At 40.8% G+C, this 70,808-nt stretch overlaps 2 protein-coding genes across 12 annotated transcripts; both read right to left on the reverse strand.

Moving 5' to 3' along the window:
- Positions 1 to 1,683: 1,683 nt before the first annotated feature.
- On the reverse strand, positions 1,684 to 7,483 carry LOC124055062 (leucine-rich repeat-containing protein 72). The gene is made up of 4 exons (XM_046381661.1): positions 6,205 to 7,483; positions 4,520 to 4,711; positions 4,336 to 4,413; positions 1,684 to 2,116 (listed from the first exon to the last, which is right to left on the reverse strand). Exons 1-4 carry the CDS (start codon positions 6,366 to 6,368, stop codon positions 1,924 to 1,926), a joined length of 627 nt encoding a protein of 208 aa, XP_046237617.1. The 5' UTR covers positions 6,369 to 7,483; the 3' UTR covers positions 1,684 to 1,923.
- A 5,249-nt stretch (positions 7,484 to 12,732) lies between these two features.
- Positions 12,733 to 51,727, reverse strand: frem1a (Fras1 related extracellular matrix 1a). Of its 11 annotated transcripts, none has more exons than XM_046380542.1 (38): positions 51,597 to 51,694; positions 44,708 to 44,769; positions 44,186 to 44,604; positions 43,186 to 43,280; positions 42,774 to 43,084; positions 42,242 to 42,438; positions 41,735 to 42,058; positions 41,535 to 41,643; positions 40,489 to 40,620; positions 39,215 to 39,559; positions 38,974 to 39,116; positions 37,398 to 37,594; positions 37,216 to 37,306; positions 36,947 to 37,114; positions 36,648 to 36,856; positions 35,508 to 35,601; positions 35,104 to 35,356; positions 32,000 to 32,203; positions 27,317 to 27,502; positions 27,008 to 27,204; positions 26,693 to 26,903; positions 26,277 to 26,421; positions 26,038 to 26,179; positions 24,835 to 25,030; positions 24,395 to 24,659; positions 20,613 to 21,030; positions 18,734 to 18,935; positions 18,509 to 18,653; positions 18,283 to 18,412; positions 18,092 to 18,164; positions 17,366 to 17,512; positions 16,913 to 17,121; positions 16,746 to 16,793; positions 16,474 to 16,659; positions 16,155 to 16,286; positions 14,919 to 15,034; positions 14,653 to 14,738; positions 12,733 to 13,741 (listed from the first exon to the last, which is right to left on the reverse strand). In XM_046380542.1, the coding sequence occupies exons 3-38, from the start codon at positions 44,426 to 44,428 to the stop codon at positions 13,539 to 13,541; spliced, it is 6,552 nt and encodes a 2,183-aa protein (XP_046236498.1). In that variant the 5' UTR covers positions 44,429 to 44,604; positions 44,708 to 44,769; positions 51,597 to 51,694; the 3' UTR covers positions 12,733 to 13,538. The 11 variants fall into 11 exon arrangements, 7 of the variants coding, with proteins under 7 accessions (XP_046236498.1, XP_046236494.1, XP_046236497.1 ...); XM_046380538.1 differs by having other exon boundaries at positions 17,354 to 17,512; XM_046380541.1 differs by lacking the exon at positions 44,708 to 44,769 and having other exon boundaries at positions 17,354 to 17,512; positions 51,597 to 51,727.
- Positions 51,728 to 70,808: the final 19,081 nt, after the last annotated feature.

Consider the following 70,808-nt stretch of genomic DNA (forward strand, 5'->3'; position numbering starts at 1 on the left):
CATGGAAAGTGTGTCCTTAACAAATCAGCCTACTGGGCAGTATAATAAAATAAACTAGAGAATGCAATTTCTGAAAGAAGTGTGGGTATGAATGCTGCTGCTATGGAGCAGCTTGCGCTAAACTGGCTTGAAAGGCCCAAGCCAGAAATAATGGTTGAAAGGTTTGGAATATTATGGAATTATTTAAATAAGTTAAACAAGAGGAGAGACAGAAAAAGAGAGACAAACAGAGGGAAGAGAAGGGAGAAAGATAAACAGAGAGAGGGGATGACTGACTGACAGATAGACAGAAACAGTAAGAGAGAAAGAGACAGAAAGAGACACTAAGGGAGAAAAAAGACAAAGACACAGAGATAAGAGAGTAAGAAGACAGACAGAGAGACAGATGTAGAGTGTCTGTCTATTTGTGTGTCTATTTGTGTGTGTGTTGCTGAGTGATTCCCACACAGGATTAAGTAGCTCAATCACAGCTGTGTATGAAAGAAAGATATCAAAAATCTGAATGATAGTGAAAATAAAATGTCCTAATTCAGCTGTTTTGATATTTGAATGGTTTTAATACATTGTTTGCAGCATTCACACACAATGATAATAATAATAATAATGATAACAATTGGGGTGCATAGAACTTTGTGCGTAGAAGAACATATGGTTATGAATGCTTGCAGCATTCACACCCAATAAATCATAACTTGCCACTGACTGCAGGTCAAAATATCCAATACAATGACATAAATAAATCATTTTGGTTGAGTCCAGCAGTGAGAAATGGTCTTAATGCCCACTGATACTTTCTGTTTGACTTTGACTCTATCTAGTGGTAACATAAATATATTTGTGATACATGCAGCTAGAGCACCATTCCCCCTTGTCATTGGTTGTACAGTATACAATGTAAAGATAGATCACGCTGGCTGCAAAATATATAATGCTATGCTACATGTAAACTCCTCCATTTTTATGTTGAGTCCTCCATGCATCCAACTCTGAGAGGACTGGGTCAAAAATTATACACAGACTGCTGCATTTTTAGACACACCTGCCCAACACCACTACTTCCAAAGGCTCATTTGGTGACAACAGTGGCTGATGCATAGTGTTCTACTTGATGTCTCCAACAGCGTTGGCGGCCATCACTTCTGCTCGATGTGAATCGACTTTCATCAGAGAACAGCACTGAGGCCCACTGCTTCCTTGTCCAGTGCAAATGTTCCCTGACCCATGCAAGACGATGATGCCTGTGCCTGGTGGTGTGGTCAGGTACCCTTGCAGGTTATCTAGCACACAGACCATGCTGATGTAAGCAGTTTCAATTGGTCTGACGTGACACTCGGGTGCCTCTCACCTCCCTTAAATGTGCCTGGATTTGAGTGGTATTCATAATCCAGTTCCTCAGGGCACTGTTCATAATGAAGCGGTCATCAGCATTGGATGTGGCCAAAGGACATCCACTTCTATACCTGTCTGTGACTCTTCCAGTCTCTCTATGTCTCTGTTGCAACCTGGTGATGACACTGTGACACTCTAAGCTCAGTGGCAACTTCCCTCTGAGAACATCCTGTTAGAATTCCCGCAATGGCCAGATCAATTGTTAGGTGTTGTCTTGGTCTCATGATGTCAGAATGTGAACAGCATGATGAAGACGACTGTTTAAATACATATTGTCATTGAGTGGTCGATTCATGGATCAGTTGGACATGTGTATTTAAAAGTTTTGAGAAGGTCAAATTAAGCTTGCCTGTAAAGGTTATAGTGCATTTTAGGTGCATTTTGAAATTTCACCTGAAAGTGGAATATCCCTAACTTTTTGGGAGTAGTGTATGTGTAAACATCCTGTAGTTTGAAATATATGTTAGAATAGAATATGGACAGTGTAACATTCTAAGCTGAGGTTGAAAGAAAGTTTCAAAAACATAGTACATTCTAATGTCTTATGAAAGTATTTGACCTTTTCTGCATGTGTGTCTGCTTCTTTGAGGACTCCTCCTTCCTGTTTCTGCTGCTGTGGCTGCCCTTCTGCAGCCTGTAGGTTTTTCTAGCCTCGGTTCTCTCCTTCTCCAGGACCTCAGTGTCATCCAGAATCTCCAGGCCTGGGATCTGACTGATGACGTACTGTCTGGGAAGACAAAGGCCATGGGAAAACATGGCGTTAGCAAGACACAGTATAATTAATTTGGTTAAAAATCTGAGAGGAAGGCAATCTATATACTTGCTACATAAGTCTAGAATTTGCAATGTCACTGGTAAAGAGAATGTGGGCTGATGGATCTGTAAACCTTCTCAATGTACACATAAAACCATGTCCATTAGTTACATACATTTTAAAATTATGAGTGTCACAAGGTTCGAGAGTCAAGTCGAGATTCCCCTAAAAGACCACTAACCACTCGTCTTGTGAACAGCATGTTGAATTTTAAATTCAGCTGAAATCAAAATGCATGAAAGGTACTCATTGTGCAATAAAATGTGCCCTGCCAGTGTTTTACTATTCTATATGATGTTTTTGATTAATATTACTATTGTATCACAGTGCATAGAAAATTTTACTGCTGTAGATGTAAAACGTTGAGCTATTTTCACTACTTTATATACTGTTGGTCATCTATAGCAATACATCATATTCTATAACAGTGGTTCTCAACCTTTTATCCTTGGAGAACACTGTGTGAAAATGCATTTTCTAGCTAATTGAAGAGGATTTTAAATAGTTTATTCAGCTTAAGAAGTAGTAGTAGTAGTATTTTCTCAACATACAAAGGAATGATTCATCCATCCATCCATTTTCTATACCGCTTATCCGTCAGGGTCGCGGGGGAGCTGGAGCCTATCCCAGCTGACTACGGGCGAGAGGCGGGGTTCACCCTGGACTGGTCGCCAGTCAATCACAGGGCCAACACACAAAGACAGACAACCACACACTCTCACACTCACACCTAGGGGCAATTTTAGAGTAGCCAATCAACCTAATGTGCATGTTTTTGGTATTGTGGGAGGAAGCCGGAGAACCCGGAGAAAACCCACGCAGGCACAGGGAGAACATGCAAACTCCACATAGAAGGGCCCAGACCGGGATTCGAACCTGGAACCCTCTTGCTATGAGGCGACAGTGCTAACCACTGCACCACCGTGCCGCCCCCAAGGAATGATTCATCCTTCAGGAAAATTAAAAAGTACCAAATATGGACATACATGCTTTTCCTTGAACAGGAAGGATATGGAATAGTGTAACCTGAAAAGAAACTAATAACTAAAGCTGTCAGACAAACTGCCAGGGGAGAAAAAGAAGACTGCAATAATTCTCTCTGAGGCATAGTGAAGTAGAAGTATAAACTGCACAAAAAGGAAATACAAGCAACAGTAAGTAAAGTACAAGTAACTCAAAGTAACTCAGATTTGCTTGTTAGCAGTAGCATTCACAAGTCCCCCAACATACAACCCCAATTTTTGAACCAACAAAATCTGTATAATATGAGTAAATAGGTTTTTTAGTCATTTATTTGTTTATTTTACTGATTGAATTTTCTACAATTTCCAAATGCAAAGGTTAAAAGGCTGAATAGGTCTAAATAAAGTCCTTGCAGGTTGCTGAATACCCCAATGTATGTGTTTATCCGTCCATCCATCCATTTTCTATAACACTTATCCATCAGGGCCATGGGGGGGCTGGAGCCTATCCCAGCTGACTACAGGCGAGAGGGAGGGTTCACCCTGGCCAGTTAACCTAATGTGCACTTTTGGGATGAAGCCGGAGTACCTGGACAAAACCCACGCAGGCACTGCACCACTGTGCTGCCTGTATGTGTTTATGAGAGCAGTTATTGCAAAGAAACATCCATCCATCCATTTTCTATACCGCTTATTCATCAGGGTCGCGGGGGAGCTGGAGCCTATCCCAGCTGACTACAGGCGAGAGGCGGGGTACACCCTGGACTGGTCGCCAGTGGTCGCAGGGCCAACATACAAAGACAGACAACCACACACTCTCACACTCACACCTAGGGGAAATGTAGAGTAGCCAATTAACCTGATGTGCATGTTTTTGGTATTGTGGGAGGAAGCCAGAGTGCCCGGAGAAAACCCACGCAGGCACAGGGAGAACATGCAAACTCCACATAGAAGGGCCCAGACCGGGATTCGAACCTAGAACCCTCTTGCTATGAGGCGACAGTGCTAACCACTGCACCACCGTGCCGCCTGCAAAGAAACATTATTACATATTATTTTCAATAAACAAAGAATGTGTAAAAATTCTGTGTGATTCCTGATTTTGGTTCTATAATTGGTGACTGTGACTATGTGGGAAAAAATAAGAGTGAAAAGGATCTCGATTCTCACCTGTAGTCTTTGTACTGGGTCAAACTTCCTCCATTGAAATAGCTGGGTGCTGCCTCATTGTTCATCATGCTGAGAATCCTATATTTGAAAGGAACACAAAAAATAAAACAGGAAGGAATGAAAGTGGTTATTTGGACTAACTGCAGTCCCCTGCAGAAATGAAAAACAGTCCCCACAGGCTCACTTTATGTTTGGGAATTTTCGTCGTATTTCTTCCACAAACACAGGCAGATTGTTGATCTTGTTCTTGTTTATGCACACTGTGGTGACACTTGGCATGTAGGGGAACTTGATGTGAGACGTGTAGTTGTTGCAGTCCAGGATCAGAGTACTGAGCTTCTCCAGCTGACCTAGCAGAGCCGGGTTCCAGTAAGGGCTGAATAAAGGAGAACACACTGAACTTGAACTACTCATGGCTGTCAGCCACTGAGGACATGCACATCAGTGCCACTGATTATCAACAACTGGGTGTTATAGCCTGTTGTTATGAGAGCTGTATCCTGTAATTGTCCTGTACTGTAACCAGTACCCTCAAAAGATCGCTAATGTTTTCAAGAAATAATGGATTATAAAATCTTTTATCTATCCATTTGGTCCCTGGTTTGTTATTCTTACAAAGCTCAACAGCTGAGACACTGTACATATCTATAGTCCCCGGCATGACCAAAGGTCATCTGTTGGCCTTTAGAAACATTCATACAGTCTCATCCCAGGTGGTTAAATATGACTCATTTCTTGTGACTAGAAGCAAACCCTGGTTATGGGAAGCCAAGCAACTGAAAAATGTGGAATTTTCAACACATTAACAATATGTTGCCAACTTGCACGTTACATGTTGTCAACACACTGATTGCAAATTTTCTGTGCATTGTGAACATGTTGAAGATCACATGTTTTTGACTTTCCATACCCAGTCTAATGGGTGAAAGTGATGTGTGTGTGTATGAGCCAATACTCAAACTTGACCTCCAACTCCTCTTGCTTTGGAAACTAAATTATGTTGTGCAGTGCATCAGTTGATTCAGCATCTTGGTCCAGACTGAAATATGTTGAATGTAGCTGAATTCTAAATTAATGAATCCTAAACACTTTACAAATTCCCGGGCTTTTCATCATTTGGAAAGGATTGCCGTTATTTGGTACAGGCATTCATACACTATATATACAAAAGTATCTAGACACCCCTATTCATGGGGCTGTTTTTTAGGGTTTGGGCTCGGCCCCTGACTTCCAATGAAGGGAAAGCTTAATGCTTCAGCATACCAAGGCATTTTGGACAAAACAGTTTGGGGAAGGCCCTTTTCTATTCCAGCATGACTGTGTCCCAGTGCAAAAAGCAAAGCTCCATAAAGACATGGTTTGGTGTGGAAGAACTTGCCTGGCTTACACAGAGCCCTGACCTCAACCCCATCCAACACCTTTGGGATGAACTGGAACAGAGAACCTGGAACTGTGAGCCAGGCCTTTAGGTTCAACATCAGTGTCTGACCTCATGAATGCTCTACTGTATGAATGGGCAAACATTCCCACAGAAACACTGAAACATGTTGTGGAAAGCCTTCCCAGAAGAGCGGAAGGTGTTATAGTTGCAAAGCTGTCTGTGCATTTAGAACGAGATGTCATTAAAGTCCCTGCTGGTGTGGTGGTCAGGTGTCCCAATACTTTTGTCTATATAGTGTATTACCGCCAAGATTAATTCTTTAGTGATCAGTTCAATATGAAAACTTTGTGATCCTCTGACTTTTTATCTGGCCCTGTCAACATTTGAACTTGTCCACTACTGTGGTTTAGGAGTAAATATAATAAAGAGATGTAAAAATCTTATTCTGCAAATTATTCTCAGTCTCCAGGTTATTAAGAAAAGGATACTCATCCAGCAGATTATAACTGAGGTCCAGCACCTCCAGGGTATCAGTCTGAGTTAGAATGCTTTTATATGGGATTTCTGTCAGGTCCTGGTAAGCAAAAGAAAGCCACTGAAAGCTAGAGTTGTGGCTGCGTTGACTATGTTGGCTTGAGGGATGATGATCCATGACCCAAGTCCCTCAGCAGTGTATGCTCCTGAGTTCCACTTGTAATGATCAAGAATAGAAGAGAATTCAGATGATTATGTCATGATGAGACCCCGAATAAATAAAGTAATAAATGGACTCAGAACAGTCAGATCTTGTTTTCTGTTCAATCCTGCTGGTATCAAACCTGGCAACCTCACTGTAAGGACAAGACTCTGAAGCTGTGCTCAGTCACTACACTGACTTACCACTCCCTCTAAAATCAAAACCTGTTTACATTTCTATCCTTGTTTTCACATTTTGTCTGTAGATTAAACAAATGAAGTACAACATATTAACTACTGAGTTTCATGTTGGTAGGCATTTTAGGTATGCTAAACTATGCTAACCATGCCTGACTCCCGACTTCACACAGAGAACCCAAGATTAATATCAGTCAGGCTAATTTCCCAAAAGGATTACTACTACATAAAACTTGGATTGAAAACAAACACTGACAGAAACTGGAAATTAAACTGGCACATTTAATGATAACTTGGACATGAGCTAGTGTGCAAATCCTATTTCATAGAGTCAGTGATGAATGATTAGCCAATTGACAGTAACATCAAAGTAACTCAAAACTGCTCACATGCTTAGATAAAACTGAAAACTTAAAAACTGTAGAGTTACAGAAAATAATGAGCTCCTTGCAGCCACAGAGGTCAGAACATAGTAACTCCCAAATTGTGGCAAGCACTCTTCTATATTCTACTCATCTATTCTATACTTTATTATGGCTTAAACACAGAGAACCACTGACATTAAGTCAAGATTATTCAAAAAAGGGATGCTCCTTGTAATGAAAAGCATGCTAAGTGAGTACTATTTTTTCATAGACCATGCCTGCAGATACCTTAAAGTGCATGAGTAGCTGCTAATGAACTTAACTTGCTACTACTAGCAAAGGATTCCATTCCATTCAACAGTGCTGGTGACCTATCAGCAAAAGAGACAATCTCTTAAATCACTTCTCTCCTGACTGACTTTTTAAAGAACATTTTTTAATCATTTAGAGTAGTAATCAACTGTAACTGCACCCATATTTCAGGTTTTTCTGCCACTTTGTGAAACACTCAAACAGAAATCTAAATGCAGCATATCCACGACACACACACATATATATGGATATATATATATATATATATATAAGTTTAGTTGTAGCTTGACTTACCAAGCAGAAGCGAATCTGGTGTATCTTTTCAATGTGAGTAAACCTCTGAGAAATGCTTTCAGCTGATATGAATGGCCCTCTTTCATACCCCAGCTGTAGATCACATGATGGAGATAATCGCATTGCTGCCTAACCTTGTGGTTGGCAGGACCCATCGGCTCCAGATCTCAATAACATAGATAATTCTCTAAAAGGGGACAACAACGTGACCACCAACCAATAAAGAAGACATGAAGACATGACAACATCTAAGCAGATTATTACCCAGTGAGTGTTGATCATAGACAATGGCATAAGAAATAGCATCACCTCTCTCATATGAGTTTATTTTGGAGTATATATTTACTCTGACATATACAATCCCTTGCACAACCCATCACAGATTAGTCTAAAATGCTACGGAAATCCTTACAACTACTGGTCTGATCCTCCCTGCAAATACTGTAGGGAGGATAATTCAAACAAATTATTACATTAGACCTTCTTAAACAATCTATAAATTCAAAAAGTGAATGAAATGTACAAAAAATTCCATAAAAGCTTCATTTACACAGCTGATGATTTCATCTTGAGATTTATTAGTGATGTTTTCTTCTGTTTACCGAGCCAAAGAAACATTTTCTCTGAATGGAAATAATGAAGGAATTCGTTAGTTCAAAAGGAGTTCAAAAAAAAAAAAAAAAAAATAGAATGGAAACACAAAAAAATTCCTTTTGGTCCTTTTAAAAAAAAAAAAAAAAAAAAAAAAAAAAAAAAAAAAAAAAAAAAGGGGGCAGTCGTGGATCAGCGGTTAGGGTGTCGGACCCGTAACCGGTGGATCGCTGGTTCGATTCCCCGTCCCGGTGTCCATGGCTGAGGTACCCCTGAGCAAGGTACCTAACCCCCACTGCTCCCCGGGCGCTGCACGCGGTCGCCCACTGCCCCGGGTTTGCTGTGTGTGTGTGTGTGCACGTCACTTGGGTGGGTTAAATGCAGAGAACAAATTTCGTTGGAGTGAGTTCCCTCCAATGACAAAATATGTCACTTTTGAGTGGCTCCCCTCCCCACCAGCACAAATACTGTGCATTATGTATTTTCCTTTTCACCCTCACATTCCCAGCAACACTGTAAATGCAAACAATGTCCTGACTTAAGATGAAATAGTGCATTTCATAATTCATAATAGTTTTTTAAGTTCACTTTCTACTCTCTCATCGAGTTTTCTGCATACACATTTTACCTGCATACTTGTTAAGTTATACAAACTTGTTTTTACTGAGTGTGTAGCATGGTTTGTGGTATGAGACTGTGGCAGGTAGAGTGTTGCTCCACCTCCACTCCCATTGGTCCCACCTGACTCTGATTGCGCAGCGATATCACCTGTTTAATTGCACAAGTTTTTTTTTAATTTACTTTATTAATGCCAGGCTGGGAAATTACTTCTCTGCATTTAACCCATCACTGATTGAAACACACACACAAGCAACACGGGTACCAGATAACTGTCTTACCCAGCCAGACCAACTCAGTAGCAGCTGCAGCTTTTCGTCCCACTACACCTCCTCCCTCACTGCTGTTTCATTGATAAGAAGTTTTCTCAGTAGACTGGACCAAAATCCTTCCAAGACGGTATTGTCACTGTTAGTAATTTTTATTTCATATTTCTTTTTGTGTCTTAGTTTGATTCACCATTGCAAAAGTATTACATTAAAAACCTTTGTAAAATAAAATGATGATAAATGTGACAAATGTTTTTTGGTATTGTCTTACAGAATATAGACAACTGTTTGGTTCCGATTGCCTCCTCACAAGTAAGTGTTTAGTCTTCTGCTTATTCTTTTTTGTCATCTTTTCCATGAGACCAATGACATCACCACAGCATGTACTGCTGTCCTGCAATGTTTGCCCCTGTATCTTGGAGATAATTCCAACGAATTCTTCCTCAGCTGCTCAGGAAGTACATTTATAATGATAATAATTGACCATCGCACAGTGCACATTTTAGGACATCATCAGGTTTAGCCAATAGTACAAATTCCCAAAAACTAAGGTCAAGTTAGTTATTATAGCCTGTATTCACACTTTGCAAACCAAACATATTTGATTAGGGATGTCACAACATTAAGTTAGTTACAAACAATTTTGATGCCTTACATGTGATGCTGAAGGAAAGTAATTTTTCATCTTAGTCTATGGTGAAAATGTTTCATTTCAATTTCTGCCCGATATAGAATTGCGTTTAGAAGGTTATATCGCTAAATTGCAACAACACATCTATGTTTTATATAATTGTATAGCTTTTTTTTATTTTTTTTTATTCTTTTTGTTAAGACTTGGTGCTGAAATGCAGCCATTTCTACCTGCTCATAGTCTAAAGAGCTCTCTAAGACACTATTCCAGAGTGTTTGTTTCTTGTATGTAAAGTTGTGCATCATAAGATTGAACACACTATAACTACCTTAATTTATTTGTGTTCTTTTGTTTTTAATGAAGGATTCGGACTCTGCATGTGACTTCACCCAGGTGCCTGTTGGGGTTCTTAGAATGATGACTGAGGACACGCCACCCTTGATTAACAGCATTGTAATCATCCTTGAAGGAAACATTGTGATGGATGAAATCCCCACAACATCTCAACTTTGTCTTCTGTTCGGCTTAATGTATGCACCCCATCTGGATTACTCCAAAGGTATGAAGAACGCATTTGAGTTCATCCAGAAGATATTGTTGAACCTTGGACAACAGTATATGATGTTTAGTATTAGAGTGTAATGTGCTTCAGCAACAAATGTTGAATATATCAAAGTTGTTAAAGAGCTGACTTACATTTTGCTGCTTTGAAGGTGTATGTACAAGTACAGTTCTATGTAATAACCCAGTTTTAATTATCAGGTTTTATTCAGATTTAAAATTTTACAGACTAAATGTTGCCAAGTCTGTTTGTTGCTGTGAGACATTCAGGAAAGTGTCCATTGTGAATCAAGGGCCTTCTGTTAGCTTATACCCAGACCAGTCAGCACACCTCATTCATGCTCATTCTCACTTTTCAGTCTCACTCATACTGATGTATGATACTGATTTTCACTCATACTCACTGACATACACTTTCTGTCTCACTCATATGCACGCTCATACACTCAGTCTCTCTCACAAACACATAATATTAAGGAAATAATTTACAGAAAGGCATAAATTATCTGAAGCAATCGGCAAACTACAAGGAAGGATTTTACTATTATAGTACTATTATTCAAATTACAGTATATATATTTTTTTGGTAGAGGTCAAATTTGGTAAACCCCATTAAAAACTAAGTGGTGCTAAAATCCCCCCAATTGTTCAGCCAAACTCGACCTTTGATGATCTCTTTCCAGACAAGTTTACAAATGAACAGCATGTTGATTATTATTGTTGTTTACAGATACTGAAATAAAAAAACATGTTTGTAATGCCATTTTGTGAATTCTTATTTTTAAGTTAGCTAAACTAAGGTATGTTAAGTGCATTTATTTAAAATTAAGTACTGCTTATTTACTTTGGCACAGTATATTAAGTTAATGTGACTTATCTTTGTTGAGTTTCTGTCAACTTTAGTAAAGTGGATTACAATAAGATACCTCAAGTGAAGTATATTACAAATTTCAAGTGATGTCCGCTTGTTTTGGCAGAATATACACTGCTCAAAAAAATAACGGGAACGCTTAAACAACACAATGTAACTCCAAGTCAGTCACACTTCTGTGAAATCAAACTGTCCACTTAGGAAGCAACACTGATTGACAATCAATTTCACATGCTGTTGTGCAAATGGAATAGACAAGAGGTGGAAATTATTAGTAATGAGCAAGACACCCCCAATAAAGGAGTGATTCTGCAGGTGGTGACCACAGACCACTTTTCAGTTCCTATGCTTTCTGGCTGATGTTTTGGTCGCTTTTGAATGCTGCTGGTGCTTTCACCCTAGTGGTAGCATGAGACCGAGTCTACAACCCACACAAGTGGCTCAGGTAGTGCAGCTCATCCAGGATGGCACATCAATGCGAGCTGTGGCAAGAAGGTTTGCTGTCTCTGACAGCGTAGTGTCCAGAGCATGGAGGCACTACCAGGAGACAGGCCAGTACATCAGGAGATGTGGAGGAGGCTGTAGGAGGGCAACAACCCAGCAGCAGGACCGCTACCTCTTTGTGCAAGGAGGAACAGGAGGAGCACTGCCAGAGCCCTGAAAAAGGACCTCCAGCAGGCAACAAATGTGCAGGTGTTTGCTGAAACGGTCAGAAACCGACTCCGTGAGGGTGGTATGAGGCCCCGACGTCCACAGGTGGGGGTTATGCTTACAGCCCAACACCGTGCAGGACATTTCGCATTTGCCAGAGAACACCAAGATTGGCAAATTCGTCACTGGCGCCCTGTGCTCTTCACAGATGAAAGCAGGTTCACACTGAGCACGTGTGACAGAGTCTGGAGACGCCATGGAGAATGTTCTGCTGCCTGCAACATCCTCCAGCATGACCAGTTTGGTAGTGCGTCAGTAATGGTGTGGGGTGGCATTTCTTTGGGGGGGGCCGCACAGCCCTCCATGTGCTTGCCAGAGGTAACCTGACTGCCATTAGGTACCGAGATGAGATCCTCAGACCCCTTGTGAGACCATATGCTGGTGTGGTTGGCCCTGGGTCCCTCCTAATGCTAGACCTCATGTGGCTGGAGTGTGTCAGCAGTTCCTGCAAGACGAAGGCATTGATGCTATGGACTGGCCTGCCAGTTGCACCACAGACTGTCCAGGAGTTGGCGGATGCTTTAGTCCAGGTCTGGGAGGAGAGCCCTCAGGAGCGCCCATCCGCCACCTCATCAGGAGCATGCCCAGGCATTGTAGGGAGGTCATACAGGCATGTGGAGGCCACACACACTACCAAGCCTCATTTTGACTTGTTTTAAGGACATTACATCAAAGTTGGATCAGTCTGTAGTGTGTTTTTCCACTTTCATTTTGAGTGTGACTCCAAATCCAGGCCTCCATGGAATAATAAATTTGATTTCCATTGATAGTTTTTGTGTGATTATGTTGTCAGCACATTCAACTACGTAAAGAACAAAGTATTTAATAAGAATATTTCATTCATTCAGATCTAGGATATGTTATTTTAGTGTTCCCTTTATTTTTTTGAGCAGTGTATTAAGTTAATGTGACACAGAGTATTTGAGTTGCAACAACTTGATTTGAATTTAACTGTACTGAGATACATTAAGTTCTTACAACTTCAAAAACAAGTAAAGCTCACTTAAATATAATAATCTCACACTACTTCACACAATTTAGTTCGTTTACTTACTTTACGGTGATCGTTTTCTAAATTTCTTTAAGTAAATTGAACTTGTTAGAATATACAGTGAAGTACAGTACACAGAGCACACGATACAAGGCATTTTCATTATACTTTGCCTGTAGACATGGAAACCCAACAGCACTCTGAGAGAAAACTGTGTGTCAGTTAGGTTTTGGTAATTTGATTAAACAGAAATTAATTTCTGAATATGTACAATGTAAGCATAATATAAGTTAAAACAGTAAAAGCCATAAAATTAGATTTTGATACTGGATGCCATAGGTAATGTATATCAATAAACAGACAAGGGCAGTCAAGGGCTTTTGTCAGTAATCTGGCCTTGGATTTATCTGAAATAAACACTAAATACATTTATAAAAATTTATTTTACATATATAACAATACTTGAAGTGGTTAGTTAGAATAAATGCAGTGTAAACAACAACACTTAATGTTGGAGGTTACTTGAAGACACAATAATTGTTACAAAGTTCATTGTAATTATGAAGAGTATGAAGAGTATATGAAGAGTTCCAGAAAGGTTCCCATTGATCCTTATTGGAGAGATGTCTTTTATTGCAGTTTAATTGTCCAGAGGATCATTCCTTCCTCCTGAAATCTTCTGAAACAACACAGTGCCTCATAGCTGTCTTGTGGCACACAATGTCTATTCACTACTCAGGTTTTTACTGAACACACAAAGCGATGACCTCTACTTATTTTACAGTCCCTGATTTCCCACTTTGCCCTTCTCCACACCAGGACGCACTTTTTGCTTCCCTTGATTTTGGACTGAGGGGGTGTCTTTTTCCAGTTAGTGTAGCTGACCGGCTCCCCACCAACCCACTCCCAGCGTCCTCGACCCTCCCTGTCATTCAGGCCTTAAACAGCAGGAAAAAAATAAGTCAGGGTAAATAAGCTGTATTCTCAAATAGAAAAATCAATTTAATGGAGTAATTCAAAATTTTAAGGCAAATTTATATATAAAAAAATTCTTACTGCAGTGTGGTATAATGTTGACTATTTTAAATAAATACTTACTTACTTATTAGTACTTATATATTTTCATGATCAAAAGCCAGTAATTGATTGTTGTAGAATAAAGCAGGAATTAGAATGTAGAGATAAAATAGATGAGATAAGACAAAGTTTTGGAATTATACATAAACAGCAGCAGTCAGTGACAGCATAGAGCTCAGTGATGTGACACATGTAAGAATGAGAGACATCAGATCAAAATCTGAAGCAACACTGACCTTATGAAGAGCTGCTGGTATCAACCTGACCTGTGACCAGGCCTCACTACATACTGCATGCTATAAAAATCTTGTTTTGCTCTTCTTGTTGCTGTAATTTTAATATGATATTTTCTGTTATACAGTTAGGTCCTTATATATTGGGCCAAGTATAATTTTTTGGCATTTGGCCTTGGTAAACCACCACATTGAATTTGAAATGAAACACTCAAGATGTGAGTGAAGTGAAGTGAAGACTTTCAGCTTTAATTCAAGGGATTTGACAAAAGTGTGGCACTAACCATTTAAGAATTACAGCCATTTTTTACACCCACTCATATTTTTGGTGGCTTATGAATGATGGGACAAATGGCTGACAAGCAGTGTCATGGCCAGATATGGCTATAACAAATCATGCAGATAATGGTCTCAAGTTGGTTAGTTACATTTGCATTTGGTAGCTGTTGCACTGACTACAATGGGCAGATTAATTCTAAAAATATAACACCATATATGAAGAAGAATGGTATTACAAAGGATGATTCTTAGATACCCACCTATCCAAAATGGTTTTCTTCCACTGAAGTCCCACAGCCAGTCCATGTCAACTTTAGAGAGAATACTTGCTAAAGTGCCTTTATATCTGGAATCAAAAATACAAGAAGGAAAGCTGTGTATTCTAAAGATAACTCATAGTGCATGTATTTATGGTTATATTTATGCATGACAGATAACCTTTAAGAAGCATGTATGTCCATGCTTTCTGCCTCAGTTTTTCGCAAATTTTGTTTATAGTTTAACATGCAGAATGTGTAAAGTGTACCTCTCCCTGCAGGCCCTGTTAGCTATGTTCCATGTGACCTTGTGCTCAGTGCTGAGGGTGTAACAGTGGCCTCCATGAAAGGTCCAGCCCTGAGGACACATCTGAGCACTCACCATCTGGGTTTCAAAGATGAAAAATGGAAAAATGAACCTTTAAGAAATTATTTTAGAGGTCGATCAATGTTTTGTCAAGAAAAGAGAATAATTCCCTCCCAAAGTTTTATCCACAAATATTTTATATGGAGTTCCACAAGGTTTTATCCTATGTTAACATTTAACAACATCATTCACAATTGCAATATTTATCATCATGCACCCAGTTCTATAAAGGTCTGACTGTCGATCCTGATAATTTGTATCTATGGATATTAAAACTGTAGTTTCAAGCATTTTCACAGCAATTTATTTAATTATTTCAGTAATTTATACCTCAAGAAAACTGGCATTCCAATCAACTGTAGTCAAACTTTTCAGTTGCATATAAAAAAATATTAGCTATGTTCTTTATATGGCAAACCCTTTTAACATTTAACTAGTAGTGGTGACAGCAACTGTAGATTTCAACAGCTGTTTCTGGCTAGTTAGGATTGTAAGCCAACATATCCATAATGTCATTTTGACTATTAGTAATTCTAATTAAAATTCTTTTCTTAATAATCAAAATGTTAATACCATCAATCAGCATTTAATTTCTCACTAGTAGAAATGTTCATCGATGATATCTGTAACTTAATGACTGCCAGTCAACTTGTACCATTGATTTCCTTTCAAACTTACAAATATCCCTAATTCCAAAGAGACCAATCCGTGATATAATTTTAAGTAGCTGCAATTTTAATTAATGATATCTACAATTCTCACTTGTAAAGATGTTAATCTTCGTACTAGATATCTACAATTGTTCTTACATCACAGATATCACAAGTGGAATTCTAGATCTCTTAAATTTAATTGTAACAACTAAAATTTTAATTCAAAATCATTGAATTCAAATTTTAAGTCAAAATGTACAAAATATAATAATATTTCATATTAACCAGTCAAAACCACATTTTGTCAAAATGTCAATTAGCAATAACTAAATCATCATTAGTCAGCTCCACTGATTAAATGTTTAGGGCTTGCATTGCAAAAAAATATGCAATTGTCTTGACATTGTCTTTCTCCCAGAAATCCAGAAGAAGGTAGTGCATGTGTTTATTATAAAGAAGATCCCCATATTACGAAGTCAGAATACCTGATCAGTTGGTGCCCAGGGTTTCCAGGAAACACCATTGCAGTGAAAAAGCTGATTGGTGGTCTGGTTGAAATGCAGGAGCCCCATCAGTTCTGGTACACAGGGCTTGGATATGAAGTTATCAGCTGTAGCCTATGGGTTGTACAGAATTTATTTGGTGTTGCTTAATGCAATATGTTTATCCACAATAACTAAACATAAAACACGAAATAAAATCTTATAATAAACACACCTTGATCTTGATCACAAAGCAAAAGATCCTGGTTAAAGATAACTGCTCTTTGCTGTGTTAATTGAAGAAGCAGAAATTTGTACTCACATGTCCTTTAGCCAGTCCAGTTGTTTGTGCTTTTGAGTTCTTTCTGCGAGGATCCGACTTTGACGTAGTTTGCACTGCTGAAGCCTGCTGCTGTGCTCTCCTGCTAACCACCCGGATGTTTGCCTTTCTGCCCTTCCTCAATGGGGAAGTGTCGTCTTCTACTTGCATTTGCAGGATCCCATGATACTGAAATTAAAGAGAATACAGAAATAAAGACTTAAATGGCTTTAAAAGGTTCAGTAAGCTTAGTAAAAGCTGCTGCTGCTGCTTACCGTGTAAATAATGTCTGTTCCGTTGTGAAAAACTGATGAAGGTGCAATCTGAAAGATGAAACGGAATAATAATAAGTTTTGAAACTGGTGCAGAGCCACTACGAAAAGGAAAATGCCAGCTTGGATAAAGTCAAATCCAGCGCTAATCTTTAAGAACAGGTACTTGCAGACTTTGGATTGCCTATAACTTTGAGTTTCTTTTTTGGGACGTCTGTTCCAGGCCTGGAGATGCTGTCTCCACGAGTCCAGATTACTGAATCTGTTCCAAGGGGCAGTTTTTCTAGTTGAATGGATCCATGCTGGGGGTATGCATCTAACCGGATCTCTTTTCCTCCAAGAACAGGAGAATCCCCATCATGGTTCAGCTGGCACTCTCCTGTGGTGTTTGAGTTTGAGCAGTTATTAGTGTCAAATACTATGTAGACAGAAGTATTGGGGCACTTGACTATTACACCAATAGGGACTTTAATGATATTGCATTCTAAATATATAGGCAGCTTTGCAGCTATGACAGCTTCCACTCTTCTGGGAGGGCTTTGCATGACATACTTTTGCATTGCAAAGTATCTTATGAGATCTTAAAAATCCACAGCTGGGGTTTATTTTACCTCCCATCTTACTATCTGACTTTCTGATGGTGACTTGAGCCTTGTAGATGCTGCCAATCACTGTGCCTTCTGGGGAAATCAGCAGCACTTCAAATATCTCCTCAGGCTCCTCAAGGTGATCCTGAGTGATCTCCGTTTGCCAGCTTCTCTCTGACACTCCTATACAGACAAAAACGGTTTTAGAATAGTACTTCCTTCTTTATGATAGTTAGTGGTTAGCGTATGTTTGTGAGCTAACCACAGGACCACAATCTAAGGAAATGCTATTGAGACAATTTCATGTACATTATTTGTTCCCTCTTTGTATTAGATTTTCCCTCCTGCTGTTCATCCATGTACATGATGCGCGATATTAATCTATCTGTGATATCCCGTAACAATCAATATCACATATCAAGTCTCCCCCACATACACAACTATCTTGAGATGTGACTGAAAAGGTTAAGAATGAATCTTCAAGTCCAGAATCAAATCAGCAATATCTTCAGTCTTCTTATCTTCAGTTGGTATAATGGATCAAGCTCCAAAAACACTGGATCCTACACTTCCCATAATGCAATAATCCCATAGTTTCTTTTGACAGACCCTGATGACATCATTAGGATCATTATCTCAGGCTTGTCAAAGCTCCTCTGAAGTCACTGAAACATTCCACAGGGTGAATAGTACTAACCATGATAAGAAAGTCCTCCTTATTCAATAAAGCATAATATATAATCTATATAATCCAACACACACCTGGATCAAATTGAATCAGGGAAGAACTGCTTATGAGGAAATCTTTTCCAGCTGTTGCAGTCACCTCCTGTACCTGCAATAAAGAAACATGACACACTTAAGTCTTAATCTGTAAGAAACAGATCAGATGAATGATGAGCTAAATATAGGGATAAAGTGAATTAAGTTTCAATAATAAACTACTTCTGGACCTTAACAGTGACATATGAGGACTCTGCCAAATTTCCTTTTCGGATAATGTCCAGCGAGACAGTTCCCTGCTCCTCACACACAAAATACTCATGCTGAGACAGCTCCACCGCGGACCAGCTGAATTCAAGTCTGAAAAGACAAGATGAAGTACAGATTACACTGTTAATTCATTAACTGTTAGTTCGCTGTTAATATTAAAAATATATATATATATATTTTTCTAACATGTGAGAGGGCCCAGTGTTCCCCAAAGGATCAGACACCCTGAACTCTAGGCTGTCTGAGAGAGACTCTCTTTCTGTGTTGATGATGTACACAATAGTTCTCTTGTTCAGCTCCTTCTGAGAGAAACGCTGTGGTACAAAACCTCCTGCAAGAGCAAAGATAAAGAATTATTTTTTTCAATCCAAGCAAAGCTGTGATCTAGAGGGGGAAAAAATATTTTCTGACCTGTGGTAATGTTTTCAAGGTAACCAAAGTGAGGCTGGCGAACGATGCAGAATATCAGCTCTTCTTCTGTGCTATCACTGTCCTGGGCCTTCAGCTCATGAGATGACAGAAAGATCCCATGTCGTCCATCACCTAAGGTCTCTGCTCTCCAAAGAGGGAGCAGCTTGACAACCTCAGGAGGTGACTTATCCAAAAGCTTGATCTGAAATGGTACACCATTTGTTCATTAAAAAAAGTTATTTTAATACGGACGTCAAGTTGTTTGAACTTGAAATGAAGTGACAGAGTCATGATAAACACACATTAAACTATTTCAGTTTTTTAAAATGTTGTGGTGTTGTACATAGGCAGAATGGTGCATATTTTCGCCAAATAAACTAATAATAATAATTAAATAATAATAATTTGTTTAAAAAGAATGAATTGATTCAAATTTATTATTTTGCTGGCAAAAAGCATAATAACAGTTTACTGTGATAGAGTTTGAACTCCCTTTCAGTAAGAATTATGTTTCCCTGCCACTATATGGCATTGTGCTAAGGGACGGAGCGCTTTGATTGAGGGGCGGTGCGATGCGTCTCTATATATAGATGTGCGATGCATTTGCCTCTCCTCTTCTGCTTCCTTCCTGTGGCCACCGTGATTGTGTGACGTGGTCGTTGTGGGCGTATGATCCTCTTCGCTCAGAGCGCGACGGGCTGCCAGGCCGTGGGGATGTGTCGCCCCACTGGTAGTTTTTCCTGGAGATGCTCATCTGCCCTTTCGCTGAGTGATTGACCCGTGACAGGAGCTGGCTGTCTTCTGCCTCTTTCGGGCGTGGCCGTAGCCTTACGGAACGAGGCGACGGTAAACTGCCGGCAACTACCAGTCACCCCTCCCTGGGTCTGCGCTGCCGTTTTGGCTCTACTACCGTTTTGGCTCTACTACCGTTTTGGCTCCACTGCCGTTCCGGCCCTCCTCCCGTTTGGCTCTATTATTGTATTGGCTTTATTGCTGTTTTGGCCTTATGTGGAGTTTGTTCCTTCCCTTTTTTCTGTGTTGGTTTTTTTCCTTTATTGTATTGATGAGTTTGTTATATTGTTTTTTTCTTCTTTTCTTTCTTTAAGTAAATGTTTGTTTAGTTCACGCCAGTTATACTAACCTTTGGGCTTGTTTTATTAATCGTTATTTCTTCTGTTGTCAGGTGTCGTGGGCTCCCTGTGGCCATTAATCCCTGGTGGCGGTGTGTTCTCCACGGTCCCCCCTTTTTTTGGTTTTGTGTGTGCGTGAGTGTGTAGTTTCACAGGTGATTCTTTTGAGGACCACCCCCCTCTTTGTCTTATGGTTGTCCTGCTGCATGGTAGCCCCGGCCAGCTTCATTCGCCCCTTGGTTTATTTTATTGTGTGTTTAATTGGTGTGACTGTTTTTGAATTGTATTTTGTCTATTTCATTTGTTAATAAATTGTTTTGTTTCTCTACCCCTGTGGTATTGAACCTGTGTGGCCTTGGTCTAAATAACCAACACAGTCAAGCTCAGATTTCCTGTGGCGCAATTCCCCGGGTGGCGTTGTCGCAACCACGATTTTTATGCTCCTTAGCGTACACCTCGCCACAATTAGAATGACATATTTGCCATTGTCACCCGTGACCACAGTGTGTAGAAAATCTTTGTGAACATTATTGAATCTGGTTAAATACGTTTCTTATGGAAAAAAGCTGCTAAGGGAAATGGATATACTACTCTCTTCCCATAGGATCCCTAAATGTGAGATGTGCAGTTAAAAGACTGGAATACAATCTCCACCAGCGATAATGGAAGGATGTGACCACACAAGTGGCTCAGGTTGCTGGGTGAGTTGTGGCTCAACCACAAAGTTTCTAAACCCTTTTACCATCTACCTGAATTGTGAAGAACACAGGTGCTATATGTAATCGCCCATCCACTAGGAAGCCTCGATTGGTGCTGTCACAGGCAGTGAAGGCAAATCGGTCGATCTGAGATGGCCCCCCATCATGTTTATATGTTACTGCCAACTCCTCTATGTTTCTCTGGGTGAAGCTTGACCCAGCAGTTAGGGTGGCACCACCTAAAAGCAGCCTGCCATACTGTGGAGGTTGAAGGAGAACAAAGGTCAGGGCACTGGGTGGAGTGTCAGGGTCAGACACAGCCAGGCAGTCAGGACCCAGAATTATGGAGGAACCCTGCGGGACTGAGAGGTCCTTGTTGGAGGACAGAGATGGCAGGATGCGATCCACCATTTCCACTGCAATCTCAAGACTTCCATTTCGGCTGATCTTCCCATTGCTCACAACAAACCTGCCAAAACATACAAGACTGTTAGGCTGTCCGAATCATTGTGGTCACTGTAAGAAATCAATTCACAAGAAAGCTAAGAATCATCTTTCAATAATCTGTACAAGGCAGTTATGTATGTCTGCCTTAGCCAATGTAGGACCTTAACTGTAGCCATTATTCAAGTTTCCATATAATTATTGCACAAAATTCATTTCCAGAAAATCTGCACAAGAAAATCTGAATTCATTTGCATTTCTATCCATTATCATTTTGTAGGAATTGAGTGAAAATATGATGGGATATGAGATGATGAAGATAAGATGGTGGTGCTATTTTTTTCAGGTCGGGTGCCATTAAACCTTTGCAGAAGAAAAGGAAACAATGCCACAATGTAGTTAAAAGAGCATGAGTCAAACTCATATGAACAGTAAACTTCATGCTGATATGACATTTATGTTTGCTTTCATGTATTAATGTGAGGTAAATTGCAGTCTCCTCATTGCTCCACACAATAATTTCATCTATTTTTGCTCCCTTCTGAGTGACATTGAGTCTCATGCTTCATGTTTGTCATGATTCATTCATTAAGTCTCTTTCCACATTGTGGCATTTAAGTTTCATTCAATTCAATGCAATTTATTTTTATATTGACAAATCACAACAAAAGTTATTCCATGACACTTTTCAAATAAAGCAGGACACACTCTTCTACCACACTTTCCCCCCATGAGCGAGCACTTGACAGTGGCAAGGAAAAACTACCTTATTATTTTGACTTTAAAATGCACGGTAGTTACAGTATAGCATAGGTTCCAATTCTGAACCATAAATGCAAATTGTTGCATCCAAAACAAAATCACAACTGTGTTCTGTGAATCTCCCGTAGGCGCACCACCCATTGGAGGGTTCAGAAGGGGCCGGTGCAATGTGGTTTGGGCGACAGCTGTGCGCTGGGGCCCCGACGACACAAACCCTGGACAAAAACTCTGGCTATGGGGACATGGAATATCACTTCACTGGGGGGGAAAGAGCCAGGCTAGTGCGGGAAATTGAGTGGTACCGGCTAGAGATAGTTGGGCTCACTTCCACGCAAAGCCTGGGCTCTGGATCTTCTATTCTGGAGTTGCCCATGGTGTGAGGCAGCGAGCTGGTGTGGGCTTACTTATAGTCCCCCAGCTCAGCCGCCATGTGTTGGAGTTCTCCCCGGTGAATGAGAGGGTTGTTTTCCTGCGCCTTCAGGTCAGGGATAGGCCTCTCACTGTTGTCTCGGCCTATAGGCCAAACAGCAGTGCAGAGTACCCAGCTTTCTTGCAGTCCCTGGGAAAGGTGCTGGAAGGTGCTGGAAGCCGGACAGACTTGGCAGACCCAAACACAGGGTCTGCTGGGAACGTCTGGCGGAACTCTCTGTCAGAGGGGTCTTCAACTCACACTGAGAGTACTTCGACCAGATCCCGAGGGAGGCCAGGGACATTGAGTCAGAGTGGATCATGTTCTCCACCCCCATTGTGGAAGCTGCTGTTCGGAGCTGTGGTCGTAAGGTCTCTGGTGCCTGTCGCAGCAGCAACCCCTGAACCCAGTGGTGGACACTGGAAGTAAGGCATGCCATCAAGCTGAAGGAATCCTATCGAGCCTGGTTGGCTTGTGGAACCCCTGAGGCAGCTGACGGGTATTGGAAGTCCAAACATGCTGCAGCCCGAGCAACTATGGAAGCAAAAACTTGGGTCTGGGAGAAGTTCGGAGAGGCCATGGAGGAGGACTATTAGTCGGCTTTGAGGAAACTCTGTCTGGCGCCTCAGGAGGGAGAAGCAGTGCCCTAATAATACTGCTCACACTGGAAGTGGAGAGCTGCTGACTTTGACCGGGACAGTGAAAGGAACAGTTCGAGGATCTCCTCAATCCTGCCGCATTCCGTCATGGAAGCAGGGACTGGAGACTCTGCAGCATTGCGTGGCCGTCGGGGACAGTACCCTTGGACGGGCTGACCGGGGTGGTGGTCCCTCTTTTTAAGAAGGGGCACCAGAGGGTGTGCTCCAACTACAGAGGGATCACACTCTTAGCCTCCCTGGGAAAGTCTATTCCAGGGTACTGGAATTCAGCTAGTAGTTGAACCTTGGATCCCGAAGGAACAATGCAGTTTTCACCCTGGTCGTGGAACATTAGACCAGCTCTATACCCTTCACAGGGTGCTTGAGGTTTCGTGTGAGTTTGCCCAACTGGTCCACATGTGCTTTGTGGACTTGGAGAAGGCATTCGACCGTGTTCCTCACGGCATCCTGTGGGGGGTTCTCCGGAAGTATGGGGTCTGGGGCTCATTGCTCAGGGCTGTGCAGTCTCTGTACTCTCTGAGCAGAAGTCTGGTTTGCATTGCTGGCAGTAAGTCAGACCTGTTCCCAGTGCATGTTGGTCTCCGGCAGGGCTGCCTTTTGTCACCGGTCCTGTTCATCATTTTTATGGACAGGCTCTCTAGGCGCAGCCAGGGGCCGCAGGGTGTCTAGTTCGGGAACCACAGGATTTCATCTCTGCGGATAATGTTGTCCTGTTGGCTTCTTTGAGGTAGGACCTTCAGCATGCACTGAGGAGGTTTGCAGCCGAGTGTGAAGCGGCTGGGATGAGAAGCAGCCGGCCATGGTTCTCAACCAGACAAAGTTGGTCTGCCCCCTCCAGGTTGGAGGAGAGTTCCTGCCTCAAGTGGAGGAGTTCAAGTATCTTGGGGTCTTGTTCATGTGTGAGGGAAAATGGGGGTGTGAGATTGACAGGTGGATCGGTGCAGCGACAGCAGCAATGCGGTCAATGTATTGGTCTGTCGTGGTGAAGTGGGAGCTGAGCCGAAAGGTGAAGGTCTCAATTTACCAGTCAATCTACGTTCCTACCCTCACCTACGGTCATGAACTTTGGGTCATGACCGAAAGAATGAGATCTCAGATACAAGCAGCTGAAATGAGCTTCCTTCTCAGGGTGGCAGGGCACTCGCTTAGAGAGCTAGGGTGAGGAGCTCTGTCACCCGGGAGGAGCTCGGAGTAGAGCCACTGCTCCTTCACATTGAGAGGAGCCAGCTGAGGTGGCTCGGGCATCTGTTTCGGATGCCCCCTGGACCTATACCCCACCGGAAGGAGGCCCCGAGGAAGACCCAGGACTTGCTGGAGGGACTATGTCACTCGGCTGGCCTGGGAACACCTTGGGGTCCACCCGGAAGAGCTGGAGAAAGTGTCTGGGGAGAGGGAAATCTGGGCATCGCTGCTCAAGCTCCAGATAAAGCAGAAGAAGATGGATGGATGGATGGATGGATGGATGAATGTGTTCTGTGAATTGATAAAATCTCAGCCACAGTGTGAACTAAACCTCAACAAAATTCTTGAGAAACTTGCTCAACGGATTCTGGACTCACTGAAAGGTTTCTGTGGGTGTGCTGGCACGGTTGTCATGCATGTAAGCCACAAGGTTGGCTGCTATGTCCATCTGGCTGAAAGTGGTGATGGCCACTCCGGGATGTTTAATGTACTCTATGTGTCCGTGACGAGGAAGGTCGGTGATGACATACAGAAGCTCCTCAGGCTTGTCTGTGCCATCCGTGGCTAACAGCACATCTGTGGTGAGAACCACACGATCCCCACGGCTGACGTTGACTGGCTTCACAAAGAGAGCAATATTTCCTGAAAATCATGGTAAAAGAGACATTTCAAGGCTAAATTATAACTGAAACCACAATTGAAACTGGGAAAAGGGCAGACAAACATGATATGGCCTGGCAGTCACAAGGAGTTAACAAATAGACTATGTGATCAAAAGGGTATGTCTAATGAAGAATTTAAGGGTGAATTCCAGTACCTTTTTCAAGATCTCTGACAGATATGTGGAAGTGCTGTGGTGGTGATTGATTCTCTCCATCCAGCAAGTAGAAGACAAAGAAATCCTGTGTTTTTGTGCCATGCAGAGTTGTATGCAAGTAGCGCAGAAGGTTCATGTCCACCTTATCCTGAGTGCAGTTCTTCCCGGCTGTCAGTGTCACCCAGTCCTGACCTTCCTGAGACAGGATTAGTCACAGTTAGGAGTGCTACACTTCTGAATGTTATCCCAGTGTTTATGGTGACAGTTTACTATAAAGTAAAACTAAAATTACTCTATACACTATAAGTGAAGACATTATAAGGTAAGAAAACATGATACAGACATGATATAAATATGCCCAGTGGATAGTTTTCACCAGCCAATTTCCATGTCCAAACATTTTTTTTTCTATCCAAAGTACTGAGATTTAATTATCAGTCCAGTTCTTGCTTTCAACTGCATGAGCATTCAGTGATGACGTAACTTTGCTAAACATACAGTAAACCGATTTTCATACCACATAAACATTAACAAAGACCGGTGCATGCCTAATAGCTCAGATTACACTGTTTAAACTGCAAAACCCACTGATTCCTTTGGGAAATGAGAAGCACAAAATATTTTTAATATGATCAAAGTTTATTGAAACTGCTCTGGGGACAGATTTGTGAATCTTTGTCCTGTAGTGCAGGAGAAAATGAACTTTTTGACAATTTAAAAATTCTTTCTAACAGTGATGAATGTGTCAGTTGTTAGAGTTGTTGTAATGCTGTATTAATTTTTTTTTTTTTTAACCACTTGGGGGCAGCACTGCAGGCTATAAACAGTGGCATATTTTCATCACTTCACTCAGTAGTTACGGCTAACATGTTAGCAAACAGTTGTCTCTTTGCCTACCAAGCAGACACAGAGCAAGAACAGCAGCATTTAATTTCCACTAACCCCGAAGGCCAAAATTTGAATCAGTAAAGATGACTTGTCATTTGGCTTTAGAACTAGCAAGTTCATATTTTTTCATATTTGAGGTAAAAGCCTTTATCCTTTATCATAGTGTTTGCTAAACTGTCAGTATGAGGTAGTGGCCCAATCATCTATTTGGTACCAATGATTGATTCACTATGTTCTCATCACTTAATACAGCTAAAATGTCACAAAATATAATATCAAAGTTTTTTCTCTGAAATATTGTGGCACTGCACCAACCTTAATCTGAAGTAGTCCTTGGGTAGGAACACTCTTGAATATGTACATGACTTCTGAAGAAGGAGTGTCACTGTCCTGTGCAAAGAGTGATACACTGGATATAAGCCTAGCCTCTCCTGGCTCCACCTGGAGTCCATTGTTCCTGAAGAACAGAAAATTAAGACAAGGTTCACTTTTCTTTTCTACAATGGATAATATGACAACTCAAACAGGAACTGTACTGAAGGTGTCAGTCTAACCTTATGACATGAGGCTGCTCGTCGTTAACTGGCAGTACTTTAACCATCACTTGTCTGTGGAGTTGGTGCCTACCATCAGTCAACTGGATGGTAAAACTGTCCTCCATATTTTCTGAGTCATCATGCATATATGTCAAATCCATACCTGAAAGCAGATGATGCTACAAATTAATTTGACTTCTTGAAAGATGTAATACTGAATATAAATGATTCTAAAATGTCTGCATGTTAAATGCCATCTCGTATAGGACGTGAATGTAACATTAGCTCTGAGACGACATACTGTGAGCTTACACTGAGACAAACCTAACAGCAGATTAATAATTAATAATGTGAACTCCTTTGTTGTTCATTTTATTCCTGTGAATGAACTGGTCTGGTCTGGTCTGGCCGTAGCACTGGTGTGTGGACAGTACCATTTGCGAGATCTGTCATTGTAAAGTCGACCACTGACAGTTGACGGCTGGCCTCCCGTTTCTTGTAGACTAGCTTTTCATTGCTGTGGTTGATGATGCTGCCATGCTGTGGGGCTTTAACTACACTAAAGTGCAGGATGTTCTTGGGTACATCCAGGTCCATCGCATGCAAAACTGATGAATCCAGCTGCTTCATCTCTCCTTCTCGCACCTCATCACAGAATGACATCAGTGAGCAGTGGACCATATTTTGTTAACAAAGCTTGATGGCAGTGTTTTTGGTCTTTATTAGTGAAACTAACCATTAAAACTTACTGTGATGTTATGAGCCACAAACTCTGGAATCTCATCATTTGTGGGATTAATAATGATGTAGAAGGGGACATGGGCAGAGCTGCGTTTGCCATCTGATACACAGAGCATGAATTGATCGGCTGTGGGCTCCATCCTCTGGTGTCTGGACTGTACATAGTTTACATAGCCGTCAATGATGTCTTTGTATGAAAAGGAGGCTGGAAAAAAGACGGTTAGACAGTCAAGAACATTAAATAATATTTTGGTTACATTTATTAGATATATTAGATATATTAGATATTAGATATAATATCTATCATTAATGCGTACCTATGCTTATGCCTGTGTTGCTTTTCTCAAAGCCAGGGCTGGGCAGGACATTTTCAATGTAGCCAAACTGGGGAGGAGAAATCAGACTGACCACCAGCTCATTCATGACAGTGTCCACATCAGCGGCCTTCAGATGAGATGCAGTTATCGGAGCAGTCCCACCCTCATCCACTATAAAGATGTCTCCTACAAAAAAGGACACATAATGCTAAAACTCCAACTGTTTAAATCCTTTTACCCTCCCTCATGAAACAAGTCAGGGGTGTCCCCTTTCCCTGCTTTTATTTAGTGTTCAGATGGCCTTGTAGCAGAAAAAACAAAAGAGCAAAACAGACTGTGGACCACAGGCAGCAGCCACTCTTACTGAATAGTGGCAGCCTTATATACTGTAGTTTGCCACTGATTATGTCATGTTCCTTGTCTGTTAAGTGTTTTATTTTTTTCCTCATGTTTCATGTCTTGTCTTCCTGTTTTATTTTGTGATCACTCACCTCTGTCTCTGTTTCAGGTTCTTGTCTGCTCTGCCCCCTCCCTGTTTGTGTGCACCTGATTGTTTCTCCCGCACCTGTCTCTTATCACTCTCCGGGGGAATCAGGTGACGTGAAACCTTTTCAGACCCAGTGTGAACTGCATTTTGAACTGCAGGCTGCGGCTTTTCCCTTGGACCGAGCGAAGGTGGCTTTCATCATCTCCCACCTCACAGGGCGAACAGAGGCGTGGGCTACGGCAGAATGGAGCCGCAGATCGGCAGCCTGCTCTGCCCTAGCCAGTTTAACTCGAGCCCTCGAGCAGGTGTTCCAACACACCACGTCAGGCAGGGAAGCCGCCAGGTCACTACTCAAGTTGAGGCAAGGTAAATGCAGGGTATCTGACTATGCTATTGACTTCCGCACCCTCGCCGCTGTAAGCGAGTGGAATCATGCGGCATGCTTTTTTCCAAGGACTTTTTTCTCTGAGTCTGTGAAAGAACAGCTGATTCCCGTTGATCTACCAGAGGATCTGGATTCACTCATCGCCTTGGCCATCAAGATCGACAAGAGACTCACCAAGCGTGACCAGGAGAGGGGACAGCTTCGGGCTCGTTCGTCGCCACACTGCGGGTGGAGGAACGACTCCCAGGATCGACCGAACCATGTCCGTCCACCGGCATCCAGCCTGCTTCCCATTAACCACCCCATGGAGGAACCAATGCAGCTGGGTCGGACCCACCTTCCCATGGAAGAGCGTCTCCACCGACAACAGGACAGAAGGTCTACTACTGCGGACAGCTTGGACATTTAGTGAGTGCTTGCCATGTCAAAGGGGCCAAGGCACAGCCTAAGAAGCAGCTCGTGGTGAGTAGAAGCTTCGTCATTGGCAACCCTGCCAGGTTCCAGACACAAGTTAGGCTTATTTCGGACTCTAATTCACTTCTGGTCTCCGTGTTCATTGACTCTGATGCTGACGCTAACCTCATGAACTCTTCTCTTGTCAGGAGACTGGGACCGAGAAAAGTCTCCATCGCCCTCTTGAGGTTAAAGCCATGGATGGCACCCTCCTGGGCAGGATAACTCACTGTACTCAATCGGTTAAGCTAATTTTTCCTGACGCTCATACCGAAATGTTAAATTTCCATGTTTTTGACTCTGTGGCTCATCAGGTAATTTTAGGTCACCCCTGGCTCCGGGTCCATAATTCTGACTTTGACTGGGGCAGTGGGAGGATTACCTCCAGGGGGCCTGAGTGCGCTGGTTCCTGTCTTCCCAGGTCCAGCAATTCAGCTGCTGCTCCTGACTCATTGAACCCTGACCTAGTTAATGTGTCGCCATGTTACCATGACTTAGCTGAGGTTTTTAGTTAAGCCAAAGCCATGTCCCTGCCGCCACATCGCCCCTATGACTGTGCCATTGACCTGTTACCAGGTAGTAACCCCCCTAGGGGCAGGTTGTTCTCTCTCTCAGCTCCAGAATGCAAAGCCATTAAATGCAAAGGACTACGTGAGTGACCAGTGACTACGTCCACTTGTTTTTCTCCATTCCATGTTGTTCATGGTCACCAACCCTCTCTTTTCCCCTCCATAGACCCGGAGTCTTCAGTACCATCTGCATTGGCTTTGGTGAGATGTTGTAGGAGAACCTGGGAGCGAGCCTGCCAGAACCTCCAACGACAGTCCAACCTCTACAAGGCAGCCGCGGACCGTAAGAGGACTCCCGCCCCTCGCTACAGGACCTTCCGAACCTTCCACTTCAGGTGGAGTCCAATAAGCTCGCTCCCAGGTTTGTTGGTCCGTTTCCCATCGCCAGGGTCATCAATCCGGTCACGGTTCAGCTTAAGCTCCCAAGGTCAATGCGGATCCATCCCACATTCCATGTCAGCCATATTAAACCTGTCAGAACCAGTCCTCTTGTCCCTCCGGCCAAACCCCCTCCACCTGCCTGGTTCATCGATGGGGACCCAGTGTTCACAGTCCGGAAGCTCCTGTCTGCTCACCATCGGGGCCGGGGGATCCAGTACCTGGTGGACTGGGAGGGCTATGGGCCTGAGGAGTGCTCCTGGATTCCATCGAGGTTCGTCTTGGACCGCTCCCTCGTCCGAGACTTCCACGCTGCCCACCCTGATGCACCTGGGCCTTCAGGAGCAGGCCCTTGGGGGGGGGGGGGGTACTGTCATGTTCCTTGTCTGTTAAGTGTTCTATTTTTTCCTCATGTTTCATGTCTTGTCTTCCTGTTTTATTTTGTGATCACTTACCTCTGTCTCTGTTCCAGGTTCCTGTCTGCCCTGCCCCCTCCCCGTCTGTGTGCACCTGAACCCTGATTGTTTCTCCCGCACCTGTCTCTTATCACTCCCCATTAGTCTTGCATATATACCCTCTTGTGCCTTGTCTCGTTGCCAGTTCGTTGATGTTCACAGCCTCACGTTCCAGCATTTCTCACAGCCACAGTCATAGCTATATAGTGTTTGATCCCTGCTCGTTTTTTGACCTCGTCTTTTTGCCTCTCGTCTTGGATACCTTTGCCTGGTTTGACTGCTTTTCTGTGTACCGACCTCTGCCTGGAATAAACCTTGTTTACTGCTCTACCGATTCGAGTCGTGCATTTGAGTCCTCCTTACTCCTAGCCAGGTTCATGACAGATTAGGACCTCAGCCATTACCAAACTATATATAATTAGGGAAATCTACTCCTCCCAAAGACATCAAACTTTTCAACAATACCCACAAATAGACGATGTGTTCTCAATGTGTATTACACAGTGCAATTAGGTGACAGAAACCTGGAAAAGAGTTTATTGTCACCCCCCTCCACTATACACCAGATAGTATCCCCCAGAGCCTCAAATTGGTGCTCAGTTTTCAGAGGTGAGTGACCTGCACACACTATTGCACAATTAAGCCATGCAGGCTTCATTGTGAAAGAGATTATATTACCAAGACCACATGCTTAATTAACCACAATAACTTTATCTTGTCTTATCTTGTCTTTGCAGGGTAGAGCTCCATTCAACCCCAGCTGAGAGGCACCTACCACATCCATAAAACAAACATTGTTAATACAGACCACAATTACAATAAAACATTTCATGCTTCTGTTGCGTGTCTTATTTCTTTCACTACTGTTACATATTCTGTCCAAACTACCAATGCCACAAAATAAGGAGAAATGTTAGGAACGTTAGTAATGAAGAGGACCTTTCTTACATTTACTGTCACCATTAATCCACTGAAAACAGAAACACGATTTTAGGTATTCAGGAAATGGGGCCAGAATACAAAGTTTCACTGTACACCGACAACCAACTTTTACATGTGCTTGAGCCTCACATTCTGTCAGTTCTTAACTCTTTCAGCACATTGTTTGGTATGTGTTCTCACCAGCAAGAATTGGTCCTGGTTTTATGCCCTTGGCTAGAAAAGAGTTGCTTTGAGGAGGACTTGAATGTGGAGGAGTCATTTGCCAGTGCTTGTTTATCCTCCTCTTTCGCTCAACTTAACTTCATCTAGTTTAAGGTGCTTCATTGTTGAAGTTCTTCATGTTCATTATAGCAAAGCTAAGCTTTCCACAATTTACCAGAACGCATAAGAGGATAAATGTAATAGAGGCTTGCTTTGCCTGTGTTATCTGGCACATATATTTCAGAACTAATTCAGATTCAAATTTCACCATCTCCTCTCACAGCCATCTTTGGAAGATCAATAAAGCAAATCAGTAAATGACATCCCAACAAATATTCACACTTATATGGAACTGCCTTCACCTCCGTAATTGCATGTAGAATATTGTGGAAGTTCTCTCTGCCTCCTTCATCTAAATCTTGGATAGACAATATCATCTTAAAAGACGATTTCAATTTTTTTTTTAATTCACTTTTATGTACTTGCCATCTCTGTCTACTATTAAACTCATATTTTACTGTCTGTGGAAGATGCATGCAGGACGGGATGTATTCAACAGTGTTCTGTAGTGTTCTTATGTAATACTTTCCTACATGTGTACAATATACTGCTAAATTTTCTACATTGAAGTATTGTTTACTGAAGAAAAAAAAAATTACTGATTAGAATGACAAAGATGGAACGTACAAAGTAACAGGTGCGACAGGACAGTGCAGTGAAGGAAATGTTAATTTCACACGTTTTATTTTCATTTGTAAGTGAAGTTATACATCAAAGCTGGTTTTCTGGACACTAGCAGATTGTGTGGCCCACCTGTTGTAAGTGAAGGTGGTTGGCTGTCAACTGGAAACACTGTGATGTGGAGGTCATAGACAGGCAGACTGTCCCGTATCTGAGCTGTGCCTCTGGTTTTGGTGGGATGTCCTTCAGCACAGCACAGAGCTGAGCTTTCAGTTTCTCCATCAGAAATGACAAAGGTGATGGTGTCATGGTGAGGAGTTAGTCCAATCTCCAGCCCTGAAACCATAAGTACTTTTAGAGGCAATCTATCAAGGTTCAAGGAACTTTTAATGTCATACTAGCTCACATTTACATGCTTATGGTACAAAATTAGGACTCAGGTCCCGGGAGCAATAAGTAGAATATAAAAAATATGAAATGAAAAGTTGAATAAAAAATAGAAATATAAGCTAAGTAAAAAATAGAATATATAAGCTAAGGACAAATACAATATACTGTACTATATTGTACAGTATTAAACTTTTTAATCTCTTCAAGACACTGTATCATTTACATGTCTATGGAGCTTATAAAGATAAATCTTTAAGTGATGAGGATGAGATTATATAATGATAATGAAATGAACTACAACTATGATCTAATTCATAAGGCAGAAATTTTCTTTTCATATTCAATCAGTTTCAATTTATTTATTTATATAGCTATTTGCAATCAAAATTGTCTCCAGGTGCTTTACAGAAACTCAGAGTCTGAACCCCAAGCAGACAGTGGCAAGGAAAAACTCCCTTTTAACAGGAAGAAACCTTGAGCAGGACCCGGCTCACAAGGGAGAACTATCCTGCTGATAGTCGGCTGGGTGAAGGGGGGTAAGAAAACGTAGACAGGAAGAGAGGATGAAAGAGAGTGAGAGAGAGAGAAATATACATGCAATAAGCATCATTCATCATAAAGGACAAACATGACAGGGTGTTTTAATTGGAATACTGAAAGACTATTTATTGTATGTATTTGTTTTTTAGCTGATATGTTGTTCAAGTTAGTTAAAATAGCACTACATAGAAGAATGACATAGGCAGATGTTGACAGTAGACATTGGGTTTGTCAGAGGGCTGGATGCAGTTCAACATGTATATCTGGACGGAAAGATACCTGCAAAAAGATACAGAGAGAGAGAAAGAAAGGGAGGAAAACTGGACACATAATTAGTGACATAAAATAATGAATCATATGGCGACCTGATGAGAGGAGAAGAGGGGAGAGGAAGAAGAGGAGAGGAGGTGGGGGAGTAGAGATGGTGGTGGTGTTGAGGAGGTGGGGGAACTGCTCGGTAGATCATGTTTGTGTCCCCCGACAGCAAAGGCCTATAGCAGCGTAGCTATGATAGACATTAAAGACTAAGAGTTAGTCAGACCTATTCTACCTGTTCCTGTATATCAAGAAGTGACTGTAACTATACCTACCAGCCCTACACACTTTTGAGGCTAACTATATGCTTTACTAAACAGAAAGGTTTCAATACTAGTCTTAAAAGCGGAGGTGGTGTCAGCCTGTCGAACCCAGATTGACAACTCTTTCCACAGTAGGGTACCTGATAGCTTCTCCTCCCATTCTACATTTATGAATTCTGGGAACTGCAAGTAAACTTGCACTCTGTGAGCTGAGTGTTCTATTGGGAATATATGGAACTATTAGATCCTGCAGGTATGGTGGGGCTAGTCCATTTAGGGCCTTATATGTAAATAGGAGAATTTTAAAGCCTATTCTGAATTTTACCAGAAGCCAGTGAAGAGAAGCTAAGCTGGGGGAGATATGGTCCCTTCTACTGATTCCTGTCAAAACTCTAGCTGCTGCATTCTGGATCAGCTGCAGGCTAGTAATAGAATAATTTGGACATCCTGATAATAAGTTGCAGTAGTCCAGCCTAGTAACAAAAGCATGGACAAGTTTTTCAGCATCACTCTGAGAGAGTATGCTCCTAATCTTAGCAATATTACAGAGGTGAAAGAAGGTGGTCTTAGAGATCTGTTTAATATGATGGATAAATGACACGAAGGCAACGCTGAGGTTCCTCACAGTCGTACTGGAGGCCAAAGTAATGCTGTCCATAGAGAGAATATCATCAGCTATTCTAGTTCTGAGATGTTTGGGGCCAAAAACAATGACCTCAGTTTTGTCTGAGTTTAATAATAAAAAATTGGAGGTCATCCAGTCCTTTATGTCCTTAAGACATGCCTGGAGCCTGGCTAACGGCTGTTTCTTCGGGCTTTAAGGATGAGTACAGCTGGGTGTCATCAGCATAACAATGAAAGTTTACGCCATGTAATATGTATATATGTATTACATGTGAAGAGGACACATCTTTAATATGAACAAAATGAAATCTATCTGATAAATATGATTTAAACCAGCTTAGTGCTGTCCCTGTGATCCTAGTCTCCTGTTCTAATCTGTGTAATAAAATGCTGTGATCTACAGTGTCAAAGGCAGCACTGAGGTCCAGTAGAACGAGTATGGAGACAAGTCAGCGGTCTGATGCCTTGTAACTTTATCCAGTGCTGTTTCTGTGCTGTAATGGGCTCTGAAACCAGACTGAAACACTTCAAACAGACTGTTCCTGCAGTTCCTGTAGTTAACTGGCTTGCAACAACTCTTTCAAGAATTTTAGACACAAATGGGAGGTTGGATATCGGCCTATTGTTTGCTAAGATGTCTGGGTCAAGTGAAGGTTTTTAAGTAAGGGTCTGATAACAGCAGTTTTAAAAGCCTTTTGTACATAATCTGTTGTTAAAGACATGTTGATCTGATCTAAAAAGGAAATGTCAATCAAGGGAAAGACGTCCTTGAGGAGCTTTGTTGGGATGGGGTCTAAGAGACATGTAGGGAGCTTTATAACTGGAGTAAATAATGAAAGTTGTGCTGTTACAAGAGCTTTGACTTGTCCACAAGAGTACAATCAGTATGGCTTCGTTAATGTTGATAGTACAGATGTAATGCTCAGATATATTTCTCTTACAGTTACTAATAGGTGAGTTTTTATGAGAACGGATGTTTCAAATTTTAGGTGACAATGACTGAGTCAGTTTAAACACCTCCAAATAGCTGGATTAAACCAACTCTCCTACTTTCATTGATGCAGAAAGTGTAATTCCTGACTCTTCCCACTGTCTGCGACCAACCTGTGTGTTTGTAGGTAATGATCCCTGCAGTGATGTCTGCTTGGATGAAGCGATCGACAATGACACTGTTTCGGAGCACCACACCATGATACGGCTGCCGGGCGATGAGGAAGGCCAGGCTGCTGTTGTCACTGTCTGCATCAGTAGCGTAAATAAACTCTGCAGTGATGACTATTTCCTGTCCCTCCCCACAGCTGAGAACCGGTTTTAAACCAGCGATCAACACTGGGACCTCATCATTGATAGGATTCACCTGGAGATCACATGCAAATACCTTAAGTAAAACAATTAATGGTTAAGTTTATACATTTTTATGACTAGAAAGAAGGACCAAAAGTGTAAAGCCATTAGGATTATCTATTCCTAATGAAACTGCCATTATTTTCTCAAATGAGAGCAGTTACCTTTATTTGCAGGATAAAACTGACTGAATTTGTGCCATCTGTTGCAGTGAATTCAATGTTGTCCTCTACAGTTTCTGAGCTGTCATGATTGTATCTGATGGACGAATGACAGACAAAATCAACATTTGCAAATATAAGTCAGGGAATTAAAATAAATGGACCTGTTGTAAACAGCTTTGGTATCCAATTACTTAGCCACCTCCCGCCATCTATCCTGATAAAAATTACAGCTGGTGACACTTGGCAAGTCTCAGGATTAAACAAGAATCAGGCTCATCTACTGGACTGAACAGTGTTTTTAGGAACATACAGTGATAAGCATTTCCACTTAGATCACGATGTTGAGAACTGGTTATATTTTTCATCTGGGACCTGAACTATTAATGTGTTTTGTGTTCTTGAAAATCACTTTTTGTCTGACTGATTTTCATTTTAATTTAATAACAGTACTTGCATCAAGAGCTTTACTTTATTTAGTGATTTTAAGGCACCATTAATCTTTCTTTGTTTCTTTTCTTTTTGGCCACTTAGAGGTAGAACTCCAAGCTACCAGCCAATTCAAAAACCTGTTTTCCACAATATGCTGCTATTTAGACATCCAGCAGAAACAGGGCGAGACTAGTGTTTACAAGAGTCACGTTTCCAATCTACCTCATGAATGTAATTCCAATATTCACTCTCTTTTAGCTCTGTTTTGGTCTATGCCAACTTCTGAGAAAGAACCGATGTCTCTTGCTTCCTAATTGCTCATTTTAGCTAGTGGCTACAGGTGCTGGGCAGTGAATTTGTTAGCTGTCAGTTGCTGTAATCTATTGCTAGAAATAAATTGATGAGACACAACCAGACAGAAAAGATGCAAATCTTGCAACACAATAAGCTATAGTAACTATAATGCAAACTGCAGTTTCACACAGTTCAGAAAACAAATTGTCATCAAAAACCAGTTGATATTGGACATAAACATGAATCTGGTAGAGCTGTATTATTAAGGTGCTTCCATGTTATAGACCTTACATAATACCTACTATCATACTTTACGAATAATAACACCATTATTTTTCCTCATTCATATTGATATTCATATGACTTAAGTATAAATGACATATGAAATGAAGAAACAACTGAAGTAGAATATCTGACCTAACTTTAAGGCTTTTCAGGTCTTGCACAGTGAAAACATGGCCTTGTTTTAGCAGGAGGGTGCCTAGCTGCAGAGCTCCATGCTGTGGTTCCTTCTGAAGCTGCACCTGCAGGACTTCTTCCATGGAGTCCACATCTGACAGCAGCAAGTTCTCAGGGCTGACCAAGCACTCCCCTCCTTCATCAACAGTCATAGGATTGGTGATCACCTGAAACAGAACATATCCTTACTTTTTCTATATATCCACATTTCTCCATGCATAAAATTATATAATTAAAAAAAGTATTTTATATTCCACCTGTGGTGGCTGGTTGTCTACTGGCATCACAGTGATGTTAAAGCAGATCCCAGTGACTGTTTTGCCCAGGTGGTTGGTTACAGACAGAACAAACTGGATATGCTGGGGGTACGGGCCAATGTCCATGATTGGAGGCATGTAGGCTACTTTCATGAAGTTCACTGCATGCTGGAATAAAACAAAGAGAAAAAAATGGATAGATTGTGGCTATGCTTGTCTTACTACATTTACTTACAGTGTATTTCTGAATAAGAAACTAAAAGAATTACCTGTGTAAAGAGTCTCAGCACTGGTGCATTGGAGTCTTTAGTGAATTTGGGTATGCTGTCAACTAAGAACAATGTCCCTGCATCTGGACTCCTACTCTTGACAAGAACAACACATAAATCAGACAGATACTTTTCCTTTGTTTGGTGTTCAGCGTGTTATCCAAAGATGAGGACATATTAACCTGTTAGGACCGATGTAGAAAGGCGGAGTGGTGACTGTATATGTAAGCTCACTTTCTGGGGACTCCTGGTCTACAAAGTGAAGCTGTTTCCTTGTTATATGAACCACTTCTGTTTCTTTAATGACAAGACACCGACTGGAACCAGGAACCTCTTTTGGTGGTTTGTCTGGAACAGGCTCTATGTGCACCATTACCACCTGCATCACAAGGACACCATTATAGATAGATAGAAAGAGTTATGCAAGAAGTGTAGCTGCTGTAGGTATTTTAATTTTCTTAAAAAATGAAACTACATGCTGGGGCTACTTATGCCTTGGAGATCACAAGAAATTGTTTGCTTGGACTGCTTGTGGTTTTTCCCACAAGTTTTCAGTACTGGTGGAGATTATTAGGTGCAGAAAATGAAGCCAGTTAAATAAAAGCTTAGCAGCTGTCCCCTTTATAGTATCATAGTGTAGTAACCCATCTCCACTTCAGCTTGCCATAATCACAATTCTCTGTCACAGTGAATGAAAGAATGTCAACGCGGCAAGTGGACATGGACAGTGGCCAAATCTTTTGGGTTTAAAAAGTGGATGTATCTTCACTCTCCCTTCTCAAACTCTTCTGTAGCAAGTGTGTAGCTGCTGAAATCCACTGTAATGTAAAGTTACTGTAATATTAGAGGAGGAAATGTCCCTTACTTAATTAATTTTAGAGAACAGGTGACAAAAAGGAAAGATACTGAAGATAACAGAAAAAACAAAGTCTGGTGAGTGCTGAGTTTTAGTCAGAGGCCGAACACAAACACATAGACACAAATACCTTCAGTATCTGCTATTCCTCATTAGCTTGTGGCTAATGTACAATAAGGTATTCTGGCTGTTTGGAATGAATAAATGCACAATCAAACTCAAGAACAAATAATAGTCTATGGTGCAAATACAGCAACTGCCTCCATCCATCCATCCATTCATCTTCTTCCACTTCATCCGGGACCGGGTCGCAGGGGCAGCAGCTTGAGCAGGGATGCCCAGACTTCCCTCTCCCCAGACACTTTCTCCAGCTCTTCCGGGCAGACCTCAAGGTGTTCCCAGGCTGGCCGAGTGACATAGTCCCTCCAGCGTGTCCTGGGTCTTCCTCTGGGCCTCCTACCAGTGGGGCATGCCCGGAACACCTCCCCAGGAAGGCATCTCGGGGGCATCTGAAACAAATGCCCGAGCCTCAACTGGCTCCTTTCGTGTGGAGGAGCAGCAGCTCTACTCCGAGCTCCTCCCGGGTGACAGAGCTCCTCACCCAGCAACTGCCTGTTAGTCATAACTTGATAGCTTCCAGGTATGGTGGGGAAGTTTCAGTAACCAGCTCCCCTCACATTCACCCACACCCCACCTGTTTCCCCATTTTAGCCAAAAGGTAGGTGGAGTCAGGCAAAGCCAAGATGGCAATGACCACAATCATGACTTTGAGCTTCTCATACAGCTTTTCAGAAACCCATGGATGATGTCAATGGGGTCCTACTACTTATGATACATTATTGTGGCTAGAAGATATGTCCATGATCATCCAGTATAAATGAAAATGTGTAACTGTTACCTACTTGAGACTCTGACAGGTTGGGAGGGTCATGGAAATCGGACAGCACCACCTCGAAGGAGTCAGCAAAGACCCCATTTCCTAGGTGTCGATAGTAAACCATGGACTGAGATAGGTCTTTCTGCAGAAAGTGTCTGACAGGATAACCTGGATTAAAGCCAACAGAAACATGACATAATTTGGTTGAAAAGAAAACCTAATTCCAGGTAAGATCAAATAAATACTAAAATATACGCAATTCTGACCCGTGAGTCCAGGTCCTGGGATTTTCATGACCTCTCCCGCCTGTGGGGGGCGCGTGATGTTAAAGAGGACATAGTCGTCGCTGGAGTCCATATCTGAAGCCTGGAGGGTTGAGTCTGTTAGCAAAACCATCTTGCCCTCAGACACCTCCAGCAGCATGTTAGTGATGAGAAATGGAGGGCTGTCGTCCTTTGGCAGGATCTTGATGGGGAACTTATGTCGGGTCTGATGGTGGCCATCAGTGATGCGGAAGATTATGAAGTCTTTGGTGGAGTCGCTGTCATCATGGTGATAGCGAACTACACCCGTTTTGATGTCATTGACAGTGAACATGAAGCTCTTTCCACCTGTATTTTACATGACACAAACAAAACTTGGAATCAATTCTTGAATAATGTTAATATCAATAAAATCAAATTTCTTTTCATGACTAATTGAAACAAATGTAATACCTCTGGTGGAAATGATTTCTAGTGTGTCATATTGTAGGCTAATGTTCTCAAAATTAAGACCACATTTCCAATAAACCTTGTTCCTCTTTCTGAGAAACCGTGGAAGTTTAAAAACAGGTTTATGATAGAAAAAAGCTAGTTTCTTCCTCTTTTGCATAGTAAAGCATTTTAGGAGATTTTTCACATTCTTTTAGCTGTGAGAACATCAGAATCCTAAGCCACTCTGAAGGACCACCTACTCATTCTGTCTGATTTCTGTTAACTCCTCTGTGATGCACATGTTTTTGTCTCTTACATACCAACTCAAGCAGCAGATGTTTGTGAACACACTGTTTCAACTGATTTCACCATTAAGCTAACAACTGAAATATCCCCAGGCTCCCTTAAAAATAGTGTAATTTTGAGTCAGGGGCACCTTAATAAACTTTTGCAAAACAGGTACAGTAAATTCCTAATCATTTGTGTCTTCTTGTTATGTTTTGAACTCTCCAGCTTTCCATCCTCTCAAGGGTACGAACCAACATGGTTTGTCATTGGTCAATGGCACTTCCCCAAAGGTCTAAGCCTAAAGGTGCATGTTTCTCTGATTTTACTCAAAAATTTTGCTGTTCTTAATACTCGTCTTACTAGATGACATGACTTTTGAACAGCTGAACCTTGCCTAATGAAACAACAGATAACCAACTTATGGACACATTTGCAGTATAGTCAGACAGACTTTACCATGACTTTAAAATTATATGTTCAAGCTTAAATTTAACTCTCTAGACATCAGTTGCAGATAGAATATGTAATTTGTCTTTTTTTCACTATTGTGCTAGTACCTCTGACAGTAAGTCGTCCATGCTGCAGGCCGTCCACAGTGATGATTCGAACAGCATTCAAGTTATCACTATCCACAATCTGGAGCTGCTCCCACATTATTGGTCGGGACTGACCTTCTAACAGACTGAGGCCTATAAGACAAAAATCACTAGATACCAAAATCACTAGACTTAACAGCTGGAGTGTCCAGCTTATCTGTGTTCAGACAAGAAAACAGTTTGTTTTGGATGCAGTTCGTACTATGTTTCATGAAGATGATTTATTATTATTCCAGTCTCTTTAGTGTAACCCTTGCCTAAAGCAACCTTACAGCTAATTTCATTATTTTTTTTATTTGGTGGCAGAAAAACTAGAAAAAGCTGACAGATATGCATGACAAGTTATTGCCTGACATAACTTAGGTAATAAAACACAAGGGCAAAAATAGTATTCATTTATATTGTCTTGACCAACTCCTTTAACTGCTGAATGTGTGAGTTTCTTCACCAACTTGTTAATGTAGTGGTTGGAAGGTAGTGTACAGCTGCCTGCTGCTGCTGAGTGCAAGGGTGATTAGGGTGGTGAGACTGAACAAGACAATAAATGTATGTTAAAGCCAAAACAACAGTTAATTAAAAGAGATTTAACTTGTTTGGTATACTAAGCATAGCCCCTAGGAAAGCATTTACCAAGAAGGGGCTTAGACCAGACCTTCCCTCAAAAGATGAGTGGTATAAAATAATCTATGAAATTTTCTCCATGAAACTGCAGGAAACTAAATTTGGAGGAAGTGGAAGGAGTATATTTCCACCAGATGATTTTGTTTAAACTGTATTTATTTATTTATTGTCATGCTTTTATGTATATTACTTCCTTATTCTGGTAAAGTCACCCCATGTTCTGTTCTCATTTATTATTGTAAAAAAAAAAAGAGGTTTTCCATGGAACCTTCATTCTCATTATGAGAGATAATTGTTAAAATAAATTTGAGTTTTAACATTAAACAACCTAAATGCTCCTGTGCATTTGAAAAGGTTTGCACAGTTGTAGTGTGACAATAACATACCCATATTCCAAGACACTCTGGGTGAATTTGTGTCTGAATTCCTTACAGACATATGAACAGTCATTGGTTGGCTCTTCTCAAAAAAAAAATCATGAACTTCAAATTCCACCTGTGTGGGAAGATTGCATAGATTTTCAGAAACAACAGCCAATACCACACTCTTTTACAATACAATACCAAGTATAAGAAAAGAACGCTACCTCATAATTCCGACGTTGGGTATGTGAGGAGTTTGGTGGTTGATATCCAATGAGCATGTCATTTAGATCAAGCCATGTGAAGGAGGAGACTGGGCGTGTGTGATCAGATAAATGTGTGATGAAGCCGTCCACAGGGGGTTTGGTGATGTTGAAAACCAAAAGCTGTTTGAGAGTTTCCTCATCTTCAGCGTCTAGTGTAGCAGTGGATAGCGGAGTGAGGATGAACTGGTCCACTTCCAGGATAAACATAGACATGAAGGACGGTTTGGGAGGCTGATTGGGCATTGCACCGTATATCTGCACTGGTATCCAGGCCTGTTCAGACTACATAAAGAAATCATGATGACCAGTAGTGTTTTTTAATAAATTTTGGGAAAGGTATGATATTCATCATTTAATATTAGTTTCTTATAGAGTTTATTAGTCTATTGAAACTTAGTACAATGTCATGAAATTACACTTACTGTACTGTAGAAATAAAAAACTGTATACAAACAACCCAATTACCTGATATATGCTGCCGCTCTTGGTGTCCTTGAGGTCCATTCGGATTGCAATGTAGTCTACATCTGGAGATGGAGGATCTATGTGCTGATACCTTAGCCCCATCAACAAGAAGTCATCACAGGGAATTTTGGTGATCTTCACTAGCTTCAAACCCTTCAGGCAGTCTTCAGATTTACACATCGCTCTGGCTTTATTATCTGGATAATTATATGACCATAGCAATTTTCACTCTTTGTGTTATGTTTTCTTTATTGAGTGTGGAACAACCATATAATGTTACCAATGACAATTTTCATACTCTTTGTTCTCACTCAAAAATTGAGACAATCTGATTAAATAAAGTCAGCATGTCATGTCACTAAAAGGACACTGCATTATTATACAATGTATAAAATATTATTACCTTTAGTACTGTTACCTTTTAGTAACACTTCTTGTTAATGATCAGCCCTCTATGTCTTGGCCAAATTTGTTGTTTATTATTGGTAGATTTTTTTTCTATTCACTTATGACATGCAGCTTAATAACCTACCTAGCTGCTGACGTAAGTGGATGAAGCTTTCTGGCTCATCTCCTCTCTTTGTAGCTTTCTCTGGTTCGCCGGTAACCAGTTGGCCATGGGCTGGCAGGTGGGTGTCATAGCTGCTTAAATGGACAATACACTCCAGGCTAGACTTCTTCTCATAATGGAAGGACACCACATTGCCATCCACAGCATCAGAGATGCCATAGAATTCAGGAACCTCCAGGGATTTGGGCCCCAGCTTTATGATACTGCATTCAGGTTCCATAATGTCCACATGGAGAAAAAATACCTCCACGTATGTCTCTGTCTCGGTCAATCTGTTAAAAAAAAAAACATACAATAATCATGTCAGCAAGGAAAGGACATAAAATGAATAAGAGCTGTTCATTCCCATTTTAAGAATATTTCTTTGTTGTACCTGTACAGCTGAAGTTTGACAGTGTCCTCCTTCAACAATGGACATCCGTTATGAACGTACTTTACCTCATCAGCTAGATAGTGGCAATCAAATACCTGACCAAAAAGGGAGAAAATGAATTTATAAAAAAAATGAGTGAGTCATAATGGAATAATATTTGTTTTTGTCTTTTTCACTTTGCTCACGTTTATTCATTCATTTTCTATACAGCTTATCCATCAGGGTTGTGGGGAGCCTATCCCAGCTAACTGTGGGCAAGAGGCGGGCTACACACTGGACTAGTCTCCACTCAATCGCAGGGCTGACACAGAAAGACAGACAATCACACATGCACACACTCACACCTAGGGGCAATGTAGAGTAGCCAATTAACCTAGCGTGCATGCTTTTGGGCTTGTGGGAGGAAGCCAGAGTACCTGGAGAAAACCGACACAGACACAGGGAGAACATGCAAACTCCACACAGAAGGGCCCAGACCAGGATTTGAACCTGGAACCCTCTTGCTATGAGGCTAGAGCGCTAACCACTGCACCACTGTGCTGCCACTTTGCTAACAAATGTAGTAAAATTACATTTCTTCCAGCACATATTAGCCAAAGCAACTTAGTAGCATGTAAATGCATTTTATAGATAGGACACAGGGTCCATTCACTCAACTTTTGTTTTCTCTCTCTAGTTATCCTTTATATCTATTACATCGTAGACTCCCTATTTCTATTTAATTTATTCTTGACAGATTATATGTGCTTTTATCCATCAATCATGCACTGAGGCATACAAATGTGGGATTTTGGGGGCCAGTTACATTTGGCAGGAACATAACAGAATCTACTAAAATCACAAAAAAATAAATGAAAGGTTCTTACAACAAATCTTATACTGGATAATTTCCTACATGTTGGTTGTCAAACAGTGCTATGAAAGCACAATGCATGCATTTAAACTGTACAGTTTGGTGTTGACTATACATGCCTGGGACACGCTGGGATTTTTCCATTACCTGAGGCATCAGTTTTCCCACTCGTTGAGTTATAGGCTCATTTAACACCACCTCCACCTTGCAGGCATCCTTCTGACAGGGAATTTGGAACTGCAGGTCACCCTCCTGGAGGTAGGCTGACTGCCCTCGTTTCACCTTTAAACCTTTATTGACTTTCACAAGGGAACTGTGTGATGAGTAGGTCATTCCCAGCAGAAGCACTGGAAGCAAGGTCCAGGCCAGTGTTTGACCCTGTGAACCCATCACTGTCAGTCACAAGCCAACGTTCTGTAGGGTCTTCAAGGCTCCAAACAAAAGCAGGATCGCTTTCAGAAACAGACTTCAATATGAGGCTCTGAGAAGAAGCTGCAACTTCCTCTGGTTGTATGTTGATATTGTGGTATGTTTTACTTTTACCAGTTTACATGATCGGCCAGAAGCTGTAAAAGACATTAAACAAGTTTCAGAAGAAGTCCAGCATTTACTCTCCTTTTAGCTCTGTTTTGGTCTCCACCACACTATGTTCACCATCTAGCTGCTTACTTTGTCGGTCTCCTGTTTGATGTTGGGCAGCTAGTGTACAGTGGCTTTGTCAGAGCATTTTCCTGAAAACCAAAACAATAAGCTGAAAGAGTCTAAAAGAGATTCAGAGTTGGTAAGAATTCTCTGTGGGTTTATCAATATGAATGACGTTAGATGATACTGTGCACAGTCATTTGATCCATTGTTAATATAAGTATATTGATTGGTGCAGCTTCAACAAAAAGGAAACAAATTAACAAACCAAAAACACACTCAGGTGACTATTTAGTAGATTTCAATGTGAACCATTAACTGTATGGGAAGTACATGTCCTCCTGTGCTGAACATATAAAATTTGCTTTTCAGATTTGATCAGCTCATAAATTATTTTAAATGATTAGTTCTAAGTCCAAACTCATTACAACAAGTGGGGTCCTGATTTGCCAAGGAATGCCTTTCTGTGTAAATCACAAAACCTTGCTGGTGGTTCTCCATGATCTAGACAATACTGCAAGTTTTGGACATTAACCACAGCTGGATTGCTGCCATATTTTCAAGTCATAGAAATGTTTGTGATAAAGAGGGACATAATCCGTATGGTTATGCTAGACAATGATGAACTTGCTTTCTCTATTGCATCCTTCAACCCCTCCTAAGTTAAATCAGTTGCACAATAAGCTAATACATGGTTTCTAAATAAAAAGAAAATTTGATGTACCGTATATCAGACATCAGGGATCAGGCTTTTGCTTAAACAGTCACAGTAATACATGGAACCACCTTCATTCTGGGAGGAAGAGGAAGAGATTGTTATCAGTCTTTTGTCTGTCCTTTAAAGATCAAGCTGTATTCACGAGTCAGTTAACTTAGTTTAACATAAACACTTGGGAGCAGAGGTCCCAGCTAGCCTGGCTGCTTCCAAAGTTCAAAAAGACACCCAACAACTACTTAACAGCTCAGCAATTAACCCATATCAGTAGGCTGTGGAATTTGCTGAATCTAAACATCAGTAACAACCTTTCACCTAGCCAGGACCGTGACAATTATGACGTGTGTATAGGTGAGTATAGGCAGTCATAATGCATTAGAAGCACCATCACTAGTCAAGAGCATCTATAAGAGACTTGAATTTATCATTCATTAGAAGTCACATTTCTGGAGCTTTGCAGAACAACTTTTCCTAAACAACTGAAACAGATAGGGAGTGTTTTTACAATGAAAAAAAAACATAAAATTGCTCTATGCAGCTCATTCAATGTAATTCAAGTCTCTAGAAGCCTGAGTTTAATTTATCTGAAAAGACTTATATAGAATTATTAGAAGAATTATTATTAGAATTATTTAGACTGCATGTACATGTGTTTGAGCTTGTCCATCTACTTTGTCATATCGCTTTTAGTTTAGTGGCTACGGTAAATATTTGGCCTTAAAGGGTGTAAATAACTCAAAATCAAATTTGGGATCTAGATCACATTAATGGTTTAGCATATAATAAAAATCTTGATCTGAAATACTGTTCTATAAAGGGAGAAACCTCCATCATCAGTTCTCTATCATAACTTCAAAGTTTCATATTTGTTAATAAGCAGACAGTACCGCAAGAAACAATAATTAGACAGAACTACCAGGTCTACAAGCTGAAGCATGTACAAGCACCAACATAAGCACACCCTCACATACAGAAATACACCAACACCACTAGTTTATGACTACAACGGGAAAGTACAGTTGCTGTTCATTGTTTTTGTAATTATATGACAGAAAACAGCAATAATATGAGTTTTCAACCAGCTTCAGGCGCCCTGCTCCAAATCTTCTATTCAGAGACTTGGTGACTTGTTCTGTGCTCAGGCTGCCAGAAGATATGTTCATTACAAACAAATGTTAGTCTTTCCCTGAGGCCAAACAGGCTCTCTAGTAATGACATGATGTTTCTCTGTGACCTTTGACCTTTATATAGAGTCACCCCCAGCATGGGCCTTTCCACTGTCAAAGACTTTTAATCTCTGCTGAAGTTACCATATTATATTATAAGCAGGGGAGAAACATTCTATAAAACCTGTGTTTAAAACCTTCCTCAGTATAACCTAAGGATGCCTTAAATTGCTCCCCTTCTTTTGCATTCATAGCCTGTTTTCATTCTATCTTCTGTTTTGCTGTTGGCTCCTTGTACTTAGTTTCTCCTTTCTCTACAGGGATCAGTCTTACCTCAACCTAGACACCACCGAGGTTGTGTGGTGGAGTTGTTTTGTATTTGAAAAAAGGGGCTTTATAGATGTCATCCTGCCACATTCCTCAGGACACCTACCCAAGACCTCACACAGAAAGCACCTTGGACAGAAAAGCTTACCTTATAATCAGCCTCTACATTGGGGAACATGTTATAGCTTGTCCCCATGAACAATGCTTGTGTTGAAGGAGCTGGAAAGATCATGTTCAAGGAGTGAGTGCAACAACAGAATTTCAAGTGGTCACATATCCCTCGTACTGACAATGTATTGCTTTTTATTAGTCTCAAGAAAATTTTGGTGATTTCCATGTGATTTAACTTCAGTTGTAGGGTTACACGTTTCATTGAAAAAGCCGCAATAATACTTCAAATGATCTCTTGTGACCTTTGGTATGTAAAATATTGGCATAAGTATAAGTTGGATCATACTGTCAGCTACTGGCACTGTACTGTCATTAGTGTACCTTAAGGCTAACATATCTAACATGTTAGCAAACAGTTGTAGACACAGAACAACATTTTCATTGTTGCTTCATTATTTCACTGTTGTGTTTATGTCCAACTGATCAATCTTAGTCCAATATTCACTCTTCTTTTAGCTCAGTCATAATAATCATTAGCAAATGTAATTAGAATTTTAGCCATTAGAACTGCTAGAAGCAAGACTACCAAGTCTAGTATCACAGTGTACAGTTGCTCTGTGTGTTCTTCCAAACTGAAAATTCAGTCATTACCTAGCCCAACCCTTGCCAAAGGAAAATCTGGTGAAGTTTCTTAGTCCACTAAACATTTCTGGAGCTTCACAGCTGAACAGTGTTGCACCTTTTCCTAAACAACTGAAGCAGATGGGGAGTGGTTTCATTCATTCATTCATCTTCTATAACGCTTATCCGTCAGTGTTGCGCAGGGACCGGAGCCTTTCCCTTGGGCTTTCCAGAGACTTTATTATTATGCCAGAAAAATGATATGGAGCCATTTTATTTATTTATTTCTAAAAACAAGTCGCCAACTTCTTTAGTTGTTTAGGAGAATGCTGCAATACAGTTTTACTGTGAAAGTCCAGAAATGTTTTGTGAACTAACTATTGACAGACATTTTTAGATGATTCGTTCTTTTAATTTCAAATGTATTTAAAAGTGGGAAACTAGAAAGTGACACAAGTGTTAAATAGCCTATATAATTTCCCACGTTCTTTATCCAGTTTTATGACTCCATTGTTGACTATGGCCTTAGGTTTAGCTACAGTTGTCTGTTAGTTTGTACTTAAACGTGTTAACAGCAGTCATACACTATATTACAAAAGTATGTGGACACCACTGTCTACATACTTCAGTGTACTTGTGGTCTGGGCCTGTTTTTTCCTATTTGGTCTTGGCCCTTTTAGTTCAGCCACATCCTACACCTTTTGGATGCACAGGAACACTGACTGAGGGCCAGGCCTTATCACCTACCATCAGTACTGGATCTCACTAATGTTTTACTGGCTGAAATGCACAGCAAACCAAAGTCTGACTGCATGCCAATGGTGAGAGTAGATCACATCTTAGCAAATAACACTCCAGCATTGTTTTACAATAGATTAAGGCATGTCACTGATGATTACTGAATGTAATGGCACAATGAATTCAGTAATCTGCACTGTTAAAGATTGAGATGATCCATGGACTGTTTCAGTGGGGAAGCTACAGATGTGAGGTAGGAGTGCTAGGAAAGCTCCTAATGTTAACTGCCTGGAGCACTCTGAGGGTCCTGTCCCTGTTTGTAGTTGATCCTTTTCCTGTTTTGACAGAGCTTCATGTTACAGTTGCTATAATATATAATGTCAACACGACGCATTCGGGAAGCTGTCACGTTGGGTACTCTAGATTTAGATCCTCAAATTGACAGCCAAGGACCACCAGCCCCACCATGAATTAATATGTCAGGACTGAACTGTTGTCTCTACTGAGATGTCATTCAGGAGGAAACTCAGTCTAATGACAGGCTGGTAGTACAACACAGGCTCCCCAATCCAAACCCAAACAAAACATTCGTGCACATGGTATGGTATCACTCTCCAGCTGATCCACATCCTTAAAACAGAAAAATTTCAGAACTAAATAATTTCATTTCAGTTCAGTAGATTGGTTCACAGAGGTTAAGAAATCCATGTGTCTTTTATATCAAGTTCATCTGTTGAAAACAAACCATCTTGGCAGTTTTCACTTAAATGGGAAGGGAAAGCCCATTATCCCATAACTAGCCCATAACCTTTTCTATCCCAGTAAGGTTAAGAGAAGTGTGTGTTATTTCCATGAGACATGTCACACAAATAACACATACATGTGTCACACATCTTAAATGTCTATATGAAATAACAATGAAATATAAAAAGAAAGAAACTTTAAATATATATTTAAAAATAAAATATAAAAGTGCAGTGACACATGCAGAATACACAGGTAGAAGTTTCAGCTACATTGTTTTTACTTTCCTTAATATTTAAGCATTATTATAATTTTTACAATATATGTAAGCAGGGAAAGATTTGCTTAATTTGGTTTTGACATGGGGCAGCACCTTGGTTACCCTACATTGCCCCCAAGTGTGAGTGTGTGGGTGTGTGAGATTGTCTGTCTTTGTGTGTCAGCCCTGCAAATGGCTGGTCCAGTCCAGGTTGAACCCACCCTCTTGCCCGTAGTCTCCAGTCTCCAGTCCCCTAGGCTCCAGTCCCCCCAAAATCCTGACCGATAAGCAGTATAGAAAATGGATGGATGGATGATTTTGAGCTGTATTACAACAACACAGTTGCTAACATTTATCCAGCTAGATAGCCACAAATTAGATAAACAGAGCACAGCCACTGAGTGCAGCTCTTACATGCCCTGCTGTGTGTTACTGGTTAGCTTGGCAGCTATGTTGCCTGGCCAGCCAGTCTTGTATGTTTTTACTAAGTCACCAAGCTTTGCACCACCTATTTGACAAGTATATAGTGATGAACTTCTCTGTGCCACTTTCTGGTGTGACCAGACCCTAAAGCAAGTATAAAACATTTGCTGAATAACAGCTACTGTCGTCACAAGTGACAATTACAGCAGAGTAGTAAATGCTAAAATGCACAAAAGAGTCAAAAAGTAAAAATGTAGTAAATGTATCTAAAATTTGCTAACCTTACCTAACATTAGCTAAGAAGAGCTACTGCCCACATGGAAAGAAAATATATGAACATACATGTTGCCACATATATTTTCCAACATATATACACATATTCAAAATTGCCCCCCTACATATACTGTATGTCTTTCAACTATATGTACATATATACGTATATGCATGTATATGCTATACATACATATGTAAATTCAACATTTGTGATTCAAAATGTACATAGTCTTGCTTTAATTACATTAATTACATCACTTTAGTTACATCAGCTTTGATACCAATTAATGAAAAGCCTGCATTATAACCAGGGGATGTGATGTTTTAATTATGGGGACAGAAATAGAAAAATATTATTCAGTTTCATTATGAGAGCCATTGCTTTTGCTGGTTACATTTTGACCAGTCCTTTTAAAATCTGTCTTGTTAGTCCCTAAGTTTATAGAAGTGTAATATTAAGTCACTCTGATTGTTTGTTGTGAATTAAAATAGGCAGAGCACTAGCCATCAGATAAGATGAAATCAGCCAGATTCTTTACAAACATTTCTACAATAAGCAAGAAGCTTGGGATATTAAGATTAAAGATTTGACATACAAAAGCAGGGGAAAACAGAACATGTGAATTCTGTCTGTTGACCCTCGATGAGCATGAAATAACAACCACACTTCATAAACATCAAATATCATAACATAATTCTACCCTCATAAGAAGTAACCCTTCCGTAACCCAGCAGAATTTCATCCTGCCTTTCCCAAACCACAAACTGGTGATGAACACAGAACACACAGCTGTGAGGGAATGTGATGTGTCACATAACAAGTGGCTTCGCGCCACAGCTGGGAACGCCTGCTACATCCATTCACAGCAACGACTTCTCCTTCTAATCTCAATAATGACAGGGTCCTAGGCCACCAGAAATTTACAAAGAAAGACGAGCCATCAGGAAAGAAGAGGGTATTCTGCTGAAAAGATGAGTGGACAACCTTTGGCTGCCATCCAGCTACATTAAAAAGCTCCCAATACTCCCTAAATGCCAGAAACAAGAGCTGGGTATGTGATAAATGGGTGAAAGTGCAGTTTTGTGCACTGCCGCATTTTAACAGCACTGTTAAATTACAGATAGAACCATATGGAGTTTTTAAATTATTTTACCTTTAAATACACTGATGAAGGTGATTGAGTCTGAACTCTTGAATTTCATTAAATGCTTATCTGGCAATGTTAATTAAACACCACGTACTGACAAAGTTATTACACTACAGGAGTTTAGTGAGGCATCAGTAGATGGGTATGCTTGTAAATGATGAATTTTGAGAAAATAAGAGACATCGTAAAAATTAAAGTGTTCATTGAGAGAGAGGGAAGAAAAAAATAGAAAAAAGAGAAGAAAGAGAGACAGTGCAAAACAAAAGGAGTAAAACAACCAAATAAATGAGGGATAAGTTTGAAAAAGACATCTGAGTAAACATCTTATTACTTTCCCAAATAAGAAATGTCCCCAGCCCAGCTTGCCACATACATTTTGACATGTCCTTACCTGATCTTTAACATCTGGAGATTCTTCTTCCTCCCTACCTGCTTGTTCTCCTCTGCTTTCAACAGTAACTACCTCATTGACTGAATCTTGCCGACTCCTCAGTGACAAACTCCACCCACAAGAAAGTGGGATGAGTAGGAGGGAGGGACAGAGGCAGAGGGGAGGAAGAACTGACTGACGACGCCTTCCTCCTGTTGTGGCTGCTGTGGGATCAGTAATCAGAGCGGAAAAACCTTAAGACAAACACTGGGCTTTTAGATCAAAAGCTGGTCCAAAGTGCTTGGTGGTTTAAGGAACAGCGTTATTATTATTGAACAGAAAGGAGCAAAGAAAAACGGGATAAACCAAACGAGAGAAAATGTACTCTATAAAAGGACACACAAGTGTGACAGACACCAGTGTACAGACACTAACTCTGCTGTTCCACTCAGCTCAGTGGAGCATTTGAGCTCCTTTAGCTCATTGTTTTGGCTTTTAGGCCTGCACCTGTAAAGTTTTTGCCGAGTCTGTCTGCTCCCATCAGCCTTGTTTCCAACAGCAACAGGAAGCGTTTTTAGTGAAAAAGGTCTGATAAACCTACTGAACACAGCATTCTCTGCACCAAACAGCAGAGACAGTCAACACAGAGGAGCCATTACTAATCACAGATATTTCTCCAAGCAGCTGGTGGAGTCCAAACCAGTTAAAATTAGAGTTAAAATGCTCTATGTGTACATTTTTGACATATATAAAGATGGATGATACATCTCCACTTGAGTACACTGATCCATAAGACCCAATCAGGAGCAGTTCTCAGTTCATCATGATGCACTTTCTTTATATAACATCAAATGACTAATTAAAACGACATTTATCAGAGAAATGAACACATAAAAGTACACCAGGGAGATAACAAAAACCTAAAATAACAAACCATCTTTGAGAATTTTTTATTTGATGTGTACTTTGACTTCTTGTCCCTTCTGCTAACATGGAGGGGGAGGGGTTTATGATCTGTACAGCAGCCAGCCACCAGAGGGTGACTAAAATGTTTTGGTTTCATTTTTGGGGAGCTTCTATGTTATCATAGTTTCTGTTGCAGTTTCTGTTGCAGAAGTAGGAAAACCTCATTCAAAGTCCCACTTGCCTTTGTATCTATGCTAATAACATAATAGAGTCCAGTCTAGAGTCCAGTTCCAGCCTTGGAACAGAACCATTCACAGCAGAATGTCAAATGGCTAGCTTCATCTCCAGATAAGGACAGTAGTTTTTTGGAAATACCATCTAATATTGTTGTTAACTCAATATTTAAATATTTAATTTTTCTTAAATTAGCCTTTGACAAACTTTATAACACCTTTTCCTGTCAGTCCTAGATGTCTGTGGGCTAAACATCAAGGCCAAGTCCATGGGGGCTGTGGCTAACTCAGACATGTCTGCAATAACACCAGGACAGATTGTGCATTGAACACTATAGCTAGAAGCTATGAAGTTAAAACATTACTTTAGAAGGAAGTTTTAGAAATGTGGATGAAACCAAGTTACGAGAATATGAGTACGGAATAAGAATGTACCCCCAGCGGCAAAGGCCAGATTGAAACGTATTTCCCACACCGCGAGCAGCTGCTTATTAAGTTTTTTGCTGTGAGTGTGTGGTAATAACATCAACATCTATCAACATTTTATCAGCTCCTATATTCTCAATCTGCTCTGTTCAGGACAGCCACAGGACAATGTTTGGAGAGATTTTAGTGGGTAAAATCTTTAGTGGATAAGAAACTATGTCAGGGAGACATGGCCTCCCACCCCCTGGGGAAATTATACCCTTGTTGACAAAAACAATTTTTAAAAGAAAATTAAGGGTCTGCAACTATGGTAGTGGTTACTCATTACACCATATTATGAAAGTAATTATTTAGCTACTCCCAAGGCTAGAGTAGGTTCAAACAAACCCATCTATGATGTGTCATCCAACCAAGTCTGAGACAAAAGACTGAATGACTGTTCTGAATGCACAAAAGCACAATGAAAAGCCTGATTTCACAATGACAAACAAGCCAAAAATTGAAGTTCTCAGTGGAGATTATTTCCATAAGTTAAGAAATGTATCCAATGCAAGTGTGAAATGGTTCGTATTAACATACATGGTAGCTCTGCCATGTGGAGGTTAAAATAACACTATGTGATCTCTCAGCAGCTGACAGTTGGTTTAGTCCTTGGTTGAGTTCAAATTAAACACCACTCAGTTTACATGAAGACATACTGTTTTTATATCCTCCCACTGTCTGTTAAATCTCTCAGAGATGTTATTGGTGCTCATCACCACAAGTTCTAACCCACTTTAATTTTTTGTCTTTGGTTTGGTTGCTTTTTTTATCTCAAATACAATTTTTTGATTTCAGTGTCAGTCCTAGTTGACTCCAAAGATCAGTCATTGTCTCCTTTATTAATTTGGCAAATTGCAAACAATTTGTAAACTAGGGCATTTTGAAACTGCCAGAGAAAAACACCAACAGAAAAGGCTGTAGATAAAACTCCAAATATCAGTTTAACTTTGCTAGACTAATTTATAAAGACTGTAGTTTTGCAGTGCACCAGTAGAGGTCAGTATTGCCTGAGAAGACGAAATACTAGAAATACTACTGGTATTTTATCTCCCTGAGTGAACCACCATCAGCTGAAATGAGATGTCCAAGGTTTTATTATGTAGTGCCAATCAGTTTTCTGGAAATCACACTAAACCTTTAAAGAAATAATGTAGCAGTACTGCTGAAAATTAACCGGTAACTATTTTGATAATCATTCCAGTCATTTTTCATGTAAAAATATTTCGTGCTTCAGATTCTCTTATGTGAGGATTGCCTGATTTTTCATTGAATTATCTAACTTTATTTTTAATAAAATAGAAGTATGCCCTATTGGTTGGTCAAAAAAATCTTCATTGGTTAAATTAAATCAAACACTGGAGAAAATAACCATCAGATTAATCCATAATCAAAATAATTATTAGCTGCAGGGCTGTACAATAGTTCAAAATGAGCTCCACCTTAATCAACTGCAATAATAAAACTCTGGATACATACAGATGAAATTCATGACATTAATGAACCATAGTAAGCCACAATAGTCAATAAAGCAGAGCACTGTAGATGGATTCTTAAATAGGAACCTGGCATAAAAAGAGTTTACTGAACAAAAGCTGAATCAGAAATAAACACAAAGTTTACTGTAAAACTTACTGTGTGTAAAATTACAACTTAATTCTCAAAATATCAAAACATCTCAAAACATTTTGACTTCTTCTTGAAATGTCTCCTTTTAACATAAAAGTGGCCTTCATGCCCCTCCTCCTTTAAGTCACAGTGGAGCCTTTCCAGTCAGTGCATCAACCCAGTGGTCACTTGTAGAAAGCAGTGCCGGACTGTGGCTCATTAAAGTCCATGGCAGTGTGTTTGTCAAAAGGAAGTAACATTCCTCAGCTTCAGAGTAGGACTGCTTCACTGAGCTCTGACAGCCCCTGTGGTTCCTGCATACCTATGAGTGCACACACTGTTACACTAGCCTACCAGGCAGACATTTCAGCAGCACATAGGCAGAAAAGGCAGCATAGATGCGTTATCATATGAGACCACTTGATTAAAAAGAACTCAGAATGGCTCAGGGATTCTTTCTGGGATATTTTGATATAATGCTGGTCTCCCTCCTGCTGTGCTGTGTCACAGGCTTGCTGTTGATGGATCACCGCAGAGATGCAGAAGATGACCAGAGGTTCAACAAAGCCATTTTGGAGATGCTACATATCAATAAAGTGTCTGCAAGCCATCAGGCTAAGCCACATCCCTATATGAGCAGGGTCTATCAGCATTTAGACTCACTGGAGGCGCAAGACTTTGGGAGTTCAGATGGAACACTTGTGCAGAGTTATCGGAGTGTTGTTGGTAAGGATTTTAAGTCAAGAATCATCTAATTTTAAATGAGTGTACGTGTTAATTTTGCTACAGTCTTTTAGCAATTGCAGAGACTTTAAATAGTTTCATGAAAACTTGTGCTGACTGATGTTTTACATCCCCTGTTTGATGAAAGAATAAAATAACAACTGGGTAGTTAGCCTTAACAGTGGTCCAGTGACGATATTTTTGTTGGCCATCCTGGAAGAATTCCATCTGTAAAACGTGCTGTGGCACCACTTTTTTGGCCAGATGTGCAACATTCTTAAAATGTATGAAGAAAAACAGAGTGTCCAATTTAATACCAGGTATTTTAGAAAAAATATACACTAAGCTAATTAGAATATGCATATATCAATGTGGTTTAAAGTCCAGTATTGGGGAAGGCCTGGTTTCATTAGGAGAGACAGCATTCATCCCACTTTGAATTACTGTAACCTTTTATCAGGTTGCCCCAGTAAATCTTTAAAGAATTTCCAGCTAATCCAGAACGCTTCTGCATGATTACTCACAAGAACCACCATTAGAGATTGTATTTCTCCTGTACTCTCAAGGAAATTCAATCGAATGCAACTGGACTTTGTTATTTGTCTTTGAAGACGTTTCACCTCTCATCCAAGAGGCTTCATCAGTTCATGCTTGCTTGACTAGGCTGGGACTAGTCCAACTAGCTGGTGTGGAGACCCAGGTATTTAACCCCTGTGGAGGCGTTCACATGGCCAGTGGTGTCATAGGCTCGTTAGTGCCCCATTGTGCCAAACGACAGTCGTTGAGAGACAGTCCTTGGGGATGGTGAAGTTGGTTTCGACTTGTTAATGCTCTATTGTGCTATAACGACAGTCGTTAGAGTCACATGGGGCCATTTGTGAATGGCAGTTGTTCTTAGAGGCTAAGTTGTTAAATCTCCTGGGAAGAGATGAAAGGGCAGCATTGTAAATTGGAGATAGGTGGTGTCGCAGACCTTCTAATTTCACATAGATGGCTTCCTTTACTCCTCTTTCAAACCATCTATCCTCTCTGTCCAAGATGTGAACATTGTTGTCCTCAAAGGAGTGAGCTTTCTCCTTCAGGTGTAGGTAGACAGCGGAATCTAGGCCTGAGGAGTTGGGTCTCCTGTGCTGATACATGCGCTTGTGTAGTGGTTGTTTAGTCTCACCAATGTAGAGGTCTTTGCATTCCTCATTGCATTGGACAGCATACACCAGATTGCTTTTCTGAGTGTGTGGTGTTCTGTCTTTGGGATGTACCATCTCTGTCTGAGTGTGTTGCTGGGTTTGAAATACACAGGGATACGGTGCTTGTTGAAGATCCTCCTGAGCTTTTCTGATACTCCAGATACATACGGGATGACTATGTTATTTCTTTTGTTCTGTTTTTCCTTCTCAACCACCTTGGTGGTGTTCTTCCTGGAACCAGCTGCAGTTTTCACAAAGGTCCAACTGGGATAACCACACGTTTTGAGGGCATCTCTCAGGTGTTCATGTTTTTCCCTTTGGGCCTGCGAGCTGGTGGGTATCTTATCAGCTCTGTGTTGCAGGGTTCTGATCACACCAAGTTTGTGTTCCAAAGGGTGGTGTGAGTCGAAAAGGAGGTATTGGTCTGTGTGTGTGGGTTTCCTGTATACCCCAATGTGGAGGCTCCTGTCCTTTTCTATATGGATGTCACAATCTAAGAAGGGCAAACCATTATCTTTACCATCTTCTCTGGTGAACTTGATGTTCCTGTCCACTGAGTTGATATGTTCAGTAAAGGCTTTCTAGCGTTTTGATTTTTTACCCACGTGTCAACCACATATCTGAACCAGTGGCTCGGTGTTGCTCCTTCAAAGGAGTTCAGGGCCCTGCGTTCCACTTCCACCATGTATAAATTGGCCACAATGGGAGATACTGGTGAACCCATGGCACAGCCATGTTTCTGTCTGTAAAATTTGCCATTGAACTGGAAATATGTGGTGTTTAGGCACAAATCCAGAAGTTGGCATATGTGTTCTGGTCTGAGTCCTGGAGGGAGTTGTCCTGTGTAAGTCGCTCTCTTACTGTTTCCAAAGCTTCCATGGTTGGTATACAAGTGAACAGAGAAGTCACGTCGTAGGATACCATGGTTTCATCTGGATCCATTTTTAAGTTCCGGACTTTGTTCACAAAATCAGTGGAATTTTGTATATGGTGGGGGGTGTTGCCCACCAAGGGAGCCAGGATGTTCGCCACGTGTTTGGCAATGTTGTAAGTGACCGAGTTAATGCTGCTGACAATGGGTCTGAGTGGAGCCCCTTCTTTATGGATTTTAGGAAGTCCATATAAGCAAGGGATAGAATCTTGCGGATAAAGACGGTGATATTGTGTTCTGTCAATAATCCCTTCTTTTTGTAGTTTCTGTAGACATTCTATTGCCTTCTTTTTGTAGCCACTAGTTGGGTCTCTTTTCTGTTTCTGTGTCGCTGAGTAGTATAGAGACTTTGGCGTGGTAATCAGTTGTATTGAGCACAACTGTGCATCGTCCCTTATCTGCTGGAAGAATTGTGATTTTGGGGTCTTTGCTGAGTGTTGTAACCACCTTCCTTTCTTCAAAAGTGAGGTTGGAAGGGGGAGACTTGGCGTTGGACAGAGCTGCTGTCACTTTTAACCTAAGCTGTTCGGCTTCGGTTTCTGTTAAGTTGTTTTTCTTTATAGCTGATGCTGTAGCTGTAATCAAATCAACTATAGGTAACTGTTTTGGTGTCATGGCAAAGTTCAAGCCCTTGGCTAAGACCTCTTTCTCTGGTTGGGTGAGTTCTCTGTCTGACAAGTTCTTTACCCATCTGTCTTGTATTTTATTCTGTGCTGGAATGTCGGTCTTTTGCTTCCAAGTAAGAGTTTCTGTGTTGTTATTGTTCCGAGACTGCAGGTTCTGGAACTTTCTGGTCTGTCTTTCTTTACTTTTGTTGTGTTGAGATAATTGGGCTTTCTTGGTGAAATCCACAACTTTCTCCAACATAGAACCAGGTAGGAGTGATGTTCATTTCTGTAGTAATTTCTCTGTTTTCTTTTTCAGCCCTTCAACAGTGAAATTAATCTGCCTTATCCGCTCATTGAGGAGTTGGTTTTGTGCTTTTGCAATGATTCTTTCCACTCTATAGCCGTCCATAGTTGAACATAGGCGTAGGCTAGTTGGTATAAGCCTTTGTTGTCTGCATCTCAGATTCAATACAATAAGCCTGTGAATATTCTCATTCATCCAGGTCATGGTTATCTCAAGGAAATTCAATCGAACACAACTAGTCCAACTAGCTGGTGTGGAGACACTGGCCATGTGAACGCCTCCACAGGGATTAAATACCTGGGTCTCCACACCAGCTAGTTGGACTAGTCCCAGCCTAGTCAAGCGAGCATAAACTGATGAAGCCTCTTGGATGAGAGGTGAAACGTCTTCAAAGACAAATAACTAAGTCCAGTTGCGTTCGATTGAATTTCCTTGAGATAACCATGACCTGGATGAATGAGAATATTCACAGGCTTTCTCCTGTACAGGCTTCTCTTCATTGGCTGCCCGTAAAATCCAGGATAGAGTTTAAAATTCTTCTCCTCACATATGAAGCCCTGAACGTCAGGCACCATCACATCTTAAAGAGTTGATAGTTCCCTATTATCTCACCAGAGCTTTACATTCCCAAGATGCAGGGCTGCCTGTGGTTCCTAGAGTCTTCAAAAGTAGATTGGGAACCAGAGCTTTTAGTTATCAAGCTCCTCTAGTGTGGAACCATGTTCTGGTTTCGGTCTAGGAGGGAGACACCCTCTCTGCGTTTAAGTTAGACTTAAAACTTTCCTTTTGATAAAGCATATAGTTAGGGCAGGCCTAGGCTGGCCCCTTAGTTATGCTGCTATAGGCTTAGACTGCCGGAGGATCTCCCAGGACACAATTAGCTTCTCCTCCTCCTCTAACTCTCCTTCTGCACACATTTATGTCCCATTAATGCATGCTAACTCAGCTTCTTCCCTGGAGGCCTTGTGCTTTCTCATCTTGCAGGTTCCCATGGACTATGGTTGACCTCCTGCTGTCGTCCTGCTTGAAACATACAGCGATTACTACTGTTTAGTCATAATCTATTTTCATTCTCTTACTACTCTGTACAGCTACTACCATTATTAGTGGGCCAATGCACTATTACTATTGCTCATACTTCTTATTATTCTCCTTCTTCCGGACAAAATTTTGTCGCGTAACTAGTCCCACAGCTTTTACGTGAGCATCCTGAAATTTTTACCAGACGTGCGACCATATTGGGAATAGCCTGCTATCTCTTTTGGTTCCAATTGCAAAAAACTGATGGGCGAATGACATACACGATGAATGAAAAAGACATCGGACAAACGCAAGACATCGGTCTCATTGTCACCCTCTAGCTCTGCGATAGTTTCACCTAGAGACAAAATTCGAAGTTTAAACGGGTAAGGCGGGATGGGGCTAAATTTTCTGTAATACATTTGTGTTTCTTTTTTTTATTTTTTTGTTTTCGAGCTGGAGCAGTTTAAGTTTTATGAAAATTTTGGAGCAACGAAAATATTTTCCCGTCAAGCGGTGATGATGTCACGCACTCTAAAGATTTTCTTCTGAAAAACAGCTGAAAAAGGCTGAACAACTTTCGTCTGTGGCCACAATGTGTATTGCACATACACAAATTATACATCAAAACGTAGGGATTTTCGTCCCGGGTAAGGTGGTGTGCCACTCGTTGCCATTTCAGTAACAGTATTTGGTCAGGAACTCCTCAAGCGCAGGGAGCGCATCTCCCTCCTCCCATTCACTCCCATTTTAACTTTGGTCAAGTTTTCTGATGGCGATCCTGAAAACCAAGGTAACTATCCTGTATTAATGAAACACATTATAGTCGGCACACAAAACGGCTGCTTCCACTACTAATACATGGAGCCCAATGGACACCCAGTGTATGTTAGTAAGATACACACACAACATGCATATATGACCACACAGACACACACAGATTTTCAAAATAAAAGCCCCTTTCAAATTACAGGAAGTGCCTATGACAGAGCCTTTCAAAATAAAAGCTTCCAACATGTTTTGAGATCTACCACAGCACACTCACACAGACACACGCTGATTTTCAAAATAAAAGCACCCCACCAATAACAGGAATTGGCAGAGATATAGATTTTCAAATTAAAAGCCTAAATCCTATTATCAGACATATCAGTGATTGTTTCCCACCCAGTCACACATACACTCTTACACAGACACACACTGATTTTCAAAATAAAAGCCTCAAAATTGTTACACAGCTAACTAACGCTAGCAGCCCATACAAATTATACATCAAATCGACCGGCATGGTGAGGAGAAGCGTGTTCAATAAGTCTCTTATTGACTTATTTCACTTTTCACTTTACAGGATGCACATGAAAAATGCATGTGTATCAAAAGACGTGCGCAGGCAGTGTCCTGACAATAGAGTCCTGGTGAACAACACTGGGCCACTCAAAATTTCTGGTGGTGCAGTGGTTAGCACTGTCGCCTCATAGCAAGAGGGTTCCAGGTTCGAATCCCGGTCTGGGCCCTTCTATGTGGAGTTTGCATGTTCTCCCTGTGCCTGCGTGGGTTTTCTCCGGGTACTCCGGCTTCCTCCCACAATACCAAAAACATGCACATTAGGTTAATTGGCTACTCCAAATTGCCCCTAGGTGTGAGTGTGAGAGTGTGTGGTTGTTTGTCTTTGTGTGTTGGCCCTGCGATTGACTGGCGACCAGTCCAGGGTGTACCCCGCCTCTCGCCCGTAGTCAGCTGGGATAGGCTCCAGCTCCCCCGCGACCCTGACGGATAAGCGGTATAGAAAATGGATGGATGTTACTACTATTGTCATCATAATCACCATAGTAACTTCTGTATACTTCATTATCATTATCATTATCTACAGTTCCAACACTTCTGGTATTGCTGTTGCTACACATATCTATTTGTGTGCCCCCCACCCGAATAACAAAATTTAATCAGAGTTTGGTCTCGACCTGCTCTAACTGGAAAGTGTCCTGAGATAACTTTTGTTGTGAATTGGCGCTATATAAATAAACTGAATAGTGAATAGTAATGGTATGTAGGGTTTAGGAGGATCTGTTGGCAGATATGGAATATAATATTCATAATCATGTTTTCCTTAGTGTATAATCACCTGAAACTAAGAATCATTATGCTTACATTAACTTAAAATTAGCTTTTTATATCTGTAGAGGGACTAGGTTGTCTTCCAGGGAGTCTACCATGTTTCTACATTAGACCAGATAGGACAAACCAAAGATAGGACAAATATCACCATCGGTGATATTAAAAGGAAACACTCCATATGTTTTCATTGTTATGCAGATGACACATAATTGTACTTGTGAATGAAACCAGATGAAACAAATCAGCTAGTCAAACTTCAGGCATGTCTTAAAGACATAAAAACCTGGATGACACGCAATTTCCTACTTCTAAATTCAGACAAAACTGAAGTTATTGTTCTGGCCCCTGAACACCTTAGAAACAAATTATCCAGTAATATAGCAAAGCTAGATGGCTTAGTCGTGGCCTCAAACTCCACTGTAAGGAATTTAGGCGTTATCTTTGACCAGCACCACCATCCTATCTTAAGATAATTCCCTATTATCCCACCAGAGCTTTCCGTTCCCAAAATGCAGGACTACTTGTGGTTCCTACACAGCAAAATCAGCATACCCAAATCAACTCTATCAGAGTTAATTCCAACACTTTTAAAGTGTCTATATGGGTCCACACCACAAAGAGTTAATTTTACTCTTTTTGAAGTGTTGGTATCTTAACACTCTAAACGAGTTACTATTCACTATTCATAGAGTCAAAATCCAACACTTTCCAGCATTAACCAGTGTTAGTTTTTCTCAACTTTAGTTAGACATTAACTTTCTCAGTGTTGTTTGTTTACTACTACAAGTGTTGAATCTAAATTACACTGTATGGTGTAAATATACTTTTTTTTATCCGATACATGTCAACTAAACTATGATTAAAAAAAGAGGACAGGTTAACATTAAAACATTTATTTTTAAAACTCTGCACCACATTAACTTTTTAAAATATACTTTTTAAATATGTAACAGTATGGAACAATGTATGCTACCTCATTGTCATTATTGTTTATCAAAGGGTCTAAAATAAGTCAACTTATCAACACAGATGACATCATGTTCATTATTTTTCCCCTCTACACAAAATGCATGAAAGTGGTCATCAAAATACATTGTATTAACAGCACAACCTATTACAAAAGCATGCTGTTCATATATTACAATGTTGCAGATCTTTTTGAAAATGTCCGGAGAACTGTTTCTCTTGCTTGGCTCTCACAAATAACTTCCTCCACTGAACAAACTATTGTTTGTACAGTGCTTTCAGAAAGACCGGAGGCTTGTAAATGTGCAAATATTGACCGACACATTGATGAGATGTCACTTTTATCAACCACCTTATGGGAGGATACGTGGGACCTCCAACATGGAATGAGAAGTTGTTGGCTGATCACTGGAAATTGGGTATGCTGATTTTGCTGTGAAGGAGTGCTGCTGTTTTTTTTTGCATAAGTCTCATAAGTGACCTTAAAAACCTTTAGCCTGGTAGTAAAAATTTACAACATACTGTTAGTTGTATTCATCATTTTCATGGAATTTAAGTGCTTACAAACTTAAATGATGTAGGGGGCAGGAGATGTAACAGCAACAGGATAGCTGACATATCACCATCCCATCCTTAGAAACAAAATGTGTATTAAAAGAGAACAAAAACTCAAATGGCAACTGGAGAGAAAACAAACCAAAACAAACCACACTCACCAGATTTATTCTCAGTCACAGGGTCAAAGGCTGTCAGCAGCTCCTCAACATAAAGGAAGGAAGGAAGGAAGGAAGGAAGATTCTGGCATTCTGTGATGACTTTGTTCTTCAGAATCAGAATCATCATTTGTCGCTGGAGGGAAATTCTTGCTCTTAGAGAAATATGAAATATGAGCCAAACATGAGGGAAAAATCTTGTTCAATCTTTAAGCAGAGACACAATGCCCAGTGTACAGGTTAATTTAACTTGGAGAGGAGCAGCAAATATTTGAACTACTACTAAAAATGTCTCTGGATGCAGTCATTCATCCAGGTCATGTTATGTCTAAGAGTTTAAATCGAGGCAACTCGATTCATGGATTTTTTTCTGAAGATGCTTCCTCAGTTCTGCTGAGGAGAACAGAGGAGTCCTCTCGGAGGAGTGGCAAAGCGTCTTCAGAAGAAAATCCATGAATCCAGTTGCCTCGATTCAAACTCTTGACATACTATTAAAAATCAGAATGTTCTCATCAGTCCAGGAATGTCAAGGAAACGAGGGAATACATCCAAGACCGAAGATGCTGAATCCTTGTAATGAACCACCTTCTGTCTGTACTCAAATGTTGCTCTCATTTTCCCTTTAATGACACAATTATCTGTTGAGTGTCTGATGACAGACAGTACCTCTCTGCACCCCTCACCAAACAGCTGTTCACCCATGTGACTGAATGATGTCTGCAACCAGAATGTTCACCATGCATCTACGCACTGCATCTGACAGTGATTTAGTTTTGGCAAACTCTAAAAATTTCTTCACCCTTTGCATTGGACCTTTGCACACTTTCAACCATCTGGAGAAATACAAAAGCAATTTTATCCAAATAATACCTATCCAGAAAATTTTAGCATTTAGTTTGAGTTTTAGTGGGCAGAAAAATAGTGCATAAGACTTTCCATGCAACTTTTTTTTAGGCCGATGAAGCAATCACATTTGTTTAATTAAATTTAATATCAAGATCAGTAACCAGTATTAAGCAATTTTATAAATCTAACACATCTGTGAAAGCTTTTAAGGTTCACCTGGCTTGCTTCATCACGATCCCGCTCATTCAAGTCTCTCTTTCTTGTGGATGTTAGGATAACGGTTGAATCAGACAAAACTGAAGAATCAGGTGATGCTGAAGGGTCAGGCAATACTGATAAAGACAATTCATCTGCTACTATCTGAATGTCCAGATCTTCAAAATGGTCCACAGAGAAATGAAAAATTCCACAACACACCAATCAGTGAAAGCTGAATACAAATAAACATGACAAATGAAATCATTTATAGGCATCTTTAGCAAAAACATCTAAAAGTAATCAATTAATATTAATATATCTTAATGACTCAAAATTATGGAAAAATACACCCTGTCCTACACCCCTGGAATATCAGCCATGTACCAATAGTAATACTGATGCATAGCACATTAGCTAATACACATATGCCTTTAGTACAGTGATTCTTAACCTTGTGGAGGTACCGAACCCCACCAGTTTCATATGCGCATTCACCGAACCCTTCTTTAGTGAAAAATAAAATATGATTTTTTTCAAATTCAAGACATAGGCATATGTTTTTATTTTACTGGTGCACAAAATGAACCGTGCATGAATATCACCTTGTTCAAAGTACAAAACCAACACAGTGCATGAACTCACAACAAATTACATACCTGCAAATCAGTGTGACTTCTGCTGTTGCCTTTGAGAGACCAGTTCGGATATGCGTGGCTTCACCTTGGCAAGTGCCACTCTCATGTCATTTTCACAGCAAAGTCTGTTCCTTTTCTTTGTTTTTATGTCCAGCATCCTCGAAAAGGATTGCTTGCAAAGATATGTTGTAACAAATGGTATAAAAAATTCCAGGGCTTTCTTAGCAATAACTGGATACTTGTCGACACCAAAACTTTGAGAGCGTTGTTGTTCTGAAGAGTTGCTGTTGAACCTGGCTCTGCTGAATTTCAATGATTTCGTCAAGGTATTCATCATAGACATCTGCTGTCTCAACAGCAAACGTGAACGGCTGTCTCACCCATGCTGGATATGACTCTCTTGTAGGGAAGTATCCGTCGAGAGACTTTTCAATCTCTTCTATGTGCGTGGAAATTGCTTGCTTCAGTTCCATGGGTACAGAAATGTCTCCGATTCCAGACACATCTTCAATCTTACTTACACAGTCGTCCAGAAGGGGAAAGTTTGCGAAGTTGTTGTTCTCTTTTCGTCGTTTCCATAACGGTAGCTTTTTTTGAAAAGCCTTCAGGTTTTCTTCCGCTTCCATGATGTTGACTCCACCACCCTGCATCTGCTGATTGAGATGATTGAGAGCTGCGAATATATCAGCCATGTACGCTAAAATGAGAATGAACTCAATTTTTGAAGCAATCTGCATGACAATGTTGGTGTTCTTGCAAAAACAGGGCCAATTCCACACGCATGGCAAAAACACGATTCAGCACCTGTCCCCGGGATAACCACCGAACATTAGAATGGTACAGAAGTACTTCGAATTCAGATTTACACAGCTCACTGAAGATGCGGTGCCTCAGAGCACTATTTCGCACATAGTTCACACATTCCACTACAGTTTTTAATACTTCTGCCATTTTTGGAGGCAAGGTTTTTGTTGCCAACGCATGCCTGTGCAGAATACAATGCGTAACAATGATGTGTGGTGCATCGGCTTTTACTAGCGCACCAAAACCAGACGTTCTTCCCAGCATGACTGGAGCTCCGTCCGTATAAACTGCAGAAACCATATCCCATGAAAGATTGTTGTCTCTGAAGAAGTCATCCACAAGCTTCTTCACATCGGCTGCCTTAGTTGTTGTTGTAAGAGGCTTGTTGAGGATCGGTTTGTCAATGGGTACAAATCCAAAAGCAGGCAGAGTGGCCTTTTCATCGAATCTGGCTCTCTTCACCTTGAATTCAGCAAGCGTTGTGTTCTTGTATTCCCCATCTGCATGCAGCTTCAAGAAGTGTTCCTTTAGTTTTGCCGGTGCGAGACTAGAGTTGCTCAACTTGGCCTTGCAAATCATGCAGATAGGACGCTGACTCCCATCACGTTTCGTGATACATGTGAATCAATGTTGTACATATTCGTCCGACCACTTTCTTTTTTTGCTCGACATAGTTAGTATGGATTAAAATATTAAGGAAGAAATCAGACGACGTACGTACTACCACCAGTGATGGCCAAGCGGGGCATGTCATCATGAATTGACACGATGAGCCCCTAGGCTTCGATAGAACCCAGGTTAAGAACCACTGCTTTAGTATCTTTACCTGCTACTGGACACTGGCGGCTTATAACCTTGAAGTTCAGGACCCCAGACTTTACCAGCTCATCAAATATGTCTGCTTCGACTTCGAGGTCATCTGTACTCAAGCCACTGGCTTGCAGACAAAATTTTTCTGTAACTGGAAGGAAAAAAAAGCCAAATAAAACCTTAGCACATGTAATACAACGTCCCACTTTTCTCCTTTGTGAATTTATTATTGAAGACAAAACACAGAAAGCAAGAATTGTTCAGAATTGGAGGTAATCACAGTTTTCATTTCTCTGCGGAACTTTAATGTACTTCTGGACTCCTCCGTATTGCACCTTTGCCAGCATTTTCTGTATAAATCATAATATATATATACACACACACACACATATACATATTTATATACATACAATATTTACATTGACTGTGAAATTGTGCATGAACTAGCATTAACTAAATTTCGGATAGTTGAGTAAATCGTTTACGTTAGCTTGGCGTGCGCGTACAGCGCTGTACTGAGTCTTCACAAAGCATACAGAGTGCGAGTTAATGAGGCACATTAACGTTAAACAAGGTTATACACATATTCATCACATTTACTTACCAAACAACATCATCTCAGCTGGAGAAAAGTTCAATCTGCAGCTCCCAGAATGAAAGACTACGTTAGCAGTCTACTACCGAAGCATGTATGAGGGGGCGGGGTTGATGAGTTAACACCTAAGGAGTCATTTCCATGTACAGAGCTCATCGTTCAAAATAAGAGAGTAAAATGTCATTCACTGACACTTACAAAGTTAATTCACAAACACTCCGTTCTGACACTCCATACTAACACCAACTACAGTGGCTTGCGAAACTACAGTGGTATGAAAAAGTTTGGGCACCCCTGATCATTTTCAGGATTTTCCTTTATAAATCATTGGTTGTTCGGATCAGCAATTTCAGTTAAATATATCATATAGCAGACAAACACAGTGATATTTCAGAAGTGAAATGAAGTTTATAGGATTAACAGAAAGTGTGCAATAATTACTTAAACAACATTAGGCAGGTGCATAAATTTGGGCACCACAACAGAAAAATGACATCAATATTTCGTAGATCCTCCTTTTGCAGAAATAACAGCCTCTAAACGCTTCCTATAGCTTCCAATGAGGGTCTGGAGTCTGGTTGAAGGTATTTTTGACCATTCTTCTTTACAAAAAATCTCCAGTTCAGTCAGGTTTGATGGTTTCCGAGCATGGACAGCCCACTTTAAATCACACCACAGATTTTCAATAATGTCCAGGTCTGGGGACTGAGATGGCCATTCCAGAACGTTGTAGTTGTTCCTCTGCATGAATGCCTTTGTAGAGTTTGAGCAGTGTTTCGGGTCGTTGTCTTGTTGAAGTATCCAGCCCCGGCGCAACTTCAACTTTGTCCAAATGTGCTTTAGCATACCTCAAGCGACTCTGTTTGTGGCATGTGCGTAGAAAAGGCTTCCGCCGCATTACTCTCCCATACAGCATCTCCTTGTGCAAAGTGCGCTGAATAGTTGAACGATGCACAGTGACACCATCTGCAGCAAGATCATGTTGTAGGTCTTTGGAGCTGGTCTGTGGGTTGAGTTTGACCGTTCTCACCATTCCTCGCCTCTGCTTATCAGAGATTTTTCTTGGCCTGCCACTCCGGGCCTTAACTAGGACTGTGCCTGTGGTCTTCCATTTCCTCACTATGTTCCTCACAGTGGAAACTGACAGCTTAAATCTCTGAGCCAGCTTTTTGTATCCTTCCCCTAAACCATGATGTTGGACAATCTTTGTTTTCAGGTCATTTGAGAGTTGTTTTGAGGCTCCCATGTTGCCACTCCTCAGAGAAGATGCAAAAGCGAAACTCACTGCGATTACTACTGTTTAGACATAATCTATTTTAATTCTGTTACTACTCTGTACAGCTACTACCATTATTACTGTCACTAATACTGCTATCATAATCACCATAGTTCCTCCTGTATACTTCATTATCATTATCTACAGTTCCAATATTTCTAGTATTATTATTGCTGCTATGCATCTCTGCTTGTGTGCTCCTTCTCTCACACCCCACCCCTCTCTCCCTCTCTCCTTGTCTGTCTATCTCAATCTCTCTTCCGCTCTCTCTCTCTCTCTCAACCCAACCAGTCAAGGCAGTTGGCCGCCCATCTTGAGCCAGGGTCTGCTCCGAGGTTTCTGCCTTCTAAAAGGCAGTTTTTCCTTGCCACTGTCAGCAAGTGCTTGCTCAAGAGTGAATTGAGTGAATTGGCGCTATATAAATAAACTGAATTGAAGTGAACTGAACCATATGACTGACATATTATCACTTTATAAAGTTGTTGGTACACATCCAATAGACACTAAACAATGGCAGAACTTATTTAGACTCATGTTTGTGTCCATCAACTTCCCAGTTCACTCCTTCAGAGTAATAAAGTAATAAGAAATTATACAACTCTTTAAACATTCTGAGCAGAATTAATTATGATTATGATATAAACTAACTTGATTTATCAAATTGTGGGCTCATCCAGATCCACTCCACGGTCGTCCAGGATGGATTTGGTTCAATGTCAGCAGCCTGAATCCCTCCATGCTGGGTGCAGAGCTGGTTCTGTTCAGGAAAACCCTGCATCCCCATCCCATCAGTGTGACTATCACTCTGCACAGTGTCACAGCTTCACAAGGAGCTCTGAAGGAAAGTCCTGCCCTTGAGGAGAGACTGCTGACCCTGGACCAGCGACCCTCATCTGGATATGATGTGTTTGATGTGTCAGCCATTCTGGCACTGAAGCCTCTGGAGGTTGTGGGTTTTCAGTTGCGTTACACAGATGAAAGTGGGAGTCTGGTTCTTCATGAAGCACTGACTCAGAGTCTTTACTGTCTGAACAGAGGCTCCCTGAGTGAGCCCTTACTGGTGCTTTACCAGGCACAACGCCACCACATCTAACTGCCACTAGGACCACTAGTACTGTGAAAATGTATCTAATCAATTCTGTCTTATAATGGATAATTATGCAGAATAAAAGAACAACACAAATTTGGCAAATGGGTGAAGACATGATATAATAATGGGGAGTTTGTTAGACAAAACCCTGCAAAATTACTAAATTAAAGTCACAGAAATGACCTTTTTTCTTTTCTGTATATGATTTTATTTTAGAGCTTCAGGAATTTGTCATTACTGTGCAGTCTAAGCATGTGTGTACTTCAAACAAATACAATTTCACTCAACTGAAGACAGAAAAGTGGAGTTTGCATGTTCTCCCTGTGCCTGCGTGGGTTTTTTCCGGGTACTCCGGCTTCCTCCCACGATACCAAAAATATGCACATTAGGCTAGTTGGCTACTCTACATTGCCCCTAGGTGTGAGTGTGTGCATGAATGGTTGTATGTCTTTGTGTGTCGGCCCTGCGATTGACTGGTGACCAGTCCAGGGTGTACCCCGCCTCTCGCCCGTAGTCAGCTGGGATAGGCTCCAGCCCCAGCCCCATGGATGGATGGATGAAGACAGAAAAATATTTGAATCACATTGTACTTAGTACTATCCAAAGTAAATGTTGTGCCTTCATTATGGCCCTTTTCAGAATATCAATCTATTACTCGATTTTCATCACTGATTGATCAATGCATCATTTTAATGTAGCAGCTGGAAAAGGTGGAGCCCATTTGTTGACTTTGTATACTGCTGGCTGTCTTAATCTAAAGCAATTTTTTTCTGATAATATTTGTAGTAATAATGTGATGCTGCCAATTCAGTAGGAAATAAAACTTTACAATAAATGTAGTGGAGTAAAAAGTATAATATTTACCACCAAATTGTTGTGGACTAGAGGTATAAAGCATAAGATGAAAATACCATTACAAATACAGTATCTCAAAACTGTGGTTAAGTACAATACTTGGTTACTTTCCACCACTGCCTTGCTGCCATTGTTGGCAAAACTGTAGGTACCATTCACCAAGCCACTGGTACAGTCTATATGATTGAAAATGATGAGGCACAATTCAAGCTCCAAACTGAATGGCAAACTTGTGTGGTAGCCTCTGCTGCCAGTAAATGAATGCTGACTTTGAGTGGAATATTGTTTATCATTTGTGGCTTTTTTTCTTTCGATAATTTCGTTTGCATATTTGTGCATGGTGAT

Source organism: Scatophagus argus, chromosome 23, assembly GCF_020382885.2.
Source record: "Scatophagus argus isolate fScaArg1 chromosome 23, fScaArg1.pri, whole genome shotgun sequence".
Lineage (NCBI taxonomy): Eukaryota > Metazoa > Chordata > Actinopteri > Scatophagidae > Scatophagus > Scatophagus argus.

Bases quoted from the DNA above. Each gene is read 5' to 3' on its own strand.
- LOC124055062 (XM_046381661.1), bottom strand. From the start codon at position 6,368: ATGGATCATCATCCCTCAAGCCAACATAGTCAACGCAGCCACAACTCT. The intron at 4,712-6,204 runs GTATCCTTTTCT...TCCTTTATTCAG, and splicing joins AGTTATAATCTGCTGGATGA to CCCTTACTGGAACCCGGCTC. The intron at 2,117-4,335 runs GTGAGAATCGAG...TTGTCTTCCCAG, and splicing joins ACCCAGTACAAAGACTACAG to ACAGTACGTCATCAGTCAGA.
- frem1a (XM_046380541.1), bottom strand. From the start codon at position 44,428: ATGGGTTCACAGGGTCAAACACTGGCCTGGACCTTGCTTCCAGTGCTT. The intron at 26,904-27,007 runs GTAAGTTTTAAT...TTCTGTGATGAG, and splicing joins TTGTGGCTCATAACATCACA to GTGCGAGAAGGAGAGATGAA. The intron at 18,413-18,508 runs GTTAGAAAAATA...TTGTCTTTTCAG, and splicing joins AACACTGGGCCCTCTCACAT to ACTTGAATTCAGCTGGTCCG.